This window comes from Amblyomma americanum, chromosome 2, assembly GCF_052857255.1.
Source record: "Amblyomma americanum isolate KBUSLIRL-KWMA chromosome 2, ASM5285725v1, whole genome shotgun sequence".
In the NCBI taxonomy this organism is placed as follows: domain Eukaryota; kingdom Metazoa; phylum Arthropoda; class Arachnida; order Ixodida; family Ixodidae; genus Amblyomma; species Amblyomma americanum.
The window spans coordinates 88,633,458-88,705,546 of NC_135498.1; the positions used below are offsets into that span (position 1 = coordinate 88,633,458).

The following is a 72,089-nucleotide window of genomic DNA, read 5'->3' on the forward strand; positions in this document are numbered from 1 at the left end:
CTCCCTGGTCAGTCACAATTTCCTTGGAGATACCGATGCGGGAAAACATTTCTACTAGCGCTTCCGCAACGTGCACAGCGTCAATGGCATGAAGCGCGGCGGTGTCAGGATAACGTGCCGCGAAGTCCATCAGCATGAGCACGTATCGGTTGCCTTTATCGGACTTGGGTGAGAAAGGCCCGATGAGGTCGACGGTAATCCGTTCGAAAGGAGTAGTGATGAGTGGCATGTTGCCAAGCGGTACAATGTCAACCTTGCCCTTTGGTGTGGTTCTTTGGCATTTATCACACGACTTAACGAATCGGGGGACATCTTCGAGTAGGTCAGGGCAATAAAAATCCTCACGATCGGTAGTGCGTCGTATTCCTTGGTGCCCAGCCATGATGCTTTCATGGCCATCTGTAGAATTTGCGGTCTGAACGCTACGGGTACTACTACCTGTTTGAAGTTTCTGCCCGTCGACATGATGTAATGTCAGTAGAGGATATTTCTTTCTTCACGGAAGAAGTATTTATGACCCTTGCCGCATATAAACTCCTTATTGTTTTTAGAGAAGAGCCGCTTGAGTGTTGCATCTTTCCGCTGCTCTTCAGCTAGCTGATCTTTTGTGACATCCCAGCACTGTATGAGTGGCACATGCAACGGGGGTTAACTTGACCTCTTGTGTCTTGGCCCCAGCGGTAACACAACACCCTGATTTTCCAGGCTGGAGGTGTTCCTGGGGAACTGGTGCCATGTCATGCTCGCTAACACGTGCATTCATCCAATCTGGGTTCGGGTCGTGTGGTTCCCTGACACCTGGGATATTCCCGAGCGCGATGCCGTACAAGGGGCGATTCATGCAAAGTTCTGTCACCTCGCCTGAAAAGTAGGGCGTATGCATTTGTACTCTTGCCTCGGCTAATTGGATGACGGTACCATCAAGGAGATATGGTGCCCCTGTGCGTCCTGTCAAGCATTTCTCCAGAACCAAACTCCGGCGGATAACGACAGCATTACTGCCCATGTCTCGAAGAACGTGAACGAGTTTTCCCGCCGCTATTCCTTCCGTAACTGGCATCCGTCCGGTTGTAGGACCAATTATCTGGACGAATTATGTGCACAGTTTATGCTTTTTACATAATGGCAACCCGTTGTCTACGGCAAGACATTTTTCAGCCCATTTGAAATTCAACCTTTACTTAAGATCTGGTCTGACCATCCCTCATTGAAATATAAATTTTCTTTTGCTCAACTTAGTTATCAGGAAGCCTTGGCTTTTTCGTGTCAACGCGCATTGCATATTTACACAGACGGGTCATTCACTCATCACAGTGCTGGTGCTGCTTTTGTTGTTCTTAGCTCCACACAAATTATTTTATACGTTCATCGCATATCCTTAGAACCACCTTCAATTTCCTATGCCGCTGAGCTTGTAGCATTCCATTCTGCTGTTGCGTTTGCTATTAATAACCATCCTTCTATGCCCGTTCATTTCTACACTTATTCTCTATCTCTGCTTTCTGCCCTGTATTCAGTTACTTCATTCAACCCGACAATTATTTCCATTAAGAAAGATCTCTATCGTTTGTCTTCTCTTGCCTCATTTCTTTCATTTCATATCCGGCGTCACTCCAGAATTTTTGGAAATGAGTTAGCCGACCAGGCTGCTGGTAGTGCTGGACAATATGGCCATTTACACACTTCCACCCTTTCACGCCGTTGCGTGCGTTCCCGTTTACACCATTCTTCACTTCTTTTATGGCGAACTTATTGGCAAGAAAATAATGCGGCACAGAATTATTTAACTGGAGCCCCGATACGCTCAATATTCCTTCCATCCGTCTACCCAGAAGTCCTATTATTACTTTACTCACTGGGTGTGGTCGATTCCCTTTCTACTTTAAAAACATTGGCTTATCTCCTTCTTCAATTTGCTCATGCGATGTTTTGTGCGAAGATGTCCGTCATTACTTCCTGAATTGCTCCTTTACTGCTCGTTTAGTTTCCCGTTTAAAGTCTCCTCATCTGACATGACACTGTCTACTTACCCCTCTCTTTTGAATAACCCTGCTGCTTGTGCTGTTCTTATTCAAATGTTTCATCTCAGCAGCACAATTTCTACACATTCCCGATGAGTACCTTCGTCACCATCATTTTTCCTGCATAAGCTCTGTACAGAGAAGGGCTCTGTGTTCTTTTGCTGGACAATGATGTATCTCTCTGTGGTCGGACACTGTGTTTGAACCAACCGTGCCTGTGACTTTATCTGTGCTGACATTTTCTGTGACTTTATCTGTGCTTCTGACCGTCTGTGGTGTCTGGACCAACTGTGCCTGGGACTTCATCTGTGCTGGCATTCTCTGTGACATTATCTGTGCTTCTGCCTGTTCTGTGCCTTTGGGGTTTTAGGTTTTTTTGTTTGTAATTTCTATTTTCCAGCTTTTCTCTCTTAATTAAGTTTTTTTAGCGTTTAGCTCCTTTTTTTTATTGGCTTTAAGCCCGGTAAAGCGTTGTTGGTCCGGGCTCCCTGTCTCTTTCATTTATGTTTTTTGTATTTTTTTGTGAGAGGATCAATAAAAAGGGTTGTAGGCTGAAGCGCATTCCTTATGCTTTGATTATGGCCACTAAGACCGGAGCCTTTTTGTTTTACATGTTTTGGCTGTTTATTGCTGGCAGGCAGGGCAGGTGAGAGAGCACGAGTAACATGCCAGGCGGCCCTCTGCTCTTTCTCCGGGTGCCGGCTTCTGCAATTCTCCGCCCTGTGCCCGATCTTGCCGCAAGAATTTCACCTAGGCGCCTCTTTAGTGGAGTTGCGACAATCGGAAGCACGATGCCCCGGACGATTGCACAACATGCACCTTAATTGTGTCTTCTTCGGCAGGTCAACAGAAATCTTACTGGGACTGGGTTCTTTCACTGCATCAGGCACTTTTCCGAGGTTAGAAAAGTTCTGCGTTTCCAGGAAGCAATCAGCTGTGTCGACCAGCCTATCGAGTGTCTTGCACTCCCGTTCCTTCAAGAAGACAGCGAGCTTCGGATGGCAGCATCAGATGAACTGCTCAGCGATCATATGGTCGCGCAGGCCTTTAAATGTCTTGTCAACATTCGCCATTTCAATCCAATGGTCGAAGTAATCAGAAAACCTGGCTCCTAACTGTTTCCCTGTCTCGCCATCCTCTGCTCGAGGCCTCCGAAATTTGTCGTTTTAACACTGAGCAGTAAATCTGAATCGCTGCAGGAGCGCTTTCGTTACTTTTTGATAATCTAACGACTCTGCGGCAGTCATTCGGCCGATGACAGTTAAGGCCTCGCCTGTGAGGTACATGCTTACGGCCAAAGCCCATTTGTCTTGAGGCCAGTCCTGTCCCGTTGCCACGCACTCAAAACGCTGCAAGTATGCATGAAAGTCGTCGCGCCGTTCATCGAACACCGGTAACAGTTTTTGCGGGTTGACAGAAAGGGTATGGTTCGACACTGGGAGGGTTTCGACACGAGCGGTCTCGTTACTCCTAACTCCTTCTTGGAGTCTGAGGTCCAATTCGAGAATCTCTTTCTCTCTCGCAGCGGCTGCCCGACTTTCCTCTTTCCGCAGCCCGTTCCGCCCTCTGCCCTGAGCCTTCATTTTCTACCCACTCCCTCAGCTCTGCATCCGAGAGACCTAGTTGCGCACCCAACGTGATTAGACGTCCGAGGTCCATCGTCGCTCAAGCTTAGCTCTCTGCGTGAATACGGATCGGCTAATCGACCCTCTCGCTGACGAATCCTGGCAGGCTCGCCAAATTGTGATAGGCTCTGGTCCATTCAGGAGCCCTGGCCAATAGTACAGACCACACCCAGCATCACGACGGCGTTTCGGTTGAGCGAGGGGGCGAAGGTATACGATCACCAGCTTACACACTAACACACACAAGACACTACAGGGCACTCACAAACTATGTCAAGCTGAACATCAGCGTCCGACTGTGGGTTCCGGTGCGGCAGTACTTGTCGGCGCCGGCCCACACGGCGGCGCAGGTGCAGCCTGGTCACCGGGGAAGTATCAGCAGGCCGGTACCAGCAGGCAGGAACGCGTCGGAAAGTCGCCTGATTAGCCGGGGGCTGGAGACAGCAGGCAGGGTACCGTGGTGGGTAGCTTGCGGGGGAAGCTAGACCCCGGACCTCGATGCCCGGCCGGTGCAGGCTAGCTGGCCTTGGGGAAAAGCCCAACTCCAAAACACGTCCCGCCACTCAGCCAACCACTGCCACGACTGCCTCGAGGCCAGGATTCAACGTTCGATTTTTCACGTGCGCCGGCTCGCCCCGCACGCGGCCACACTTTTTGTTTGTCCGCCCGGAACCCATAGGACACAATCCACATAACCACACATAAAAGTATTTGCAACCATAGAAAGATACAAAGAACCAGCTTGTCCATTGTGTGCTTCCTCTGTCTTTCTGTGTTCTATTGATTCAAAAAATTGTGTTCTTCACCGCTGGCCCCTTTAATATGGCCTTTACTGCAAGGCACTCAGAAACAAAGCCACAGTAAATTTCTAGATTGCTTAAGTCTAACTGTTGGGACATGACATGAGCGGAGCGGACGTGGCCACCGCCGATAAACAAATATGGCTTTAATCGAACCGTGACTGAACTATTCAAGAGGGGTGGGAGGAAGTTAGAAGAGACAAATTTTCTTTTAGGACCGAGATAGAGAGATTCAACCTTTTATTTTTTTGGTTGTTAGACATGGCTATAGTTGAGGGGCCGATGAGTACTCTGCAAAGGTAATCGGTATCAACTGTTTAAAATTACGCGCGGAATCTTGTGTTTCGAGCGCAGCTCTTAAGGGATCGTGAGATCCTTACGCGGGGGCCTCAGAGCGATGTTGTAGCCGAAGAGTTGCCACGGGAAACAACCCGGAGTGTGGTTTTTCCGCAGCGAAGGGTGGCTGCTGCGGGTGGAGGTGATATAAAGCACGACGCAAAAGCACGGCATAGTACATCTGGCGAGTTCTTGTTCTGCGTTGAGTGAGGCTGACAGATCTGATAAACGCACAACCCGATCAGAGAGGCTCAGCGACTAGACGTTATAGTGCAGCTGTATACATGCGGCCGAAACAAAGCGGCTGCATAACCGTGACGCAGATGTATGGCGGTGATGACACACGCGCCGCCGCTGAGATATGCAGTGACAGACTCAATCGAGCCGTCCGTGATGCCACACGCGGGAGAACGCACTGCAAAGCAGACAGGGAGCAAAATAATAGCGACGAAAATGCGCGGTACAATGTACCCGGCCATATAAACTACCGCGATGAGGCAGACGCAGCTCCTAAATGTGCTACCAAATGAGCAGGAAGAAGAGCTGAGCTCTAAATAGGGTTACCTCAGGGACAAACATCCCTGAAATTTTTGCTACGCTGCTGACGTTAGAGATGCTTGCTGCTTGTGCCCTGTCTGTTGTGTAAAGGAAGGTGTCCAGAATTTGATCACGCAAGATGAGAAATGACCCTATGCCCTCTGCATAAAAATCCGGGTGTCAGTGGTTAAGGCAGATGCGAATTAGGTGCGTAGCACTTCGGTTTTTCACTTCAGTTCCGGTTCGTGGTCCGGTTGTCAAGGCCAAGCAGACTTCAGGCAGATATCGAAGAGGCAGCTGGGAATGAGTGGGATTCAAAACAGAATTTTTCAACTGGTAGGATCAAGAGCTCTGGTATTACAGGACGACAAATTCAGATTACGCAGGGCGTGCATTTTCTATCCTACAAGTTTCTACGACAGAAACCAGCCTTCGGACAGGAGGTAGACGTATTTTAGCTGCGATATAATTGGCCTGGGGAGAGGTTATGTTATTTAACGGGAAGAAAGCCTACTTGCAGAAACTTCCTTAAAATTCTACAGGATATACGGGTGTTTGAATATACCGTCATGAAATCTTTGTGGTGCTGCTTGATCTCAGTAGGGCCACGTGACAAATGGTGCATAAATGGTTGACGTACTGCGTGATGCAGGATCATGCACTCAATGCAAAAAAAAACAAGCAATCTTCACCACTTTGCTTGACTGTGCAAGGTAACCTTAAATGTTTGGCACCTGTGGTCTTAGTTTAGTTGGTATTCGATGCATCTGCGGCGTAATTATCGCTGTCGCTCCTTATTCCATGCGAGAAAAAAAAGTCTCGAGTGTTTACAATTCCACACAGCTTTCTTTAGAACAATTTAATAACGCAGAAAGAATAGGCATATAATGACGATTTTCTTTTCATAGATATCAGAAAAATTACGCAGCACTGCTTCTGCTACTGGTCCGAAACAGTTATGCATTACAGTTAAACTCAGTTCGTCTAAATTTTTAAGTCCGCATATTCATCGAGTTCGACCAAAAAGATGATGAGTATGAGCTCAAATGATTGCAAATATATCCGATTTGCTGCAAGAATGTGAAGCCGAAAGTAACTTTGGCGTCTTTTTTTGGTTGTCTTGAGTTTAGTTTTGAATTAACAATTTTTTACGATGTTAAACTATTCCGGTTCGAAGAGAGATTATGATTTTTCAAGTTGTAATGTCAAGGTGGAGTCACCAATATTTGATTTCCTGTAAGACCTACCTATTGCTATTTGTCAGGGGCGACAACAAATAGCATAACTGCAGCTGAAATTCGCCTTTTTTTGCTGTCTAAAGAGCTTCTCCAGCCCTCAGTGATAATGACTGTAATCGCTAAAATCTTCGCCCCTGCTAATGATTTCAGCCGAAAATGTACGACTTAAGCAGCTAGCTAGTTGTTTCAATGAAATTCGGTGTGATTATTTAAAGAGCTAGTGAATAAAAAATTGCTGCGGTTTTCTGCGCAAAATTAATTCGCAAACTTTTGTACAGGATCAACCACTACCGAAATGTCTGAAGGTGAGTTTTTTTGTTCGGTGTGCTGATGTTCGAGCGACATATTTTTCTTGGAGTGTGTGTGCATGCATGCGCTTGAGAATTTTTGACATCGTTCTTATATTATGTCCTTTGTACCGGTCACGTAAAAAGAATATTTCTTGTTTCACTGACACGCTGTTAATCGAATAGAAGCTTTATTGTGCGCAATATTTACATAATAATTTTCTGCCGCACCTAAGCACCTAGTGCTTGTGGGTGGGCCGGCAGAAACAGTGCCCTCCATACACGGGATAACGGAACGCTCACAAATAATTCAACACTATTAAGTAAAAAAACAACTGACAAGCATATCGTCAAAAAATGACACCACACTCATGTACCCAGTTGAAAGACGTAAGAATATTCAGAAGTACAGGAACGAAAACTTCATGAATGTAGCGCCAATTTTCACACACAGGTCTGCTGAGTAATTGGGACAGAAAGGATAAAATGACAATACGCTGCAAAATAACACTACACTTAGCGAGAATACCAGGATGTATTATGCGTCAAGGCAGGCAATAATTACCAGTAATTCCGAAACGAACAAAGACACACACCTGCCAGAAAACGTTTTACAACTTTCTCATGTCTGGCAAACGCCAGAGAAACATCGTGCAAGATTCGAGGCGAAAATAGTGCCGAGCATGACGCCAGTTCAGACTAGTTCTGACGGCGATTCTGAGGCCGAACTTTCTGAAACTTTCTGAACAAATGGTACAAATGTGATTCTCTCCACATTGCTCGGATGCCGCGGAGCCGGCAGCACGAGAGTGCCTTCGGGCCGTAGGTTGAGGGCGTGTGCGCTTGAAGGTTGCGTTTGTGTCCGCCCCAGGTTAGGGCTGATCAATTAACAGACGCGGTGCGTCTCTTAACTGAGAGACGCTTAAGAGTCCTTGTAGTAGATGCATCTATATGTGTGCGCGGACGAACGCTGTACTGCAAGACCCGCGAGTCAATACCACATTCGCTAACTGCCTCTCACCAGTGGGAGAACCATGTCACTCAGGAAGCCAACATGCTAAGCCTTTCCCGCCAGAAATTTTGCTTGCACCTCCTCTTGAGGACAAGATACGTCTACTGAAGAAGTTGGCGCGGAAAAACGAGGACAAGCGAGACAAACAAAGACGAGCGCTCGTCTTTGTTTGTCTCACTTGTCCTCGTTTTTCCGCGCCAACTTCTTCAGTATGCATTTCAACCAACTAGCCCAACTTTCCGCTCTCACAAGATACGTCAAAATTTTTACTTGGGGCGGTATGGGATTGGTCGGCGCCCTGAATGTCGTTTCATTTCGCTTTGGTGCTAGAACACTGCTGGTCATTGAGAAATCATGGAGCTGACGTGTTGTAGTAAATGTCGGGGAGCATAATCTGTGGTTGATAAGGTTCGATTAATAGGCGAAACGATTTACTAGTTGCAAAAAAGACAGCGTGGAAAACACGGACGATGTCAGGGACACAACGGCTTCAGCCATGTCTGCTCGGCTTACTTCTATTTTGGATATCACAGTCGAACTCGGATATATTGAACTCGAAGGGGTCGCAGAATAGTTTGATACATCAATAATTCAATATTTAAAATATGGCAACATATATGTTTATTTGCATCCTAGAAGGAATAACACATTGCACCCTTGCTAGTGACGTGCTTCTTAAGGCGGCTTGTTGCCCGTTGGCGGACCGGGGGCGCGCCGTTCGCTAGGGTTTGAAAGTCCTGTTTCGCATCGAAGCAGCAGTGGGCGATCCTTTGGAACTAGTCGCTGCCTATCATAAGATGTCTAATCCTGTTACCATGGCACTATAACTGTAATAAAGCCGCAGCGGTGGCTCCGTGGATATGGTGCTCGGCTGCTGACCCGAACGACGCGGATTTGGTTCTGGCCGAAGCGGTCGCAATTCGATGGAAGCAAAATGCTAGTCTGATGTAATCTGCGATATCGGTGCGCATTAAAGAACCCCAAGTGGTCGAAATTTTCTGAAGCCCTCCACTATGGCCTCCCTCGTAGACTTGAGTCGTTTTCGGACGTTAAACCTCATAAACCAATGCTATACATGGATTATTTGCTCAAAATAATTAAGGTACTGTTGATCCTGCATCTCCTTCGTAAGCCAAATGAGCGAAGCACGCCAGGCGACAGCCCCCGCTAGGATTCAGCTAGTTAGGTTGGCTTCAACGCAAGACAGAAATGTGCACGAAAAATGAGTACAAGATGGAAGGTTACCCTCAAGCACAACGTTTTCACCGCGCTAGCGTTGCCAGCAAGTGCCCAAGGCCGCGCAGCCGACCCGTTTCCAAGCGCTAAAAGTGATTTAAGAGGTTCGTTATTAGAAGCACCACATGCAGGGGTGTAGTTCGCAGTTTGATATATTGAACGACCGCATATATTTGAGTTTAATTAACTGATCGGCTTTGCTATATTTTGCTTGTTTTTTTTCAATTGGATAATCTATGTGTTAGATGTAGCCAACAAATCTAGATATCGAGGTTCAAAGCAAAATATGAAGAATTTAAATTTGAATTTTTTAGTTCTTTAGACATACAGTTGTCTCAGGTGCTCTGGCAAAAGGCATTATTTTCGCCCGACAAAGGCCACACCGATCAAAGAATTTATACTTTCTCCGAGAAAAAAAAAAGAAAACAGGGAAAGAAAGAAAACAACAGCACAGCAATTAGTTACTTTATTCAAAAAGAAGAGAGCAAAACAAATAAACAGTATCTGAGAATGCAGTGCTCTAACAAGCAATTTCAAACAAAGAATACGAAAACCTTTGTCTAACCATTTCAAGGCAAATAAAACTTCACACATATGAGGATGTCTTGTAGAAAAGCATTCAAAAAAATTATTTTTCACTTGTGTTCTAAATCTCGCCGTAGAATGACGTTTTCGGCTTCTCTAGGGCATTCGGGTGATTGTTTATACGATAGGTATTTGAAAATTCAAAGCCTGGGTTCCATAGTTAGGGAGTACTTGTGGTACAGAAATTGTTCCAAGTCTCAAAAGGCATTTGAAAATTCAAATCCTGCGTTTCGTAGTCAGTGCCTAGTTGTGGTACAGAAATTGTTTCATATCTCAAGTTGTATGACATTTGTTTTGTGGCGAAAATCTTGCTAAAGCGTTTTGTAGCGATGGCTACACTACGCCACCTACTCGACCCTTCAGCCTGCCACCACTTGAGCTCCATGGCGGCGCCGTTGGTCACGTAGTTGGTCACGTGGGTCGATCACGTGGTGCGGACGTTGTTCACGTGGTTGGTCACGTGACCAGCCACGTTGTTGGTCACGTAGTGGGGAGCAGCTGCTGCTGCCGGTACCGCGGCGCGCAACAGCTGCAACAGCTGTGCGCATGCGCCGTGTCAAGTGGGACGAAGATGAAGAACAAAAGCCCAGCGAAACGGAGCTGCGAAAGACTGACTGTACTTCGACAGAGCTAGTTCCCCTCGGCCAGATGTAACTATCGCGCCACTCCAGGTTTAACCAGAGCTAAACCACAGCAATATTTGTGGTGCTCTGTCTGAGACGAAATGCTTGCAGTGCTAATTTATGTAAGAATAGGTAGTTTGTAGCAAGTATTCCGAGCTTTTAAAAAAAAATTGGCGGTGGTTTAGCTCTAGTTAAACCTGGAGTGACGCTATAGCTACAGCTGGACGAGTGGAACTTGCTCAGTTGGATAGCAAAGTCAGTCCTTCGCCGTTCCGTTTTGCTGGGCCTTCCTTCTTCATCTTCGTCCCACTTGACACGGCGCATGCGCACAGCTGTCGCAGCTCGGTTTCGAAGCTGCTCCGCACCACGTGACTACACGTAGCTGGGCAGGTGACCAACAACGTGACGAGCCACGTGACCAGCCATGGCGCCGCGCCACCGGCAGCTGCTCCGCACCACGTGACCACGTGGGGGTGGTGGCACAGCCACGGCGTATGCTCGAAATGCTACCGTAATGTAGCTATCACTACAAAATCACGTAGTGTACGCAATGAAGTCGAGTTTACAAATGTATATTACCGCCCTTTTCTGCGGTAAGATCTGTTTCCGGGCACGACTGCGTATTAATGTTACTGCAGAAAATTTGGATACGAAATTAGGCACTTTTGAGATTTACTCGTGCATAAAAGGTGCGTGAAGGAATGTTGAAATTTTTTGACGGTAACGTGCGCAGGTCGTCAAAGAGCAGCATAGTTCCTGGCGACTGAATAACATGTGCATTCTGCTTTGTTTTTTCGTTTTAAAGAGGAGTTCTTCGAGAACTACACAGCCAGCTGCCCGTTTCCCCAACTGAGCAATGGTTCCCACTTGGTAGGTACTTTTGTGCGATTAAGACAGCTGATTTAAAGCTGATTTAAAGTAGAGCACTGCTTTCTGAACGTTACTAGAGACGCGGCTCATGTTTCATGACTCACCGTGAGTACTCTGCCGACGCAATATACGCCATGAGCCCAGCGCCGGCTGCGACGGGGCTGCTCCCGCTGGCTTGCTGCTGTCCTCTGGCTTTTTGTTTACGCGTATCCCGAAAAAGCTGTATATCATTCATGTGCCGCCACAGGCAGTCGTTACGAATCAAGTGATAATCGGACAAGCATGCTATTAATCTCCGAGCTGTGTTCAGCCTTGGAAATCCCTATTTTTATTCCTGCAGAATTCTGGCGTACTACCTTTTTTACGACGTAAATCGCAACCTACCCGTGGGTAAATATCGTGAAAAAGAGATTGCTCTCACGATGTGATCAATTTGTGTCTATGTCTGCCTCATTTTTTTTTTACGCATGAACAACGTTACGTTTTAGACATTCTGCAAAACTCCTAACCACGCAGACTGGCGTAGTAAGCTTCATTGGTTGCTATGTGTGACATGGAACGTCGTATACCTCTGTCATGTACTGTGCCGTGGAATATTGGGCTTCTTGCCCATTCCTGCGCACTCTATTAAACGGTTACTTTAACTTTACCGCATACGGATGCCCTTTAGACTTTACTAGCATAGGCTTCACTGCGACGCCTGTGCACGATTCTGCGAATGCTGCCTGCACAGCTGGAAAGATCAATTTACTCGAGCATGATACTTCGTAGTCTACCTATTTGCTTGCAGTACTTTTGATGGCAAAAGGCTAATAATACTCTCAAAACATAGTGATCTTGTTTTACTTTTCTGTTTTGTGTTAATTTTTTTTTAATTTTTAGTGAATGAGGAGTAGTGTAAATGTGAGGTCTACAATCTCGAAACCGCACGTAGACGGCGAAGGATGCGGAACGATCCGGATTAAGTTCGATCATCCGAGGTTCTTTAACGGGAATTGACATTGCACACCATGGGTACTGCGTTCCGCTTCCGTGAAAATAAGGTCGCCGTGGTCAGGATTTGATCCCATGACTTTAAGCTCAGTAGCCACGGGTGGGCGGGTGCCATGTTGCGCTATGTCCAGGACTTTTTGAGCGAACGCACAATGCATGTTCGCGTTTCAGGCACTCTCTCCGCGCTTACTCCGGTTGAACTGGGCGTGCCCTGGGCGTGCCGCAGGGCTCTGCTTTATCACCCTCTCTTTTTAATGTAGCGATGTAGGGTGTGAAACGCTAAAGCCTCCAAGCAATCAAGGCGGGTAATTTCGCAGGCTTGTTAGCCCCCTCAGAAACAATGTTAGCCCCTTTGTCTGTAAGAAAAAGACTGAGATCTCCAGCTATAGCATTTTGTTTGAAGCTATCGCACTTTGAAAGAAATCGGTAATCAAGAGCCGAGGGTACATGTGGGCCAAATTTCCGACCATGTAGAGTAGTGATCCCAAATCACTGCTGCTGACAGGTGTGGGGACGAAAATCAACCACCTGATGGAGTTGCTACTATTTTTTTCAACCAAAAGGTGCCGAGTGACAAAGGCTACAGCCTACATTACACCGACAATATCGCCTGCAGAGCAGCAGTTTGGAGTTCGAAAATTTACCATCTAAAACTGTGTATTTCAAAAGGTGTGTCTAATTACCATGACTTTTTTTCGGTAGTGTGTCTTATAGCTAGTGTGGAAATCAAATGAAAACAAACAACACAGCTGCTTCGCAATGTGTTGGGCAGTTATGCTCTTGCATATATGTTTAGCTCCGGTGCCATATCGCAGTGCCTTCATATCGAGCACTTCAGTGCTGGATCCTTAAACGCAGCGTAGAAGGCGATCATTTTCCCCTCACCCCCTTTTGTTCAGTCTGCTCAGACGTCAGTAATTAACTGACCAGGTTACGGCAGTGCCACAGAATTATCAAAACTCTTGAGGGACTGCGCCGAAAGGTTAGGTTTCTGCATCGGCGTGGTAATTTACTGGCAAGCAATTGCTATCAGAAGCGCGACATGCGGGCATGCATAACCGGTGTTCCATGGCGCAAGGATGCTGGGCTATACGAAGTACAATTACTCGACAGTGGCTTGACGTGTCAGGGCTTCTCAGCACCCTCTTTTTTCTCCTCTTCCCGTTCCCCAGTGCAGAGTAGCAGGCCAGTTGTTTATTTTTCAGGCCAACCTCTCAGCCTTTCCCGTCATTAAACCCTCTCTCTCTTCACTAAAAAACTCAAAGACGAAACATGAGCCCCTAACTTCAGCCACTGTGACCGCGACAAGTCGGCAACGAGGCCTGCAAACGCGTAACAACGCGGGGGAGCGCGGCGAGCGAACCCCGTCGCTGTTTTCAGAAGCGGCCGCAGGAGGGATTTCAGTGGCGCCCCTACAGGCAGCGCCCATGGCGTATGCTGCTCGCGTAGTAAGAGAAGCTGGTTACACTTTGAGAAGCTGCCTTATGTAGCCTACGGCAGTGTAGTAGGACAGTAGCATTGCCATCTGAGCAACGCAGAGACCCATACCATACCGACTGGTTATATGCGAAATTACACAGGCTCTCACAGCGAACAACCTTTCTTAGACTGAGCCAATGAATTCGCTTCATCCGATGAGAAACGGTCCAAGGGATTTGAATAGGGAGGCTGCTTTTGTAGCGATAGCTACATTACGGTAGCATTTCGAGTCTTCAGCCTGGTGGCGCCGCCACCGTCACTTGGTCACGTTGTTGGTCACGTGGTGCGGAGAAGCTGCTGCTGCCGGCGGCGCGGCGCGCCGGCGAAACCGAGCTGCAACAGCTGTGGGCATGCGCCATGTCAAGTCAGACGAAGATGAAGAAGGAACGCCAGAGAAACGGAGCGGCGAAAGACCGACTTTGCCATTCCACTGAGCGAGTTCCATTCGGCCAGCTGTAGCTATCGCGTCACTCCAGGTTTAACCTGAGTTAAACCATCTCCAATTCTTTTCGAAACCAGCGCTCCAGCTTTGAGGGCACTCGCGTCGCTTCAACTCCTTATTTTCCATACGCCGCCTGCGGACGTCATCCATTATTATTTCTTCTGCCTAAGAAGAAAACCCGAAAAGTACAGGCGGGCTGCGCACTACCTGGATGCAACATAAGTGAAAAGGAAAGCAGGAATAAAAGAAGGAACAAACGAGGACGAATCACAGTGACACAAGGCGATTGAGGAAGACTGCAAGTTTTGTGTGGTTCGAGGGAGAGTTAAATTCAACAGGGAATGATCGGCCTTATATAGCATATCAGTTTATATGCTAAGCGGTCAGGGTTCGGGCGAAAGTCGGTGATGGAATGCGCACGAACTTCTCCATGAAATGGAGGTCTTTGATCGCTGCGTTTCCATTATTTGGCTTCAAAAGTCATTCGCGTGGCGCACGCTAAACGCAGCATAACTGAAGATGTAGTCCACCAGCCTTCATAAAAGCTCTGGCCAAGTCTCATGGTGCTTTGCAGCTCTTTACAAACCTCGGTTAAACGTCATCCTATATACTCTTCTGGTAATGTGGCGGGAAGTTCCCAGAGTTCGGCCATTGGTGAATTGAATGTAATGTGTGAACGTTCATCCTCTAGCAGATAAAACAAAGTCATTATTATGACCACACTAACGGTTCGTTCTCGATTTAGCTATAAAGATATTATTTTTGTTATTACAGGGGAGTTTATGACAGCAAATGACGGGTTTGTTTTGAAACTAAAAAGTTAGCAGAAACTTCTGAGTCACTTTGACTTAGTCTGGAGGTAGGGGGAAAGCGATAACTGTTGCCTCTTTTTTGTTAAACCACTCAGAGCGCCCACTGCCAGACCTCGATAACATTCTGATTGGCACGCATGTGAACGCGAGTTTCCAGTTTCTACAGCATACCAACGCATGTGCATAAAGAGGTATTGTTATATAAAGTACATGCGGGCACAATGACGATGAGAAAGATTCCGCCGTTGGCAAGGCAAATATGTGCAGGGAAAAACCTTTGCAACCACACTGCTTGCTTCAGCAGTTGGCTGCTTAAACAAAAGATTTGTTAATCGAGTCTGTCTCTGGCGGTAGGTGTCCAAACAGAACGCAAGTATGGTAGCAGGTCGTAGGAAATTCGGTGCTCTCGTTGTTATGACCTCATGCGCTGCATCACGTTATGTGCTGCTTCAATCTCATGTGAACCCGATCTTGTTACGGCCTCAAAGTGAGGCCTACATTATGTATTCAATAAATATTAAAATACAGATTATAGTGGATCCTTCATAAGTCGGTTGCTACTGGGCCTACCAAAAATAACACAAACCTACAAACGCCAAGATACGATGGGAGAGGCTGACCCTTGTGGGGAAGCCCGAGAGAAAAAAAAGAGAGAGAACTATGAAATGCAGTTACCATAAAGAAGACCTTAAGAGTGATCAGTGTGCATTGTCATCATAATTGCAGGCTACATATCCGTGAAGTGGTTTGTGCTATTCCTTTTGTAGGCGCTGTTTGAACCAGCAAAAAACGTTGCAGCAATTTTATGCGCTTTCATAAATGCGGTCGCGGCATTCCTTGTATTTTATGATTGAAAACTTTTGAATGGGTGTAGAATGAAAACCGCGCTTTCCTTAGGTGCTCAGAGGAACCGCCAAGCGAAGTGCTTTTCTGAAACCGCTTAAACCATGGATATCCTAAACCATTAGTACAGTGTCAGCGCAATTTTTATATATCGCGGATAAAACACATGTAGCAAACTAGCTTGAAGGCACTTAGTTTTCCGAGATTTCTTGAGGAGATTCGCTAAGGAGAATGGGGACAACTCAATGCGGTTTACACCGAAAATAACATCAGAAGAATAACACAGAAGAAAGTTGGGCCCCACCGCGGTGGCTCAGTGGTTAGGGCGGTCGACTACTGATCCGGAGTTCCCGGGTTCGAACCCGACCACGGCGGCTGCGTTTTTATGGAGGAAATACGCTAAGGCGCCCGTGTGCTGTGCGATGTCAGTGCACGTTAAAGATCTCCTGGTGGTCGAAATTATTCCGGAGCCCTCCGCTACGGCACCTCTCTCTTCCTTTCTTCTTGCACTCCCTCCTTTACCCTTCCCTTACGGCGCGGTTCAAGGTGTCCAACGATACTGCGCCATTTCCTCCCCCCCCCCCCCCAAAAAAAAACACCAATTATTATTAAGAAAGTTGGTGTTTGGTCTTGATAAAAAGAAACAATTTCATTTCTCTGAACAGTGGGCACGTAATTGCAGCCAAATGTGTGAAGGCAGCCTTCAAACACTGCCGGACAACTCAACGTGTTACGTAAGTAGTCTCGTATTGATACTCCTGCTTTCGTATTTTGAACAGGTTAGTAGTCTGCTTTTGGCGTTCAACAGCCGACTAATAATTTTCCAGTTTTGGTTCTGTTTAGAGGAATGAAATATGTTACGTTGAAATTTAACTGGGGCACTGAAGGAGGCGAGAACAACTCGATTCACAACGAAATATCTCTCGCTTTCAGTTGTGCATCGTTGAAACAAAAAAAAAAACGAACGGTGCAATAGACATTGAAGTTGTGTCGTTTTATCAGCACCATAGAATTTACCTGATAAATTAGACCTGTTTTATCAGTCCGATTTTGATTTCGCCGTTTGGGAAGCTGAGCAGGGCGCCAAGTCGGCTCGTCATGGGAACGTGGCGCTTCGAGAAGCGGAGCTCTGAAACACACTTTGTCGTTGTTTAAGAGCGAACAGTTTCGCCGTCGTCGGTTCGATCCAAATCGCTCATAGGCAGTGCGAACGTGAATGGACCGGCGGTACCCTGCGCGACGTGCATTTTGCATTTCTCCTTTTACTGTGATTAACTTTTGCTACGTTGGCTATTTCTGACTAGTCAGAATGGAAGCTTTCTAAACTACGGCAACTTTTCCTGTAAATGATAGCAAAAGGTAAAACTTCTCGAATTTTTACGCCTTCCATGTGGAGCAGATCTCAGAGGGTATGCTACGCCGCCATTCACTTCTACACTGTGATCACCGAGTCCTTCTCGGCGTAAACATCACGAGCTTGAATAAAGTGAGCGGCTAATTATTTAAATTATTTTTGCAGCCATAAACTTGCGTTTCGCTGTCGGATAGACGTCAACATACAGGAGAAGAACCAGCGAATCAATTTTTACTGAGAACAAAGCTTGGATGGCATTGCCTTCAGAGCCCCTTTGAGGTTTATCTAAGCTAGTAGCTATCTGGATTGTGGTAGAGCGTCAATATTGATACGTCATGGCGTTGATGTTAAATCGGAAGCAAAGCTTTTCGTGCGTTAAAAAGAGCGGTATACAGAAATAAAATATTTGCCTCCAATGTAGCACTGCGATACTCGGCAAGATCCATAGCATTTGATGCAAGCCAGCTTACCATGAGCCAGGAGTTTCTGCGGCTTAGGAATTCTGTAATGCTATTCGCTGGAAGTCCACGCCTTCGACAGTTAATTTGTCAAATGGAGACGATGCACGATGCTTCATCGAAACTTAAGTACTTCGTGAGGATATGCGCATTTGTGGTACGGTGAAAACTAGCAACTCACAAGCGGTTCGATGCTACACGAACCTCTTTTAGCCAGGTACAACTTTAATTATGCTCCATGCTAATAATGCCTCTTTACTCTTTTAGGTTTTAAAAGACAGCGATGAAAGCGAAATGAAACCAAACAAAACGTACAACTGCTTATTTGGAACATGCAGCCAGGGTGAATGTGTGCTAGATGGCCATGAAGACACCTGCTCGATATCAGCCCAGGAGGACAACAACCAATAAATTCTGAGCTGACCATACTTCCTGGAAATTTACACCTTTAGACGTCGTGACAACATATGCGATTACAATAAAAAAAACGCTGGCGAAACTGTATTTGAATTCCTGAGGTGATCACACTGCAGAAGTGCATGATTTTGCAATGACGGGCCCCGCAGCTTCAGTGATCCTATAGTGTGGCTCGATGGTACGCAGAGAGGTGAAAATGGAAAGGTGGAGGGAAGGCCTGCTGCGGGCAGAGGCGCAAGCAGTGAGAATAAGATGGACACTGAGGGGGGTGAAGGCTGGCCTGGGGGAGGAACACGAAGTGGTGAAGTCCATTGAAGCGAGCATGATGCATGGCGAGGGAGAAAGCAGCTGCGGCGTAAAATGGCGAGCAAAAAGAGTAGCACTAGTGACCGACGACTGAAGCGGCAGAATCACACCGTGCGGCACTGTGGTTCGCCAACATACCGATATCAGCAATGCCGAGCCGTTCTCATGATTGCGGCACATTTAAGGAAGACCCGCAGGAAGCAACCTTTATCAAGCGCGCTGCTTCCCAAGCGTCGGAGCTCCGCTGTACTTACTCTGCGATGGACGTATAGCGTGACTGGGCACATGACGTATTTTACTTCGCATTTTACTTCACTAGAGGTAGGGCCATCATTTCGTAAAATTTCAGCGCCGAAGTCTGCGTGAAGCCTCGGTTTCAGTGAAGGAGGAGCAAAGCGCTACTGCAGAGCCACAAACGGCGTGTGGAGGTACTAGCACTACGGCGTGTAGATTCCGCGGAAAGTCTCCATGGCCGCGTTATCCAACGTAGCGTGATCTACCCAACCAATCGGCGGAACGCGTCACGTTCCCCCGCTTCGCCGTGGATGGTTGAGTGGATCACGCTACCCGACCACGTGCGCCAGACCGCGTCATCGGTGAGGCGCGCGTGTTTCTCTTGCACTTGCTGTTTTCATCTTGCACTGGAAGCTCTGCGAGGCGCATGTGCTTGTGTCGGATATGCAGCCGCGGACGTCTGGCCGCCAGGATCATGCCAAGCTGCGGGACACCTTGAACGCAGCTCTGTCACCGGGCTCACTCAACAGCCAAGCTCAAAGGCTCATGACTCAAATGGTCCATGCTCAGCAGCCTACTCCCGCACCCCAAGCCATCAGCGTCGCCGTAGGTGCCGCGCGTCAGCTTGCTCAGCGGTCTACCATCGAAGACAACCTCGCCGATCTCCACAGCTAATCGCGTCCAGCTCGAGCTGTCTCATGACCTCGAATGTCGTTTCATTTGTTTCTTTTTTGCACATTAGAAGATGCATTGTGTCATGCAAGGGGCAGGGGGAGTATACGGCCGCATGGTGCAATAACTGCCCTCCATTGGTAAGCAGGTAAAGAAGCTAGGCAGCAGGATATCAGGATGTCCTTGACCAATGCCGTCTATGTGGCCGGGGCACAAGTACAAAGAACATTACGCCAGCAAGGCAAGACAAAAAAGGCAGGACGAACAGGAAGAGAGGCAGTGACGCGGCACCGACCAACAGCTTTTTCGAAGCGTCTTTTCGAAGTGTTCTTTCGAAGCGTTTCTGGTTGGACATGTTATTCGTTGGGCGCCAATAGTGTGACGTTTTCCCTGCTTGTAAGCATTTGCTTTAGTTTATTTTTGCTTTAAGTATTAAAAGAGCGTCGTACTTGATTCTGGAGCCTTTATGTATTTCCTCGAGTGAGCCAGGAGCAATGGATCTGCCCTTTCCACAGAAGGTTGGTCCTTCAACCTGACGCTGTAAAAAAAGGCGCTCAGCTGCTGATGTAGCGAGTGCTTACATGCTTGCATATGAGTCCTTCATGGCGTACATTTTCCGCAGGTATACACGGTGTAGTCGCAACAGGTGTATCAAGTCTCCGGAAAAAGTGAGCGAAAAGAATACTGGCGTACAGTGTTCATCGTTCATATGAACCATCGTTCATATGAACGATGAATACACAGCGCCTATGTATTCATAGGCGCTGTGAGGAGCTTATTAAGGACGGAACATGGCTTCGCGCTCTTGTTGGCCTATCACACGCGCGCCCCTTGAAGTGACACTGTTTTTACTCAATCATCTTAATTCACAGTGTCACACCTCCATTGTGCGCCTCCGCAACCGCTGCCCTAGCTCAGTGGCGCACTTTGAAACCAGGCTGCAACGATGGAATACTCCATCTCATTGAAGATCACTGCCGCTGCCATTTTAATGCACTGCACAACAGCGAAACGCATCGACTGGTGTGGCGGCCCCCAAAGTAAGTGGTGGACGTAACAACCGTTCTTTCAGTACTCTGCGGATGACAGAGTAATTTACTAATCTTCAACAATGAAATATGACATAATAAACCTAAAGCTGTTGTGTTGTGTTCGATTTAGTGGCGCATAAGCATCTATTGATATCATGCGCCAAGCCAAAGGTATAGGAAAATTGTTTTCTCTAAAAATTTTCCAACACGTGAAAAAACGTTTGGTGGCGTAGAGGGCCTAAAATGTCAGTTCTTACTTTATAGCAATAATAAAGGAAACCAGGTTTAGAAATGGTAACTGCAACCTGAAGGAATACCGTAATCATTTAAAATGAAATTCTCGCTTTAAAGCCACCGCGGCATGTGCTTAGTTTTATGTTAGCGCAGAAAGGAATAGAGAAACTGATCACAAATAAATAAAATACCTGTGATGAACCCAAAGCCATTTAATAAAAAAAAGGAAGTGTAAAATTTTCTGCGGCATTCACACCAGTATACAATGCTTTGCCGAGGAGTAAGTCAGCGTTTGCAGCATAAGTGGGGCAAATAGCAGTAGTCACAGTCGTCGTAAAACCAGCAACTGCTTCGTTATTGTTCTTAGTCTGTTGTCTAGCGAAAATCCTGGGATGCGTCTCTGGCTTAGTGGTCATCTTGATTGCCGCTGTGTCCCAAAGTATATGCATGTCGCGTGTGGCTCTTGGTTTAGCAAAGAGCAGCGGTCAGTTGAAAAGAAACAGTGTAAACTGGGGTCGGTAATTTTGTTAACTACCACTTATCACGAGAATGTCGGCGTTACATTTACGTCAGCCTTGCGTTCCGCCCCATTTGTTTATAAGAGGACCAGGCACCCAAATCCTGCCATAATTAATCCATTCCGAATCATAAAGGCAAGATGCTCGGAATAGAGGTAATAAACATGAAAATTAAAAAAAAATGCCAGAGGAGACGAGCCGTTAGGAAACGAGCCGTTTAGGTTGACTAATAAGGGGCTATGGCCGCACATTTATCTGCTTTGATTTGTGGGGGTGCGCAGTCCCAAAGCTACCCGGGCTATGACGGACGCCGTAGTGAAGGGCCCCGGAAATATCGACCACCTGGGGTTCTCTAACGTGCACTGACAACGCACAGTACACCGACCTCTATAATTTTTCCTCCTTCGAAATTTGACCCCCGCGGCCGGGATCGAACACGCGTATTTAGGGCGAGGAGCCGAGCGCCATCATAACCACGGAGCCAACGAGGTGGCCACATTTGTTGGGGCCAGAGAGCGCGTGCAATGGCCCTTGCAGCATAACACAGTATAGCAATAAGGAAATCTAATTTCGCTGTAATAGCTCTTACATCACTACTTTGCCTTGGCGGCTCAGTGCCCTAGGTGTTCCGAGGCTGAAGGCATATTCTAGAATCGTCTTCTGTCGTTGGGTGACATTTGGCGGACGGTGGAGGAACGCAGAAACGCTTGCGTAATGAACCTTATATAGTGACATTCGAGCAAGCTGTCGGTCTTTAGAGCAATACGGCGAGGTGCTGCTTTCATTGGGCCACATGACCATTCTGCCATAAACTTGTTCTTATTAATAAAGAAGGTTCTTGAAAGCCACAGCTCATCTGGATGCTGCCTTGCCCTTCGACTTGTTTCACATCGCGTTCAGCAGCAGGGCAATTTCCCACAAGGTAGTGCAATGGGTGGCTGGTCGACGTCTTGCATTTGCCTAATACAATTATGTGTCATTGTCTGATGACTGAAAAGAAAAGATATTCAAGTATTTTCGTCGAGGGAAAATATTTAGACGTGCTAGAAACTTATCACGAAGGAGTAGACTACCCCTCTTAAGCGCATTGCTCCTTTTGCCAACTTTGGTTGCGAATAACTGAAGATTTAAATGTTGGAATTCTAAAAAATTAAGAGTAAATATGGGTCTTCCGTGGAGTGTGCCAGCTGTGTTAGACGATTATTTAATTTTGTTCTTTCTATTAAAATGTCTGAAACTTGGCGCACGAAAATAACTTTTTTTGCTCAAATTTCAAGAAAGCTGACAACCACAAGAACTTTAATGGCGAAAAAAGAGTTTTTTTTATTGTGTTGACATTATGTCCAGAAATTGCACGCTTTGTAGACGTTTGTAAGTATTAAGAAGCATTTATAAGTATTTATAAAGTATTTATAGGTATAAAAAGTAATATTACTGCTGCAGTGACCTAGTTATATATTACTTATTCGCACCCAAGCTGCCAAAAATACTATTCTATTTCTATTTAAGCAAGCGTGTTAGTCCGTATCGTCGTGATGAATTTTTCATCGTTTGATATATTTTTTCTGAAAAAACCTGTCAGCAGATTACTTCTTCTAGCTATGACACAAAGTCATTTAAAAATATCAGGAGAGTCAAAGATGTCGACCTGGCGCCCATTGCATGATTTTATCTGAAATCGCCCACCATGTACTGAGACCTCAAGGACGTTAAAAAACCCAGGTTGTTGAAATCACCGTACTGAATTGCACATTGCGGCGTTCCTTATTACCCACAGTGCACTTCGAACAGTTAAAACTAATATATTTTATATATTTTTTTAGAATTAGTACAACGTCTTCGTGCACAGTACCGGGCGCGCCTACGTGGGCTGCAGGTTGCTGCTGAAAGAATATCGGAAAGAATGTTTATCGTAAACAGTTCGAAGTCTATTTTGACCTTCTAAGAGAATCTTTCTGTCCCATTCGCCTCGTGTCCCGAATGGTTGCTTGCAAAATATGATTGATTGCGGTCTTCAAAAAACAGTCACCTTAAAGCACAGAGTTTGCCCACAATCTGTAGTGATGAAACGAGTGCCAGTCAGGTTTTTTGGAGAGGCAGATTTAAGAGCAGCGAAAGATGGAGAGGTTCGAGCTGCTTTGCGCAATGAGGAATCTTCTGCTGAAAAATATACGGATCACCTCTTTGTTTACAGTGAAAAAAATAGATTTATGCTGCGCATAATGCCCATCACGGAGTTTCTCAAAAGTATGTTTTCGTCACGGTCACCTACTGATGCTTTTATTGATCTTTCTATTTGAATTATCTTTTTCTAGTCTGCTTAAATGTGTATTTTTTTATACAAATGTCTGTTGCAGTGCTTCCTGTAGTTTTTTGGAATAAATCCTGTAAAGAAGCGTATGCGAACTGCTCAGGTAACTGCCGTGGTCTTTCAGATAGTCTTACTTGCAAATGGGTGGTGATTAGACAATTTCCTGCTTGGCGTCACGTTTTCACTTATTTTTTTTGCTATAGATCCATTAGAAAGTGCAAAGACAGCTCGAGTCGCAACCACAGTGTTTTTGGCATGCAAGAATGAAACCCTGGGGCTCAACATTTCTCCAAGCTTCTTTAAGGTAATTTCCCACGTTTATCTCACGTTGCACAGCAGTATTTTCAACGCACAACGACGCATGGGATGAAAAGGTGCCCCTTTCAAGTTCTAACCTGCGTCGATGTTTTTCTGTTAAATGAGCCATAACAGGAACCGCTGGGCTATTTGTACACGCAGATCCTACAGAAGGTACAAGTCAACATTAGGATGAGCACACAAGAAAACGGGAACGCATGAGCGCAGATACATTATCACCATCAGCTTGACTACGTCTAATGCCAGTCAAGGACGCTCCCGTTTATTTACAACTCACTGCGACTGGTACCTGCTGCGACTCCTATTCGTCACTGGTTTTCAGAGTACTGACTTCGGAAAACGATTCTGATCTACTAGTATCTTGCCGCTATGCACATCGAACAAAATGATTTGTTCGCGCCAGAGAAGAGTGCCATTAAAATAGAAAAGTCACTTATACCAGCGTATGATATCGAGTAATCTCCTGCACCATATGTTCAACGTGCACTGTAGTCTTTCCTGAAAAAAAAAATGGCGGTGGATTAGTTTTGGTTAAACCTGGAGTGACGCGATAGCTGCAGCTGGGTGAGTGGAAGTTGGTCACGCCACCAACCACGTGATCAGCCACAGCGCCGCGCCGCCGGCAGCTGCTCCGCAGCACGTGACCAACCACGTGACAGAGTGGTGGCGCAGCCACGGCGTGGCGGCGCCGCCACCGGCACGGTGCCGCCACACTGAAGGCTCGAAATGCTACCGCAATGTAGCTATCACAACAAAAAATAGCTGCAGGAGTTCCCAATGTGCAGGTTGAAACTTGGTGTTCCGACCATATCAACCCTGGTTAGTGGCCACTCTCGGATGTGTACGAAATTGTGTGTCAAGCTTGATGCGGAGAAAAATCCCCTCTTCCAAGTGCGGGTGGCGATTGATACTTAATCTGTCGCATGATTTATGTCTTGACTGTGGTACTCGGCATTTGAAGAAAGGAAGTAAACCGAAGTTGTTGTGCACTTTATTTCGCAGTGTGCAGTTTTGAATACAAACAGCAATACAAAAAGCTTACAACTGGGAGTACGAAAAAAGAGCAGGCACTTGTCAGGTATAAAACTAGAAATATAAATGTCGTTATAAAGTAAATGCTGCCGAAGCAACCACTATACTGACAAAATTGCTGATCTCCAGTTTTATGTACCGGCTTCACGTCGATCGGCGATCCAAGGATCACGCTTCGCGCGAGCGGCCGCCGCTATTGCAGCGCGAATCAAAACACGCTCCGACTTTCTTGTTCTGTCGTCTTTTGGTCGTTCTCTTCAGTTCACCTATTGCACAATGGCACGACAGCAAAACAAAACGATTCGACAAAAACAATGGAAGAAAACGAGGTGCAGGGGCACAGACCGTATCTGCTGAAATGTCCTAATCAGATCCTAATCAAGTAAATCGCTGGTAGTTTTTGCACACTGGGAAAAATTGCGATTTAACAATGTGCAGAAATTGTTTAGCCTGGTGCCTTTCTACCAAGAATAGCAGATGCAAGCACTGTGTGCCGGAGTACTAGAACGCTCCCAAGAGGGACAGAAAATTGAAAAAAAAAATGAAATTCGCGTATTTTCGATTTCATGCATTCTGCAGAATATATGTTAAATATACTTAGAGTACGCAGAATATAACAAACTCCTATACATAACCTTCATTGATTACGAGAAAGCATTTGACTCAGTGGAGCCCTCAGCAGTCATGCAGGCATTGCGGAATCGAGGTAGAAGAGTCTTATGTGAAAATACTGGAAGATATGTATAACGACTGCGTCGCTACCAAAATCGTCCATAAAGTCAGCTATATAATTGCAATAATGACGGGTGTCAGACATAGAGACATGATCTCGCCAATGCTATTCACCGCCTGTTTGGAGGAGGTATTCCGAGGCCTCTGTTGAGAACAGTTGTGGATGACAGCTAATAGAGAATACCTGAGCAATCTGCGAATCGCTGATGACATTTCCTTCTGAAGTCAGGAGATGAAATGGAAAGCATGATTAAGGACTTAAATAGGGAGATCTGAACGGTAGGTCTAAAAGTTATTATGCAGAAAACCAAAGTAATGTTCCACAGTCTGGGAAGGGAACAGCAGTTTAAGATCGGTAGCGAGATACTGGAAGTGGTAAGAGAATACGTCTACTTAGGGCAGGTAGTGAGAGCAGAACCAAATCACGAGAGCGAAATAACGAGAATTCATTCCACAGTAATGGGATGAAGGTTCTCCCAGATCAAGAGTGGTAGTCTACCAATGTATCTTAAGAGAAAAGTATATAACTGCTGTATTTTACCGGTACACAGCTATGGGGCAGAAACGTGGAAGATGACGAAAAGGGTTCAACTTAAATCGAGGGCCACTCAGCCAGCTATTGAAATGAAATGATCAAAGTAACGATAAGAGACAGGAAGACGGCAGAGTAGGTCAGGGAACAAAGGGGGTTCATGACATCCTATTTGAAATCAAGAGGAATAATTGGGCGTGGGAAGGGCATATAATGGGCATTTCATCCTAATCCTAAGCAATTCGCCTGAAGATGTGTCTTTTGTATGCGGACACATCTCGGATTCACGCCCTCTGACCCTCGATATGGACCATCCTGCGTTACTCAGTCTCCCCGACAACGCGCCGTCCTAGCGTCGTGAGATCCGCTGGCACCTACCAACACTCGACCTGCATCATCTCCAACCGCCGATAGAAGCGTTAAACACACTTATCCACGCCGCTGGTCCTGTACTGCGAAGACAGAATAACCGGTGTTTCTTGAGGGTAACGGAGTGGATTCCAAGAGAAGGAAAGCGTAGCAGGGAGCGGCAGAAGGTTAGGAGGACGGATGAAGTTAAGAAGTTTGCGGGTATACGATTGTGCATCTGGCAAAGGACAGGGTTAATTGGAGAAACGTGGGAGATGCCTTTGCCCTGCAGTGGGCAAAGTCGGGCGGATGATGATGATGCTTAAATCCGCAAGCTATCCACAGGCTGTGCTTTTTAAAGCGTGCTGATTTAAGTAGATTTTCTATATATATATTACCGATTGCACGGAGTCCATAGTATGCGAATTTGCTCGCTTCTTATACGGTGTTCATACGAAAGTACTTCAGTAGAAATTGAATACAGTATAATACAACATAGTTTTAATGAGCGTATGACAGGGTATTAACCTAGTCCGCGAAAGCATCGATCGCTGGTGGGCAGAACACAAAAGTCATTTGGAGCAACTATTGGCACAGTAGTTGTTAGGGGAGACCTCATACTGACAATGTTGCTTTTTTTCATGCTGTGACAGCACAAAAACTAATAAAGAAAATCGCTCTAAAAAAGGCATCAAAATATTAACCTTGGAGAAATGCAAAAAACAAACCCGAGACGCAGGAGCAAGTGAGACGCAAGTAAACAACCGCAAAAACAAAAGTCGGAGACTAATACAACCCAAACTTCAATACAGGAACAAAGACAGGAAAAGAAGAGACCAGATCCGAAAAAGGCGAGAAATAAATGCTAAAACTAGACAAAGGCCGACCATACCTCGAAGGACCAGTAATATAAAGGCGAGAAACCAGACGTAGCTAAAGTGAGCATGCAGCATGAAAGTGATCACAGTGTGAATGCAGGCTTTCGGAATACAATAACGCTGAACTAAGTAACTTCGAAGGAACTTCAGTAGTAAAGCAAGCTGATAGTGAACAGTTAAAGGAATTCTTTATGAAGGGACCAACTGTTTTAGTGATACATGTGCTACGTCAAGTTTGTCTTCAGAAGTCAAGAGGTCCTACCGAAGCGCGCCGAAGGGTCCACTCTACAATCAAAGCGCGATCTCTAAAGTCTGCGATGTCTTGAAAGACAGCTGAGATGAATTAGGAAGACAGTCTTCCAACATACCTTGCTACGGCAGTTCTGCCTTGCCGCCAGTAAGTAATCTAAGTTCCTTAATTAAATTAATTGGCTCTTTTGGTCTACGGGCACCACTTCATTCCGGCCACACCGTTCAGGCCCCGCACGATTGCGGTAGCAGTGTGTTTAGGATTGCGGTGTCTTTAGGATTTGCTGCCAAGACACCAATTCGGAAAGTGCCCTTCCTCGAGGAAGACAAAACGAGCGCCCTGTCCTGTCTTTCTCGTCCTTTACTGTGTCGTCTTTGTGTGCGCTAAAATGAATTCTGAGCCCTTCTTCTTGTAAAACACACTTTGCTGCTTTTTATCCCAAACTAAGCAAACAGAGCGTGCGTGATATGGCGAATGTGCTATGCCCTGACGGACGACACGAACTTGGTAAGTTTCGGTTGCTTTGCGCTTATTTCAAATTCAGTAAAGGAAGCAGAGGAATTGTTCTACTGAAGTACGACGGAAAATTGGGCTAGTCGGTGATATTTCAGTGTAGCTAGAAGTGCCGAAACAACACGAGCAAGAATAAAAGGGCACACGCAGACTAATCCAGGCTGTGTCGCTGTCTGCGCTTGTCTGTGCGTCCTATTTTTTCTTATTTTTATTGTTTTCGCGTTCTTCCATCCACATTGCGTATTGCGGATTTCGTGTCGGTTCACTGAATTTAAATTACGTTGTTAAGGTCCATCATTACCGGCACTTACTTTCTCTGAAACATGTGCACGATTTCTGCTCTCCCTAGAGCAGTACGAGTATTACAGCACACACTGTTTGCTGCTGCGCATCATTTAAGAAGGTTCCATGCGCACAATTTTTGTACAGTGTGGAATGGCAACTTTCTCCGCAGCATGCTAAAGGTAACAGTGATTTATTTTATTAGGAGCTATTTACCCACCTCATATACTAATTTGGGAGTTTTTCATGTTAACTAATGAGCGCAGTGAATAATTTTTCTCGAATTAAGCAACTTTTGAGATATTTTTCGAAGTACTCGCATAAACAGATTCTGTTACCCGTAGTATTTTCCTTTTGTCTTCTGCCTCTATAGCACGGAGAGCCTCTTCGAAAAAAAAAGAAATCTGGTTCCTTGGTCCCGCGAATAATTATTCGAGAAATCTGGGATTTTTCATGTTTCAATTTGAAACCATTGTGACATTCTCTAGAATATTGTTTACATGTCTGAAAAAAAAACTGCTGGCGCTTTGCGTTGAAAACTTGACTAACTGTCCTTCTTGAGACCTGGATAGGCTACTTAGGTGGAAGAATTTCGTGAAAAGAGAGGTTCACTACCGCTTGCAAAGGGTAATTATGCACTGGAGAGATCATGTGTCCCTGTCTGACACGCTTCCTGACGGAGATTTTGTCCCTTTCCCATATTTATTTTTATTTCTTTACACATACTGCTCCACCTGTGGCCGTTGTAGCGGTACGATATAGCACGTGAAGGTGTAAGATGTTCACTTGCAATTATGCAAAAATACAATGCTCACCTATACCTACAAAATCTAATTTCTTGCAACGTGATTAGTATAACTTCAATATAGCCACAATGCCAATGCGTACTGACATCACATGAGGCAGGCGAAGGCCCAACGAAAGCGTTATTCAGCATTTAGGAGAAATAATCAAAGAATACCAGTCATTCAAACTCGCAATGAATATATCCTACTATAAAATAAGTTGTAAACGAAGGCAATGAGCAGCCGTTCGCCCATCAGGAACCTCTGAGGAACAAACGTTTTGCCGCTTTTAAAAACTAGCACTGAGTGGCCTTGACAGGTCGTTTATATTTGAATATATTCTCTTTAATGGCATTTAGGTGAAAGTGGGTCTAGAACGAGTACCAAAGAAGATGATTCTTTATTATATGTTAAGAAAGCTCTCGTGACTACCCTAAACAAGCTTTATAGCTTGTCAGAGCTAACCTTCACAAAAAGGAACGGGTGCAGAGTATGGACATTTTGGCGTGATATTTAATATTTACAGGAGAATATCACAATGTCAGTTCTTTGTCCGGGTGTGCCAAGAAACTGCCACGGCCCTACTCCGATCTCTTTTAATGCTGAAAACAACGCATTTAAATACCATTTCTTTCTTTCCTTCCTTCTTCCTTTCTTTCTCTCTTTCTTTCTTTCTTTCTTTCTTTCTTTCTTTCTTTCTTTCCTTATTTCTTTCTGTTCTTCTTTCTTTCTTTATTTCTTTCTTTCTTTCTTTCTTTCTTTCTTTCTTTCTTTCTTTCTTTCTTTCTTTCTTTCTTTCTTTCTTTCTTTCTTTCTTCCTTTCTTTCTTTCTTTCTTTCTTTCGTTCTTTCTTTCTTTATTTCTTCCTTTCTTTCTTTCCTTCTTTCTTTCTTTCTTTCTTTCTTTCTTTCTTTCTTTCTTTCTTTCTTCCGACGATGGAATACTCCATCCTCTCAAAGTTTTTTCCTGCAGCCATTGTAATGCACTGCGTGTTAGCGAAAGAAATCGACTGGTGCGGCGGCCGGCAGAGTAAGTTGAGTACCCGAAAACCGTTAGTCACTGCTTTGTGGATAACAGAATAATTACTTGTAACGAAAAAGAAACGAATGAACAAATACAAGGAAATCGGAGAATACCGGGAATGAATTACTGTTTTACAGCAGCCGCAAAATTGGCTTATGCTTCTGGTAACACCGATGAATGTCTAGCCAGTGATCACATTTTGTGCGGTATTCCTACCCGTGCAGAGTGCTCGACCTAGACAGGTGGCCAGTGTTCGTGGCAGCAAGGAGAGCAGTAACTGCAGTTGTTTTAATAATAGAAGCCGCAGCAGGAGCGTCTTGCAGCTAACTTTGTAAAAAAAAAGCGCAAGTTATTCGAAACACAACTTCTTTTTTAGCGTGTCTGGCTACACCTCGATTTTTTCTTCTCTGCCACTGTGCCATCAGAATCCTACACTCCTTCTGCGCGGCCTTCGGTGTATATATACCACATAGTTGCTGTTGGCTGAAAATGATACAAATCCATGCGGAGACATTTATCTGACTAGCGCTTGTTGCGAAGAAACCTTTCTTTAAGCTTACACGTGTCTGCTGACAATGAATCTAGCCTGATAAATCCTGACAAAATTAGCCCTTTCAGGTTCATAAAAGAATGGGCCTCGGAAGTCAGACATTAGGCTGGAAGCTTTGAAATGAGACCGCTGGGAAATAGGAATGCTCCAAGCTACACTTGCTATTTTCGGATAATAATCTGGGCCAATAAGCATATGTTACAGCCCCAGCCACACCTTGCCATTAAGGCAGATTTCACGCTTTGCTGCTCAACGCCATTACCCCACACTGGTGAATGAGTACTTGTTGTCGAGTGGCACTTGCTTTGGTAGCTCAGTTCCTGTGGCGTTCTGCCACGGAACACTAGTTTGTAAATGCTGTTCTCCATCCCGGATCTTGCACTTAGATGGTGGTGGAGGGAAATAAAAACGATTGTGTGCTGAGATTTCACGGAGCGGGTAAAATTCAGTGGAGACCATCTACTAATAACTAGGGCAGCTTAGAGCAATGAAAATTATTAATAATAAAAACTAGCTTTGCGCTGGTATTGGCCGTGGCCTTGGTTGGTTGGCAACAACTTTATTCAAAAGTCCTGCCGAGCTTTCGCCGACGGGGCCTTAGGTCTTCCACGTGGGGACTTCGAGGTGTTGCCTCGCCGTCGCCTCGCGGGCCTGCTGGACGGTCCAGAGTTGGTCACCGAGACTGGGGCTGCGCAAGGCAGCGGCCCACCGCGGCGGTAGGGTTCCGGAGTTAGCAACGTCAGGGTTTTTGCTACAGTCCTAGAGCATGTGGGGTAAAGTTGCTATAGCAGTGTGGCAGACCTTGCATATATTCGTCTGGTATGTTCCGGGGTAGAGTCTTTGGTATTGTGCCGGGTTGGGGTACGTGAACGTCTCCAGTTGTCTGAGGGCCACCGCGTGCGCCCTGTCCAGCTGGTCGTTGGGCGGAGGGAAGGTTTGGCGGGCCAGGCAGAGGGCCTTGTTAATTTCGTTGTATGTGGTCAAACAGTCTTTGGCGCTTTCCCATGGACGTGGCCTTCTCCCCCAGATTTTGTTTGCAAAAGTACTGAGGCAGGTCGTATGTGACTTCACTTCACTTCATTTTATTACCTTAAAGACCCCCGGGATTGGGGTTGTTACATAAGGGGTGGGTTACATGTATAAATCAGATTTAATAAACAAATAAAACACGCAACGTACATAAATTATTCGCTGTTAAATATAGTCGCTAAACAATTCCCAAATGTTGATTGACAGGTGATTGCGGCGATGCCGTGTGGAAGGCTGTTCCAGTCCGTGGCTGAGCGTGGAAAGAATGACGATGCAAATGTAGTAGTGCGCGTTGGAGGCCGGGCAACTTGAAGGGGGTGACCAATGCGTGGGGAAATGCGTGCTGGCGGATTGATGTAGGGCGGATGACGAAGTGAGCTGTAATAAAATTTATGAAACAAACACATACTAGTGATACGACGTCTACAAGCTAGAGATGTTAACCCTGCCTCTGCTTTTAATGATGATATACTAACATTATATGAATAGCACGAATATATGAATCTTGTGGCTCGACTTTGTACTGATTCTAGGGAATTTGTTAGATAATTTTGGCTAGGGCTGGAATTAGTAGAGGCGTATTCAAATTTAGAACGGACAAGTGATTTATAGGCAAGTAATTTTACGTTTTGTGGCGCAAGGCGTAGATGTCGTTTTAAGAATCCGAGGCTTCTGTTAGCGGATGATATGAATTTTCTCACATGCGCGTTCCAGGTTATATCATTGGACAATGTTATTTTTGGCAAGATGAACTCAGCGGGTTCATTTTACACCTGACCAGTTTCAAAAAACGCCTTCACGGATCAAAGAGTTCTTTTATCGTTTTTTTTGTTTCCTATGACCGTACATCTCGAATGGCGATTTTTGAGAGGCAAACATTTTAGAGATACACATGAAACAATATGAGGTACAGATTTGGAGCCCGATTTGCAGTTGTTAGATGAAAGCGAATGGAGTTGTAGAAAAGGACGGCTTCAAAAGTAGCATTGGAAGGGGGGCCGTTAGCGAGAAGAAATTTTTGGTCGCGATTAAAGGCCTATCAACCTCACTCACAATAAAGGAAATGGGAACAGTGTTCTTCTATGGTGCGTGTAGAACTTTCTTCTACGCCCCCTTCCAACCGCCCTTGCCGGTGTTGACCATTAATCTTCTGCTTGTTTACAGGCTGCACTTGTATTTTCATTATTATTGCCATGTCTTGACCGCTTTCTCTCATAGGCTATATTACAGTTTTACTGTTATTTTTAATCTTTGTATTTTTCTTTCTGATTCTGTATTCATGTCCTTCCTAATATTTGCGCTTGTTCTTTTCGGTACGAACGTTTTCATAGTTCACCGTGTTGTTTATGTTAAACATATTGGAGTACGTAAGTCTATTAAGAGAAGACAACCGACCTCACTGTTTACTACGGTTCGAAAGCATATTCAGGAGAGCAAGCTGCCGGGCTTGTTGGTGATGCATGTTGTAAACTAGGAAGCGCAAAATACCGGACGAGGGACGAGGGAGCGCTCGTGAACCTGTTTTTGTGTCCCTTACTCTGTCCCTCGTCCGGTATTTTGCGCTTCCTAGTTTACAACGAAAGCATATCGCTTGGACATTTCTAGCCTACCGTCAGACAGGAGTACCTATAAATATACCTCGATATGAGCTTTGTATTTCGCTTTACGCTTTCACTTACGTTCTTTGGTGTAGACGCATTAGATATTGCCAAGACGGCTCGAGTGACAACAGCCGTGTTTTTGTCATGCAAGAATGAAACGTTGGTGCTCAACATTTCTGCAAGCTTCATTAAGTTAATTAAACAATTTTGCCTCGTGGTCCCCGAAGTTTATATGCTCACAAAGCTGTTTAGGATGAAGAATTGCGTTTTTCGTTTTAGCGAGAAATAACGAGCACTGTTAGGCAATTAGGTGCATACTCAGTTCCTACATATGGTGTACCAGCGAACATAAGGACGCATACTAAAGAAAACGTGAGCATAAGCATCCAGACACACCACCATTATCGTTATCCTAAGCTCCCTGCAAGACACAGCCCTCTCCCATTAATCTTCTATTAACGCGGTCCTGCACCTGCTCTGTCTACCTTATGGTCGCAACCTTTCTAATCTGAAGAGCCCGCTTGACCTTGACTTTACGAATCCTCCGCTTGCATTTGACGCCTTAGAATCCACTCCGTTACTTTATTAACGACTATGAATTATCTACTCTGTGCATTACACGTCCCGCACGTGCCCATTTCCTCTTGATCTGGGAATACCATAACCGCAGGTTTCTTTCAAAGTCAACTCAGCTGTTTGCTCGTCTCTTAATGTTACCACTTTAATGTTATTTAGCACAGCTCGCTGAGACGTCTCCTATCCTTTATTTCTCCTACTTTCGGCACGAGGCAGCGAGCGTGGCTCGGCTTGAGCCAGTAGGCAGGCCTGTGCACTTTTTTTTCTATCCTTCTGGCAGCAGGAGTACAGTACAGTACAGTACGTTTTTAATTTCAAGTCTTTTCGTCAGCCGCCAAGATTCTGCCCCTAAAGTAGCTACTGGCAAGATACAACTTTTATGTAGTTGCCTGATGAGGGATGCTCTTAAGCTGTTATTCAAAACCGGTCAGTACCTGAGAAACACACTTCACCTCACTCTTAACCTCCTAGCTGTCTCGCCCACATGATTCGCATCTATACTTGCTAGTTGCCCTTGATTGGAGTGAACACTCAATTTTATTATGAATAGTCGCAGATAACAGACAAAAAGAAACGTCCGAAACAAAGCGCTAATCTCAATATGTTCGATTTTCGCTCTTCTGCTTGCATTTACACTAGGTGCGGTAGCTAAATGTACCGAAGACTAAATACAAATTAGCATCCGAGACGGAGGCGTGAAACCAACTGAGTGCTGTTGGGAGTCGTGTGATTTAGTAGGCTACATATTTTTCTCGTTCTCAAATGTAATGGTTCGCAAAGAACAAAAAGCTGCCCTCGTAAATATCGGCTTCGAGAAAATGGTGCGAATTCGGAAGATGCAGGTTGTGTAAAAAACAACACATTAAATGCTTTTCAGCAAGGTGCCAATAAAGATAAACTCCGTCAAAGATTTAGCCGCTGCTGGCACATATACTGCGGCCTCTGCAAACGCAAAACTGCGTCGGTAACAGAACTCCGGAGGTGAGCAAATTTTGTTCTTAGGGCGCGCGTGTTGGGCGGTGGCGAAGCACCGCCCAACACGCGCCTACATTTGAACTTCGGGGGCTTTATTTTCAAGGCTGCAAAGGTAAACATTTCAGGGTGTTGTTTTCAACGCGATCTGCAACTTCTGAATTGACCCTTTTTCCTGAAGGCATGCAATGAACTTAGGTAATAAGTCTTTGTTGGTTATAAACTTTGTAAATGGGAACAAAACTGAAAGCAAGACCCCACGACTTCAAACAGCTCTCACTTGGTTTCATTGCCCTTTAGGACATTCCATCTTAAAAAAAAATCTTGGTTTCATTTCGCTAGGACGCCTGATACGGTCCCCGTGTTCCTCATAGATGATAACTGCCTCTCCGATAGCACCAAAACTGCATTTTTTCCATGGAGCGCCATTCTTGAAAATAATCGATCTTTGCATTTGCCAGGGCGATTAAAGGGGTGCTTATATGAATTTCCCCTTCCTGGCTAAAAGTGTGCTGCCTCCTATAGCTATTCTGCCCTTTAGTCCTGTGAGCTCGCAACCGCGCTGGCCAACTGAAACTTTGCTCGACAGTTCTGTAAGGACCTTTTGCAATGACCTGCTATATATTTCCCGGGCTCGTGATTGGCTCACATTCGTACGAGTGCTCTCCTAATCTCACAATAAAGGACTTTCCTATCTGTCTGATGAAATAATGACAACCACATAACAAGGAAACTGAGTACACGTCACGTTTATCACACGACACAAACTTCGTCTTGAACTTTGGCTCGGCAGACCTATCTTTACAGGCTCGTGAAATTTCGTCGACTCCTTTTAGAGCACGATTTTTATTTCCGCAGGCGCAGAAAAAGCTGCATTAACATCAGGCTTGCCAGATATCCTTTTTATTCGATGTGATATTTTAACGCAATATCTTCAGACGTCCCGCTGTCGAGTAAAGCCGCGTCGGCACTGGTGTCTCGGTCACGATTTTCTCATTGGCCGAAAGGGTCGTGACGTACCCGTAAGCACTTTCGGCCAAAGAAAAAAGTGGTCGAGTGGGAATCGAACTGGTGTCCTTTGGTTCGCGAGCAGGGACAGCTCTTTCTGTGCACTACTAGGGGAGCGTTCGTTCAGTGCGATAGTTTAGAGGCCTTGTGGTACCTTGTGCGGAGTATTTACGTTCGGCTTCAAAAAATGTGACGTAAGTGGCTGTTCTGAATTCTTTCCTTCCTCCATTGCGGTGGCAGTGTATTTATGATGGCGGTGTATTAAGGTTTTTGCTTCGAAGACATCAATACAGGAAGCGTTGTTTTTTACGTTACCACATATTTAATTACTGCTTTTTAATCCGAAGGAATCAAACAGACTGTGCGCCATATGGCGAATGTGCTACTCCCTGGCGGAAGACACTAATGTGGTAAGTTTCTGACGCTTCGTGTTTACTTTTACTTGAAATTCAGTAAAGCCAACTGTTGAACGGCCGAACTGGAACTGGAATAGGTAGGAAAGCTGAGCTAGTGGATAAAAGTTCGCTGTGGATAGAATGATGCTAAAACGTCACGAACGACAAAGGAAGGACACACACAAATGAGATGGCTGACTGTGTCGCTGACAGCGCTCGTCTGTGTGCCTTCTTTCGCTGTTCATGTAATTTTTGCGTTGCTTCATCCACAGTTAGTATTACTGGTTTTGTGGCAATTATTAGAGTTAAATTACGTTGGTGATGTCCATCATTAGCTGCCTTAAATCGTGAAAGCTCAACTTTGCCTGGAGTGTGCTATAGCTCGCAGTGATTGATTTCATTCAGACGAACTTATGAACTTTTATATCTTAACTAGGAGTTTTTCTGTTCGCTAATGAGAGCAGTAAATAGTGGCAATTTGGGGTTAATTGGTTCATTGATTAAGAAGAGGTAAAGCAGGGAAACGAAAAAGGATTCTTTTTGTGTTTCTTTCTCTTGCTCTTGTTCGTTTAGCTCCTTTGCCTCTTCTTAGTCCGTAGTAATATTGCTCGAAACAATTTGCTCTCCAGACGTCCTTCAAAATGCTCTTGTAGACATATTTTGTCAGCCGTAATGATATAATTTCTTTAATTTGTGTTTATAGTACCGTGAACGTCTCCGGAAAAATATCCGATATTCTGATCGCTCGAGTACGTGTTTGGAAATCGTTGTGTTCAATACTTCAGTTTGGAACTGTGGCGCCCCTCGCGCCGCGCTTGGCTCGCAGGCCATGGGACGCGGCTCCGGACAAAGAAGAGGAAGTTGGGCGAGGCCGCCGCAGCGCGAGTAGGGCAAATAAAAACAAAACAGTTCGAACCTCCACGCTCTCGGAGGTGGTTCTTTTTTTTATTCGAGAAGTGTGCCATGAGGCATAAGTTGAAAAAAAGGAAGGGGGGAAGGAATGCACGGGATTGAAAGTTAAAAGAAGGAGTGAAGACCCATTGCGCTGAGGTAGTCTCAGAGGCTGCTGATGAAACGGTTGTTCATAGTCCACTTCACGTAGTCACTTTCGCGGTTCCACCCCAGGCCCACCTCCCTGAGGAGCCGATTTCCTATAGCAGCCGTCGCTGGGCACGTCCACAACACGTACCGCACATCACAAATGTCCGGTGCAGTGCTACAGTGAGGGCACCTGTCAGGTGCTGGCAGATCTTTGGCACGCCACCGATGACGGACAGATGGTGTCAGAGCCGACCCTGCCCGAATCCGGCGCACGGATACCTCCTCCTGCCGAGTAAGACTACGGGGGAGAGGGTGCGAACACGGAGGAATTAGAGCGCGTGTTCGCTGGCGCAGAACTTCGGAATCGGAAACATGGGACAGGAACGGATCTGGGGAAGAGGGGAAGGTGGCGGATCGTCTGATGTATGAAGATGTCATAGCATCCGCTTGAATGTTATGTGGATCCTGAGCATGGCCGCGAATCCAGTGTATGCGCACGGGACATGGATACTTTGAGAGCACATGAATTGATTGTGAAATCTGGAGTGTCCGTCGAACAGCCTTAAGCTGTTTAAGGGCGGCGCGGGAGTGGGTGTAAATATGAACTGTATTGAATGTTGGAACGAGCGGAAGGGAAGCAATGACATTATAAATGGCTTGAAGTTCCAATGCCAGGGGAGTGCACGCATCCGCAGTATACGTCGCGCGAGAGTTGAGATGCGGATGAGATGGACTATACACAGCAATAACTCCCCTCTCTGCAGAATGTGATGCATCCGTGTATAATATGCAGCCTTCAGGCAGATGCGCTGCTGATACTGACGGGGAAACAGTGGGGCGATTGTCAGTAAGCTGGCAATATGACCACGGAGGAAGTGTCTTTAAACGATGAAGTTGGAGAGACTGCTTTCGCGCTCTATTTGCCACTCGTTGATCGATGAATTCACAGAGTGTATTAAGTTGGGCGAACTCCTGCAGCACAGGTATGAGTGTTAAACGAGGCAGATATATTATGACGCGCATAGCCTCAAGATTGATAACTGTCTGCGGGTGAGACGTTGAAATTGTGCCTGATAAGCTATCAGTGCCTGAAGGATAGAGCACACAAGCTGGCGGGCCGTATGAGCACGTGCGCCACCAGAGCGCATAGCTATGCGGCGAATCAGACCTAGAGTAGCGTGAGCCGATTTACGGCTGGCTGTTAGCCACGGGGTGCCAGTCCCAGATGTATGGAGAAGACCAAGAATACGAACAGTTTCTACCTGAGGAATCGAAGATTTATGTACCGTAAAATTTAAAGGGGGAGCTTTCCGTAAGCCGGCTTTATTTCCAATGCGAATGAAACATGATTTAGTAAGAGAGAGTGTTAGACCCAGAGGTGGGAGGCGAGATGTCAATACATCCAGCGCGTGCTGAAGGACCGACTGATGGATAGACGCATCTGGATGACAGCACCACAAGGTTACATCATCGGCATACGCAAGCACGTGGATAGAAGGGATGGTGTCTAAGGCTCGAACAAGAGGAATTAAAGCCACGTTAAACATTGTGGGGGCGAGAACGGAGCCCTGCGGCACTCCTCTATTGGAAGTGAAGTTAGCAAAGGGCTTTCCGTGGACACGCACGCTGAAGGTTCGATTTGCTAAAAAGGCGTGAATGGAGAGGAGGAACCGGTGAGGGAGACCAAGAGTTTGAATGGAGGCAAAAATGGCAGAGTGAAGGATGTTATCATATGCCTTTGTTATGTCTATAGCGATTACGGTTCGTACAAGGTGACTCAGCGGAGAGTGGTCAAGCACGTCAGCAGCCAAAGTATCAAGGCCGTCCTCCGTTCCAATTTGTGGGCGGAAACCAGTTTGGGAATCTGGGTAACAAACATGTGATTCCAGCCACTACGACAAGCGTGCGGCTAGAATGTTTTCATAAAGCTTGCAGATGGTAGGCGTAAGAGAAATTGGACGAAGGGCCGAGAGAGATACTGGAGGCTGACCTGGCTTGGGTATTGGAACAATAGAATGCTTCCAGTCTCCCGGCATGACGCCAGAAAGCCACACTTCGTTAAAACTATCTTGTAGGGTTTGCAAAGCCCTCCCTTCCAATTTACGGAATAAGGAGTTAGTTATGCCGTTGTTCCCGGGAGTAGTCGTAGTTTTTAAACGTTCAAATGGAGGCCAGCAGCTTTGCCATGGTGAGGTCAGAAGTAATCCCATCGGAGGGCTCTGTAACCGATAAGTCAGGTGGAGACGCAGCGGTGAATTCACGGTTTGGAAAAAAACTGACAGGCCGCTTGTTGTGCAAATGTGTCCTCATCCACATTTAGCGCGAGGCGAATGCTCTCTGTGTAATCTGCAACCTGAGAAGGGCGCTCCATGGCGTGAAACACTCTCCAAAGATGTCGATTGCCCTGCATAGAGGACAGGCGGGCACACCATGCAGCCCAGCGTTGCCTGCCTAGCCGCTTTGCATAGCGCCGCGCCCGTGCGGTAGCACGGTGAAGAGTAGGAAGAGCCGGTGGGTCATCGGGGTGACGAGTAGCGTAAAGATACGCCTGGCGACGAAGAGCCCACAGATTCAAGAGACGTATATCCGGGTTTGGGTCGTCTTCATTACAATAGTGATAACAGTGTGAGTAGCGAGAACAGCAGAGAAAGTAGACAGTGCTGAAGAGGGGTTGAATGTAGATAAATGATTGTCTGCGCGTACAGAGTCCCATGATGTTATTCGTACAGTGCGGCGTATTTTCCGTAGACGCGTAGGTGTGAGGGAGATAAAAATAAGGCTGTGATCGCTACCCCAAGTATCAGAATCAACAGCCCAACGAGGGTTACCGGGGCCTAGCCACCAAGTCAAATCAGGTGAATACGGGCCACCTCGTGGGCGGGTAGATGTATTCGGGTGGTTTAAAGGTTGGAAGGAATGACCCGAAAAGCTCCCTTGGACGTGTGCGCCCCTTGAGGTATCCGATGGGTAACGCCACGCAGTGTGTGCGCCGTTGAAGTAACCACTAACTAGAATAGAGATACCCGAGTTGGTAGAACTTAGAAAACGAACCCATCCCACATTGGGAGATGGGGAGCCAGGACGACTATAAAAAGAAACTAGGACAAGTAGTGTGCGTGCAGGTATTACAAGAAGGGCGACAACCTGTTGACGTGTGTTGCATCACTGTGAAAGGTCGAGAGGTGTGTGCGGAACTGAACTGTGAATATAAATTGTAGATTTACCTGGGCTGAGGAGGAGGCGTTGCAATGGCGATCAGGGATAGAGGGTGAATGGTATGCGCAGAAACCTGAAAGGCGTGGAAGTGAATTATGCTCTTGCAGTAGGAACGCCTATGCCTTCAGCTTTCCGTCGCGAAGGCGGATGTTCACTTCAGAGGCCTTATTAGCGAATTCTCGGCAGTTCTACTTCACCGCCATAGATGATTATGCGCTATCCATGACGAGGCCGAAGAGCTTCCTCGATGAGGGATGTCACCTGCTTCAACAGCGCTAATATCTTATCCACTGTCGCGGTAGTCACGGCTAACAGGTGGTCGGCACCTGATTGTGGCCCACTGCTTACTCGAGGTGATTCCTCTGATGATTGCTCTCGAGTTATTAGAATTCTTCGAGAGGATTGAGAACGACGCAGTTCCCGGCGCTGGGTGAGTTCGTCTAGTCGGTGGAGAGCCTCCGCGATTACATTGTCTAAAGCTGCGTCTTCATCTGTGGTATCCACATGTGATGGATGCACTGGACGTTTTGGCGTACCATTTGATCCGGTAAGGTGAGCCGCTTGTGCATATGTACGCTGGTGAGGAGACGTATGGTGAGCAGCGGGCTCAGATAAAGGAAGTTCAGGGAAGTCGTTGTCGTCACATGCGAGAGCTGCGAAGCGATTACTTGTAGGAACATCCATTTTTGCAGGCGACTAGTGAAACATATTCGCTTGCTTCTTCTTTGGACAAGCGAGGGAGCGAATGTCATGGTCCGGCGATTTGCACAGGGCACAAGGAAATGTTGGTTCATTCATGTCGGCCACAGCTGCTGGGTTAGGGCACGTATTTTGCATATGTCCGTCTTTGCGGCAGTGATAACAAAAAATACGACGAGGTCGGAAGGGCTATGGTTTGATGATCGTACCGTATTAGGTAAGGTACTTCGGGAGAGTCAACGGGCCTTGCAGGATGAGCAGGTATGAGCCCCGGCGCCCCATAGGCGGTGCTTGCAGAACTACGTGAGTTTAGCAGCGAATGTTTGCGTGCACTTCCTCGGGAGGGCTCGTGCGGTCGACATGATAAACCATGCAGCGGAGCGTGTCAGCACCAGATGCAAAATATATTTGCACCGGGACGTGTTTGCTGTCATCCAGGGGGATCCGCGTAACTGCGCATATTTTCGGGGCGTCCATCAAGGATGGCAAGTTTACCGTGATGGTGTTCGATAGGCGATGGACGACAAACCCGCAGTAGTTCGAAGAGCTAAGGGCGTGGTCAATTGTGTTTTGAACATTCCGGGCAGGGATGGCAGTCATATCAAAGCGCAATGTAAGCTTGATGGTAACGCGGAACAAGTTCGCAGCAGACGGAAGACAGCCTTGACTCATGGGAGGCATCTCTGTGGAGGTGGCAGGGGTTCAGACGCAGGTGACGGCCTTTGGTGAGAATACTGAACCGGCGCGACGGGCGCAGTTTCTTGAGGGAGTGTCACGGGCACGGAGGCGGTGGAGCAGTCCATTTCACAGGACAAAGTCGTAGCATCAGAAGACGGCGCAGGCTGGAGGCCCGGAGGCGCTGACGATTGCGTGGACGTGGAGGATGCGTCAGGTGGCAACACAGCGGGCATCCGCGTAGCGGTCGTCGACAACGCAGAATCGATGCAGACGCGTAGCACGGCCTCGCTCGGCAGCGCCGAGCTAAGCCTAGCTTGCCCCTGAGGGTTGCGGTTGGGTTTTCTCACTTGAGAATGCGCCCACCTTGACGGGAATTTCTCCGCAGGGGCATCGCCAGCATTCGGTCTCACGGAGGGCACTGTCTGACCCACACCACACGTGAGAAGACCGCGAAAAGCGAAAAGACAGAGCTCGAAGCACACTCGTATCCACCCACTAGGTCTTCGTCTTCTTCATCGAGCTGGTTCTTCCTCGCCTTAGCTCCGAGAGATTTGGCGACGCGGCTTCAAACACGAAACCCCATATTCCTCCAAGCACATCCGCTGGGCGAATCCTGTAGCTTCGCTCTACAGGGGGGGGGGGGGGGGGGGCATTAGCGCCCCTCGTGCCGCGCTCGGCTCGCAGGCCATGACACGCGGCGCCGGACAAGAAAGAGGAAGTTGGCCTAGGCCGCCGCAGCGCGAACAGCGCAAATAAACAGTTCGAACCTCAACGCTGTCGGAGCTGGTTCTTCCTCGCCTTAGCTCCTACAGATTTGGCGACCGGGCTTCGAACACGCAACCCCATCATCCTACATGGATTCCCCTGACTTTTCCACCCTTCCTACCGGCGGCGACACTCCCCCGAACGCTCAGCCTCTCGGTGCTTCGATGGCCGCGTTCCAGCCAGTCAGCCTGCCTCCATTTTGGCCAAATAGCCTCCGCGCCTGGCTTTTGCAGGTTGAGGCGCATTTCCAGCGGAGACGTATCACCAGCCAGGAGACCAACTTCCTCCACCTCGTTTCCACCCTGCCTCCTGACGTCGCTGAGCTAGGAGTTAGTGGACGTCATCAGCTCGCCGTACTCGGCTCGACCATTCGACACGTTGAAGGCGGCTATCATCGACCGAAGTCAGCGTCCGAGCGCAGAAAACTCCACCAGCTCCTCAGCGCTACAGAGCTTGTTGACCTCCGCCCTTCGCAGCTCCTCCGTCGCATGCGCCAGCTTCTGGGAGACTCCGCTGCTCAGCACGACCCACTTCTGCGGGAGTTGTTCCTTCAACGTCTTCCCCGACACATGGTCCCCATCCTCGCAGTTGCTGGTGATGTTTCATTAGACAAGCTCGCTGAACTCGCTGGACGTGTTGCGGACTACTCACGGCTCCCCAACGTCAGCTCTGTGACCAATCTGCCTTCAACTACTGCCGCAGACTCCCAGATTTCCAGCATCGAATGTCGACTTTATGCTCTTGACAAGCGGCTAGATGACCTCGCGCATTTGCCGCGGCGTTCACCGCTGAGGTTCAGGCCACTCCGCCGCTCCCAGGAATCCCAACAATCCGACGCGCGGCCAGCCACCTCGCCCTCGGGTGTCTGCTGGTACCACCGCATTTTCGGCAGCTCTGCCCGCAAGTGCACACACCCGTGCTCTTGGTCGGGAAACGGTGTCCAATGAAGGCAGCAAGTGGTGCTGGTGGACGGACATGCCGCCTCTTTTACATCTCGGACAAGATTACTGGCACTCGTTTCCTGTCCGACACGGCAGCACAAGTCAGTGTCATAGCGGCTTCTTGGGCAGATCACCGTCGCAGCGAACAGACTTCCTCGCTCCAAGCGATCAACAACTCCCCAATTCGCACATACAACCAACGGTCCCTGACGCATAACCTCGGATTGTGCTGAACTTTTCGCTGGATCTTCATTATCGCTGACGTCTCGCAAGTTGTTGTCGGCATGGACTACCTCAGTTTCTTCAACCTAGCCGTCGACATGCAAGCTCATCGCCTCATAGTCCTCAGCACGCACCTCTTCGACAACGGCGCGCTCTGCACCACTGCCGGCGACGGGGCTTCGCGCTCTCGTCCTAGTTTCGCCGTATGCGAAAATTCTGGCTGATTTTCTCAACCTCACAAAGCCGCATAGCAGAGAGTCACCGGTGAAGCACTTGATCACTCACCACATCGTGACTTCGGTACCTCCGGTGTTTGCTCGCCCTCGCCGTTTGTGGGGAGATTCGCTATCGCTCGCCGTGAGTTCAAACACATGCTGGAACTCGGCATAGTACGCCCTCCCTCCAGCAACTGGGCATCGCCTCTTCAGATGGTGCCAAAGAAAGATCCGGGCGACTGGAGACCTTGTGGAGATAACCGCACCCTCAACGCTCACACTTTACCAGACCGCTATCTACTTCCACACATACAGGACTTCACGTCAAATCTGGCTGGTTGCACGATCATCGCTAAAATTAACTTAGTGAAAGCTTATCATCAAGTTTCTGTGGAGCCCGCTGATATTCTGAAGACGGCCATTACCCCACCGTTCGGCCTCTTTTACTACGTGCGGATCCCTTTTGGCTTGCGTAGCACCGCACAGACTTTTCAACGAGCTATCAACGAGGTTACGCGAGGCCTCGACTTTGTGTTCGCTCACATCGATGGTCTTCTCGTAGCAAGTTCATCCGGTTCTGAGCTTGAACCTCATTTGCGCGCCCTCCTCCATCGACTGGATGAATATGGGCTCGTCATCAACCCGAACTAGTACCTGTTTAGCGTAGCTACAATAGAGGTCCTCGCCCACCTTGTCACTCCACAGGGCATTCGGCCTCTTGACAGTAAAGTCAAAGCCATTCAAGATTTTCCCGCTCCCACGTCATTCAAAAAGCTCAGAGAATTCTTGGGCGTCCTGAACTTTCATCGCCGTTTTCTTCTGAATTGCGCCTCTTTCCTGAAGCCTCTGGCCGACCTTTTGTCTACGAAAAAAGATTCTGCTGTGCCACTTGAGCGGACTGAAGACGCTGGCGCTGTATTTGCTGCTGCCAAGACGGCACTTGCAGACGCCACTTTGCTCATGCATCCAGTTCCTTATGCTCCACTGCGCTTTGTCACCGACACCTCAAGCATTGGCGTCGGCGCAGTTCCAAGCAGCACGTGTCTAGTTCGCAGCCCCTCGGTTTTTTTCCCCAAAAGCTGAAGCCACCTGAGACCAAATATAGCGCCTTCGGCCGAGAATTGCTCGCTGTGTACCTCGCCATCAATCACTCGCGCCACTTCCTGGAGGGCCAGGACTTTTACGTCATCACGGACCATAAGCTCTTTACGTTTGCCTTCCAAAGGAACCACGGCACCTACACTGGTAGCGAAATCCGCCAACTCTGTTTTATTCCGAGTTTACAGTGGATCTCCGTTGCGTCCATGGCCCGGAGAATGCTACTGCAGATGCGCTTTCGCGTCTAGTGCCATGGCGTCCGAATCACCAGTGGACATGGAGGAGCTAGCGGCTGCACAGCGCAATTATCCAGAGCTGCAAGATCTTCACTCCTCATCCACATCCCTGTCCTTCGTCGAATGCCCGCTGCCGTTTCCTCTCAGTTCATCACGTGCGAGACATCCACAGGCGTCTCGCGCCCCTACGTGCCTTTGGCTTTCAGTCGCACCATTTTAGAAAAACCGCACCACCTGGGCCACCCTGGTATTCGTGCTACGCAGAAGTTGATCACATTTCGTTTCGTTTGGCCAAGCATCAATGCCGACGTCCGCCACTGGGCACGAACCTGCCTTCACTGCCAGCGCGTCAAAGGTCACCGGCATACCGTCACGCCTTCCTCTCCTTTTCGGCCGCCTGACGCACTGTTTTCCCACGTTTACATAGACATTGTTGGACCATTCCCGTTATCACGTGGGGCCTGTTATCTTCCCACCTGTGTGGACCGGTTCACCCGCTGGCCCGAGGCGTTGCCCATTGCTCACACTACAGCTGAGACCGTTGCTTCGGCCTTCATGGCGGGCTAGGTCTCTCGTTTCGTCTGCCCGTCTGTCGTCACCGCCGACCGCGGCCGCCGGTTTCAATCGGCCCTGTTTACTGCTCTTGCCCATATTCTCGGCGTTCGCCACACCCATACGATCCCCTACCATACTTCGGCCAATGGCATGGTGGATCGTCTGCATCGACAACTGAAGGCTGCCCTTACCACTTATCAGCCAAGGGAACGCTGGTCCGACCACCTTCCCTTCGTCGTCTTGGGCATTCGCTCGGCACTGATGGCTGACCTCGGCAGCTCTTCTGCTAAGCTAGTCTACGGCGTTCCTTTGGGTCTCCCTGCGGAATTCTTTCCTTCCTCCCCTCCGTTAATCCACGACGCTGCCACCTACATCCGAGACCAACGCAACACACTTCCACACATGACCCCTGCCATCCCTGCCGCTTGTCACCCTCAGTCCGTGTTCGTCAGCCAAGACCTGGCCTCCCCTTCATCCGCCGTGACCACACCCGTCCACCGCTCACGCCGGCCTACGATGGACCGTTCCGCGTCCTCCATCGTGCGCAAAAGACCTTCGCGTTTTACGTCAACGGCCAAGAAGACGTTGCGGCTGCTGGCCGCCTCAAACCAGCCTACATTGACACTCCTCTGCCCGACGGCCCTACACTCGCTCTCGCTTCGACTGCGCCACCCTTTTGCGCAGCTTCCTCCAAGCACATCCGCTGGGCGAATTCTGTGGCTTCGCTCTAAGGGGGAGCCCTGTAGCGCCCATCGCGCCGCGCTCGGCTCGCAGGCCATGGCACGCGGCGCCGGACAAGAAAGAGGAAGTTGGGCTAGGCCGCCGCACCGCGAGCAGTGCAAATATACAGTTCTAACCTGAACGCTGTCGCAGCCGGTTCTTCCTCGCCTTAGCTCAGACAGAACCATTGGGGCTCTTTGTACGAAAATTTTAGCATGTCTGAAAAAACAGACAGACTTGGTGCTTTGCGTGGCAAACCAGAGTAAATGTCTTTCTTGAGGCCGCAACGGGCTATTTAGGATACAGAAATTTTTAGTGAAGAGAGAAGTTGTGTACCTCTTACAAGGGTTGATTGGTACTGGACAGACGATACGACCCCTGGAGAGATAAATACCTTAGTAGAACCGTAAATTGGAGACGTTGGTGAATGTTTAGCCTTATAGCAACGCGAAAAACGATGACTAAGCAAGAAACACGCGCACACTTGACGAAATCACCCAGTTTTCGGTTCTATTGAAGTTAATTTCTAGTTCGTTGGGCTATTTCAGCGCTTCGTGTGCGTGCGTGCTTTTTTGCTTAGCACTCGTTTCTCTAATTCTTCGAAATGGTAAAGGTAAATGCGACCCCGTAAATATTGCAGTACAGTTACCAATCAAGCGGGGCGGTATCGTTAGGCGCAACCACGAGCGTTAAAAATCTCTCTTAAAGTTTTGTTTTACAGCGCAGTAACGAATATACTGCCGCGGCAGCCGAGTGCAGCTACAAGTTTGGTAAGGTGGCTGAATTCTTATTCCCGGTGAGTGAACCACACAGATTTTAATGTTGGCTAAACCGCACATTTTTTAAAAAGAGTTGCTGGCTAACGATGGTTAATCTCCAGAATGCTGAACGAATTAAGCTTAGCCGCAAATACTAAACATGTATGCCTCCAGGTGCTTGTTGATCAGCACCCAACAACATAATACAAAAACGCGGATGTTTGAAGAGAAAAACTACGAAGCCTTTAGGTAGTGTTAAAGTAACGGCGTATGCACAAATTGCTGCGTGTACAATGAATTGTCTTCAATTAAACAGCAAAACATCGTGTATAGAGGAACAGCTGCTAAATGAAACTAAGAAATGTCAAGAACTCAGAGTTTTGTGCAGCGGGAATCAGTTTTAACATTTACCTGATCTGCTGACTATTCAGAGGCGACAGTCATAGATTTCATCCCCGGCGCTTGTATGATTGTGCGCCTTTTCAGAAGTGGAAGCAGGAATACAACTTCGATGAAGCTACTTTCTACGATGCACTGAAGGTTAGTGCGCTAAGCCTCATTAAGCGGAAGCTGTTTGCAATCGCCTAATACTGTTTTATTATTTTTTTTAATTTCAGAGATGCGCAATCCCGCACCTTCCCAAGGGTGTCATGTACGGGCTGAAGAGCGTTGATTATTTTCGGTACTTCGCTTCTGGTTGAAAAGTGTTCTTGCATTCAATGAGAAATGCACTTAAAACAAGGCAGGCTGAAGATCACTCAGGTGCTGAAGATTGGATGAAAATAAAAAAGAGGCCGAAAGGCTGCGTTTTATATTCGTCTACACATTGTGACTGAGGCGTCAGTAACGCAGAACGCCTTGGGCCTAACGTGTTCCGCCTGCCAGGAGATCAGAGAAAGGAAAATATGTTACTGCAGAACAGCACCGAATGATAGACGACCGCGATAACAGTGAGTCAGATTCAGCATCTGGAAATCCTAATGAAATATTGTTGAACCTCAGCGTATGGAAGCGGTTTATAATGCTAAGATGGCAAACGTTGAACAGATTCGAGTTCACTCGGAGAACTCGACCAGGGCCTGGAAACTTCCAGATATACCGTTATGCAGCCAATCCAGACGTCAGCGCAAATTCATTCCGTAGCGACCGGAGGACAACTAAGTGCAGCGTCGTATCATTGTAATGACGGCAGTATCCATCAGAAAAGAACAACATCTTTGAGGAGGATTCGAACCGCCGCCCGTGGAATTAAAGCTCTTTCGTTTTCCGGTGCCTCAGACAATTCGGCCACTGCCACAGTCTGTCGCTCTGTGTGCATGGACAGAGTTACTCACTTTTTAGGCATCAGGTCTCCTTCAGTGACCGGGTGTGCTGAAGCAAGTGTAACGAAACTAACTAGAATTTTCTGCCCCTGACTCGGCATCGTCCGCTGAAGAATGCGCGAGTTACTTGATTGATTGAATACTTGCAGGAGCTGCGTTTTCATCAGTGGTCCTCACGCGAGATCACGTGCACCAGTGTTGCCAACTCGCCACGCTTAGCCTTTTGCCACCCAGCAGGCTTCGAGAAGGTTCCTGGGACCAAAGTGCATTTCACGGCACGCATGATGGCGTCTTGTGTGAGAAAAACAAGTACTGACGCGCACCTATATGTATAGAACGCTCGAACAGTGGGCTGCGTTGTTTGTTTGCAACATTTGCTGCTGTCTACTGGACTTGTTCAAGCAGGACCAATGACCGGCAGTTGCTGCCCCACCGTTTTCCCGCCATGATTCTGAAAACTTGCGATGCTGCACTGATCCTTTCGCGAAGTTTTTTGATCAGGGGTGGCCATGAGAGATTACTGTTTATGACAACACCCAGGAATCGCTGTGATCGTACATAAGATAGTGACCGTCCACCTAGAAGGAGCGAAAATCGAGCCATCGTTTTTCTGCTAAAAGCCATGGCAACACTTTTTTCTGGCGAGAGACGAAGACCTCGGGGGCCCTGGTACATCGAGATGTGCCGTAACGCTCTCTGTGGACGTTGCTGGGTAATATAGCGTGAACGTGACGCGCTCCAGATGTAGATGTCGTCTGGAACCTTGCGCTACTGCCTACCGGTTCTTCAAAGATTATCTCCAACAAGGAAGAAGATCCCCGAGGCCACGCGGAACAACTGCTTGCGGATATGCCTTGGCCTCCCAAAGGGTTCCTCTGCATCAGGAACAGTGGCGGAAGCAGGCTGTTTCCCGCTAGATGTGACTGCCGCCCAAGCAACTATGCGCACCCACCTCCGTCATGTCATCCAAGGGAAGAAACACTTCCTGCACAGTGTCCGCCTAACTCACTGACACTCTGGCTTTGGCCAAGTTGTGCAGCTCCTGCCCCTCCCCACTATTATTCAGCCACAGAAACTAAACCTTTTTCTTCCCCCCCCCCCCCTTGGACACTCACCTCTAGAGGTGAAGAAGTTTATTCCAGGTGTAGATGCAACGAGCCGCAGACCACAGGCAGCGCTACTGAAAGCTATTCTAGTCTACTTAGCCGAGGAATATGCGCGGCACACTCACGTCTTTAGAGATGGTTCAACTACTGAAGAAACCTCTTCCTGTGGCCTTTATGTGCCCTCGAACAGCTATGTTTTTTCTTACCGGCTACAGTGGAAGACTTCCTCTACGACAGCTGAGCTTCACGGCATTAAAGAAACTGTTTCCTATATCCTGCGCCGAACCACCACCCGTTGGGTTATCTTCACCGATTCAAAAGTATCCCTGCAGATACTGTCCAACCTGCTCAAGAACACCAATAATCATCCCATTTCTCTTCACATCGGGTATCTACATCATTTGCCTATTGTTGCAGGCCATTGCATAACATTTCAGTGGATACCAGCACACTGTGGCATTCTGGCCAATGAAAAAGCAGATGAAGCTGCCCCTAAAGGCCACCAACATCGGCGATACATTCGGACCTTCATAAAATCTGATGCTTCCCAAATGGCTAAAAGATTTGCTTCAGAAGAAATGTATCGGCTGTGGAGCTTGCTGACACATCACCACCAATTTCTATACTCAGTCGACCCACATCTGAGATCGACTCCCGCCCAGAATTCCTCGCCACCTGGAAACACTATATCACTGTCTTCGCCTGAACGCTGCGTTTACAAACGCCTTGCGATACCGTTTCAGTCAAACGAACAATCCGATATGTGACAACTGCGGCTCGATAGAATCTGTGGAACATATCCTGCTTGATTGCCCTGCGTATGCTGACGAGCGTGCGTACTGTGAGCAGTGCATGGGAAAGCTCTTCCCAGCGCTTCTAACAATGGACAGTGTTTTAGGTCTCTTAGCCTGCCCTAGGCAGTAGTGACATGCAACGAACTTTTTTTTGCGTACCTAAAAGAAATTGGACATCTCGACAAGCTCTAATTTAATATAGTATGTTGCTCTGATGCATTTTTCTTGAAGAACCTTGCTAGGCCACTTATCAGACTTTGCACCTCACCATTTCATTTGTCACATCATTTCTGCCGATGCCCCTTAGTAGGCACTTAATGGCCCTATTTTATGTTCTCCCCCTTTTTTATTTCTCTAATGTCACCCTTCCCGCACTCCTCTACTTCCGTCTTTACTTCCCAAATTCCCTTCCCCACGCAGAGTATCATGCCAGCGATTTTTAAACGCCGGCTAAATTCTCTGTTTTTTCATTGAAGGGCTTTTCTCTCTCTCTCCTGCGGGGATTGTTGCTCTGCTTTGAGACATGAGAAATAAGCCCAGACAGAAAGCTGCACGTACGATAAGTTTGTTGGCTTAAAGCCTCAGGAGCGAAGGAACAAGACCGCTGCCGCGAACCGACACAAGAACAGAACTGCGAGCTTTGGCTGCACGAGCGACAGCCCGTCTTTATTTTTTCGCTGGGTGGCGCGCGCTATCCGGGTTCCCGGCGCCACCCAAGAGAGGGCGCTACAGGACCCCCCGCCTAGACTGAAAGTCGAAACGGACGGAGGGCCGGCGATGGCTCTGGAGCACTAGGTCAGGCGGCGAAGCGAGAATCTCCAGTGCGCTCTCCACGTAAGCCGCCTTAAGGCGGTCTCTTCAAGGCCGTTCTGTAGGAAGGTGGCGGTTTTCGGGGTGCGGTAGTGAACGCGGAAAGCTCCGTCGTAGGCCAGTGTTAGTGGTGCTCGGACAGCGTCGCGGCGAACAAAAACTTGGATCGAAGCGGCCAGGTAAGGGTGCACGAAAACGGTATGGTGGCGGGACGGACGCGGTGGAGTAGGCCGGAGGTCCTTAACGCAGTCCAGCAGGCGTTGAGGGAATTATTGGGGCTGGCAGGGAGCTGCTGTGATGTAAAGAAGTCTCCTGGAAGACGCAGAGCACTGCCATACACAAGCTCTGCAGCTGAGAACTGTAAGTGTTCCCGGATGACGGCCCTTAAACCAAGGAGCACAAGGGGCAAGGAGTCGACCCAGGTGGCGCAACTGAGGAGGGCAGCTAGGGCGGCCTTCGATTGGCGGTAAAGGCGTTCCACCATGCCGTTGTTACACACACGGGTGATATGCAGTGGTACGCCAATGCTTGGCGCCGAGAATATGATTAAGGGAAGCAAACAGGGAGGACTCAAACTGGCGTCCACGGCCGGTTGCCATGGTGCCAGGACAACCAAATCGAGATACCCACGCAAGAATGAAGGCGTGGGAAGCAGTCGCTGCGGTGATGTCAGAAATGGGGGCTGCCTCTGGCCAGCGAGTGAAGCGGTCGACCATGGTCAGGATATAACGGTAGCCTCGAGACACGGGTAGAGGGCCCACGATGTCGAGATGTACATGGTCGAAACGACTGCCAGGTGGTAGGAAGGCTTGGGAAGGCTTCTTGGTATGAGGCAGACCTTGGTCGCCTGGCAGGGCAGACGCAGGCGCGTCCAAGCGCGCAGCACATCATCGTTGATTACAGGCCAAGCATAGCGCTGGGTGAGAAGGCTTTGAGTAGCCCGAACGCCTGGGTGGCATATGTAATGTAGAGAATGGAAGATGAGGCGGCGTAGTGAAGCTAGAACAAAAGGGCGGGGAACATCTTTTGACACATCGCACCACAAGGGCTCAGGCGAGCAGGGATGGGCACAAGCCGTAGTCGGAGAGAACGGGGGTTCTCTCCTGGTCATTCTGCAGGGCGGAAGAGAAAGCGGCCCAGTCGACGGTGGGAGATGGAGAGTCTACCGCGGCTATACGAGAGAGGGAATCAGCTGCGGTGTTGGCGGCACTTTCACTTGGCGCATGTCGGTGGTAAACTCCGAGATATAAGCGAGCTGATGGAGTTTACGTGACGCGTACTTCGATGAGTTGATGCGGAACACTTACGAGTGGCTTATGATCGGTGAGCACGTGAAATTGACATCCTTCTACAAAATGCCGTAAGTGTTGTATCGCGGAGTAGATGGCTAGTAGCTCTCTGCCGAAGACGCTGTAACGGGTCTCAGCAGGAAGTAGCTTCCGAGAGTAAAAAGACAATGGTCTCCAGTCGGAGCTAATGTACTTCTGTAAGACGGCTCCGACGGCCACGCTGGAGGCATCCACCATCAATCTCGTAGGGGCGTTGCGGCGCGGATGGACAAGAAGCACGGTGTTCGCGACTGCTTGCTTTGTGACAGTAAAGGCGGCCCGGGCTTCTGATGACCAAGAAATGGCGGAGGACGGGCCAGCGGTTGAACGGAGGACGTCGGTGAGCGGGAGAAGCAGTTCTGCAGAGTGCGGGATAAAGCGTCAGGAAAAATTCACCAGCCCCAGGAATTTTCGCATGTGGCGCAGTGGGGTAGGCTGGGGATGATTCTCGATGGTCTGGACGTGGGACGCGAGAGGGCGGATACCCTCTGAGGATATGTGAGCAAAAACACACTTGGAGGCGTTCACAACCAGGCCGTACGGCTGTAGACGCTGAAACAAAGCATGTAGGTGTTGCTCATGATCTTCAGGCGTAGGGCTGGCGATGAGGACATCATCAAGGTACGCGAATAGAGTCGGTAGGCCTCACGTGACCTCAGTTATGAACTGCTGGAAGGTTTGAGCCAAATTGCGTAGTTCAAAAGGCACCGGATCCGCATGTACGCAAACAAACCAAAGGGTGTCGTGATGGCGGTCTTAGGCATGTCGCCGGGTTCGATGGAAATTTGGTGATACGCCTTAACAAGGTCAACTTTGCTAAAAATGGTGCAGCCGGCGACGCGCGACGTAAAGTCCCGGATGTGGGGCAGCAGGTAGCTGTCGTGGACAGTCTTGGCATTGTCGCCACATAGTCGCCACATAGTCACCACATAGTCGTTGGATAGTCGCCACAAGGACGCCAGTCACTGGGATCACACTTGGGCACTAGACGTAGCAGAGAGGCCCACACGCTGGATGACGGGCGTATAATGCCGAGTTGCAGCATGTGGTCGAACTCACGTTTGGCGATAGCTGGATGGTCTCCAAACAAGCGGCGCGGTCGAGCAGCTGCGGGTGGACCCCGGGTGACGATATGGTGTGTCACCGTATGTTTAGGCGCCTGATGAGGTTGCATGGCTTGATGAGCTCCGGGAAATCCGCCAACACTTTTTCGACCTTAGAGGAAGGTATAAGCGTGCGGATGCCCATGGGAGCAAGGTCGGACAAGACTTCCGAGATGGAGAGAAGAGTCAGACCGTCGGTAAGGCGACGATGATGCCTCACGCCGACGTCCAATTCGAAGTATGAGAGGAAATTCGAGCCGATTATCGCGTGATTCACGTCTCCGATGACGAAGACCCATCGAAAAGTGCGGCGAAGCCCGAAGTCGAGGGTGAGAGATCGTAGTCCGTACGTGGCTATAGACGAGGTGTTGGCAGCAAGGAGCGACTTCCCTGATGACTTGTGACGATCAGCCTTAGTCGGTGGAACCATGCTTCTTTCAGCGCCCGTGTCTATAAGGAACCGGGTGCCGGAGAACTTGTCATTTACCATAAACAGGCGGCTTGGACGACTGGCGGGACAACACGCCGCCGTTAGTGATCCCGGCGGGCGTTTCCCGGCCACGAACAGGGCGGTGCACACTTCGTGGTTGGGTGCCGAAAACGCCGGTGGTACCAGCAGAGAGACGGAAGGCGTGAACTCAGAGCTTGACGTGTGCGCTAAAGAGCGCGATGATCGAGACGAGGCGGCCGGATCTACTGTGGTTGGCTGCGGAATGCAGCGACTGAAGCGGCAAGCTCATCGAGACGGGCCTCAAGGCGCGAAATCGCCGGGTCTATAGGCGGCAAAACAGCTGTGAAGGACAGGGAGGTCGCCTCATTAACGTTATCGGCGAGCTCAACCAGACGGTCGAGGGTGACGTCACCGGCCGCCGCAAGGACGAGGCGGATGGGCCGGGGAAGGCGTTCGAGGAAAAGCTCTCGAAGCAACGCTGAGTGGTTGGGGATATCGCGCTTCCAGAAGCTGTCGCATCCGGCGCAGAAGCTGGGAAGGGCGTCGGTCGCCAAGGTCTTCCTCGGCGAGGAGCTGCTGGAGGCGGGTGCGTTCCGACGGCATAAATCTCTCCAGCACCTTGGTTTTCAGACGCTGGTATGGTGTAGCGGCCATGGGGGCGGAGCAGCAGCAGAGAGGGAGAGCAGCAGCAGCAGCAGCAGCAGCATACATTAGAAAAGGCAAACAAAGGAGAGAAAACTAGGCAAAGCAAAAGAGTAACAAATTAATATAGTCAATTAAAGACATTGTGAAAAAGAAGCATACATAAATACATGCTACAGTAATAAGACGTGTCCAATAAAGTGTTTGATCGTTTTGAATTGCATCGTAGCTGATACAAGGTACAGGAAAGTTTTATTGTTCTTTGAAATGGTCGATGAGTAGCTGTCTAAACATGGTAGGATTAGTCTCAACGACAATGTTTTTGGGCAGGTTATTTCAGAATTCGATCGCAGAAGGATGATTTGTTGAATGCATTGGTGGAGCCGTGCAAGCCCTGTATGCTAAAGGAATTATATAAACGGTGAGATGATTGTACCGGAATGCGCAGGAGGTCTTCCCGAAGTGCTGGAAAGTTAAAGTACTGTTCGTGGAAGAGGCAGAGAATATAAATTTTTCAGCGAAGCGCTAATAATTTAAGACAGAGAGATGACTTCATGACAGTAACACTGAGCCGAGGTTTCTATTGCGAGGTGATGAAACGTGCTGCCCGGTTCTGGATTGCCTCGAATGAGTCAACCAGGTAGGCCTGGTGAGGGTTCCATATTGCTGAGGCGTATTCTAGTTTGCTGCGGATATATGTTTAATATGCTAGTTGTCTGATGGCTGGGGGAGACATGGCAAGTGATCGCCTGATGAAACCAAATGACTTGGAAGCACTAGAGCATAATTTCGTTATGTGATCTGCTCATGTAAGACTGCTCGTTATCTCAATGCCGAGGTAGCCGTATTAATTAGTTTGAGACAAGGCTATGGAGTTCAGGATGTATGGAAAAAAGATTGGAGCGTTTGCGTGAAATTTGCATGACATTGAGCGGCATTAGCCAGTCGGAGCACCACTTCTGGATTCTTCTGAAATCTTTGTTTAATGTTGTCTGGTCACTGCTGTTGCTGATGTGGCGGTAGATGACGCAATCGTCCGCGTAAAGACGGACGGTTGATGGAATACCAGAAGGTAGGTTGTTGATAAATATTAAAACAGTAACCGAGCAAGCACCGATCCCTGGAGGACCCCGGAGATTACTATAGTAGTTTCGGACGTATGACCGGCGATGACTGTGAGCTGGTGGCGTTTAGTTAAAAAAGCAGTGGATCCAGGATAAATTAAGGGGGCCGAGTGACAGACGGGGGAGCTTGGACATCAGACGTTGGCGGGGGACACGATCGAATCTTTGGCAAAATTTAAGTAGAAGATATCGGTTTGAAATGAGGAGTCTAAATTTAAGTGAAGGTCAGTAGTGAGCTCGAAGACTTGTGTTTCGCACGAAAGGCCTGCCCTGAAGCCATGCTGATTGGGAAAGAAAAAAGAATTCTGATCGACGTGAGATGCAATATGTGGGTATAGTATATGCTCGTAGAGTTTACACAAGATACATGTCAATGAAATCGGTCGGTATCTCGAGGAGTCGGTGCGATCTTCAGCTTCGCCTGGCCAGCCTGGCCAGGCGAAGCTGAAGGAAACAAAAATCCTAAGCAAGGGCAAAGATACCACAGCGTGTGAACTTATATAGGCCGTCCACATCAACAAAAGCGGAAGCGATTGTGTAAGTACTCCCTCACCTACAATTTACATTAAAGAAACTGTATTTTTAGATACGTGCTGAGACACGTTTTTTTGTAGCGATAGCTACATTGCGGTAGCATTTCAAGCCTTCAGCGTGGCGGCGCTGCCCCACTGTGCCTGTACCGCCATGCTGTCACGTGGTTGGTCACGTGGTGCGCAGCAGCTGCCGGCGGCGCGGCGCCGTGGCTAATCACGTGGTTCGTCACGTGGTTGGTCACCTGACCAAGTTCTACTCGGCCAGCTGTAAATATCACGTCACTCCAGGTTTAACCAGAGCTTAACCACCGTCAATTTTTCTATAGCAATTGTCACCTTTTCGTTTCTACTCGTGCGCATGTGTGGGCCCTCCTCCCTGCCTTTGCCTTTTGTCTATATATTAACTCGCTTCCTAAGTGAATAAACAGTTGCAAGTTGCGCTTGTTTCGTCTTCCTCCTGTGTTGTCTGCTTTGCGCATTGTCTTTTTTCAAGACCATGCTCCAACTAGCCCCCCCCCCCCCCCCCCGAATGTATTATTAGCTGTTGCGGCGTCGTATTTAATTAAACTGTGCGATGTTTCCACCCAGAGTTTGCTCAGCTTTGTCAGAAATCTGCTCATAAATCTTACTAGGATAAGTCTGCGTACATCCCATGGGAAGCGGATGCTCCTTATATAACGAAGCAACGACCGAAAAAAAAATTCCAGCTGAAAGAACAGTGTAAAAAAGCACTGCGAGCGGCCGGCAATACAAGCTCCCCTCCCGCGTACACATAGCAGACCTGTTGTAATTCGGCATTAAACAAGTGCCCCTTGGCGTTCGTAGGCGCGAGTTCGCCGATGCCGGGCAGGGCACGTAGGATCCTGCTCACAAAGTACCGCCTCCTTCCTTTACGCCTCCGATCCGCGCATGGAGTTCTCCAAGCCTGAACTCTACTGCGATGCGGAATGCGGTTCTTTGCGCGGACTGTGCTCTGCAGAGAGTCAGCGGATGAGTAATCCGAGCGGCGGCGGCAAGGAATACACCGGCCGCGTGCTGTGGAGCGCCGGATAAAGCGCGGGTGGAAATGGACACCTTCCGAGTGGAGGAATTCACCGGTGGGACTCGTCAGATGCCTCGTTTCTCACGGTCGGGACCGTCGCATGAAGGTAGACGGCCCTTTGGGCCTCGTCGGCCCCGCTGATGAAAACAAAACAGCTCGCGACTCCACGGCGCCAATATTCCTCCTTGCGTATGTGTGTGTTCACGTGTGGTGGGGTGGAGCCTATGTAGTTGGCACAGCCTCATTGGACGCTCGTCAAGCAGTTGGATTCCCTACCTAGGTGCCAGGGGACAATGAAGTGTATTTAAACCGCGAACTGGCGGGTTTGAGTGCTTCTCGTTCTCACATTTAGACTGTTGGTCTCCTTGGTCATCGTGCCCGCACATATTCCGTATACCTTTTAAATATGCAAAATCAAAATTCAAGTTTGTATTATCTTCTGAACGCTGCCTCCGTCGTCTGCCTACTTGATTGCCCTGCGGTAGAGTCCTCGGTCCACTTCCCAATCATAACAGACCAAGCGATGCGGCCGTTACTTTGCACGCCTTCTAAAATAGCGCATTGCGCATCGCGCTACCGAATAACTACATTTAAGCCATTACAAGTTCAAAACAGAAGCATATAACTCTAAGGAAGGAAAATTTAAAAAAAGGGACGAAATTGTGAGACCATCACTCTTACAACGACGCAGTTTTCAGCTTCCATAGCTCTACCGCGGCCTCGTCAGCGCCGCACCTCGGGTTCTGAACACCGTTATCTCGTGCGCTGACTATTACAAGCTTGATTGAAAAAAAAAGAAAAACAGGTGCACTATGCTGCACCATCATTCATATGAGTGATGGTACATGACTGGCGTCGTTTATTTCCTATACGTGCACACTGTGCGGAGTACACATAAGGACGGAAACATGCTTCGTGCTCTTAACGGCTTGTAACATGTCCCTCGCAGCGGCTCTGCTGTCACTAAACCAACTTAAGTCGAATCTTCATGCCTCTACCCGTGGCCCAAACACCTGTGCCTCAGCTGACTAGCAGCGCAGCACACTTTGGATTCACTCTGCAACGACGGAATACCGCAGAGGCTTAAAGGTTATTGCAGTAGCAATTTTATTGCATTTCGGAAGAGCGAAACGCAGCGACTGGTGTGGCGGCCTGCTGAGTAAGTGCAGTACTAGATAACAGTTGAACCAATACCCCGTGGCCGTCATAGTAATGGCTGTCATTTTAAGTAGATAATTGCAAGTGAACAGGTTGAGGGAATGCGGCGAACATTGAAAATGATTGCGTTTTGCGTCCGCCACAGTGTGCGCTTAGTTTTCAGGAAACATCAACAAGCTTAACAAAAACGTAGCGTAAAGACGGGACGAAAAAGGACAAGGACAGGAGGAGCGCCGTCCTGCATACGCTTGCTTCGCTACCTCTTTCCTCCGGTCTCTCTGCGGACTCCTTCCATCTTGACTCTTCCTGACTCCTTCCATCTTTCATCCATCTTTCCATTCTCCAAACACTTTACGCCGGTCGCCTTCTCCCGGTGGCCGATCTCTCTCTCCCATGCGCCGTCGCTTTCTTTCCACCCGGAGGAAAACAGCCGCAGTTCCGGAGGCAAGAACTACGCTTCGATCGAACTCTCCAACTTCTCTGTCTCCCCCGCCAATGTTATCGAAATGTTTGTCGATGGCACCGCTGTTATCGCCTGTGTGGACACGAGTGCTGATGTCTCTGTTATTTGATCCGCTCTTTGCCGAAGACTACCTGTAGGTGACGACGCCTGCTTCGAACTTTTGCGTCCGCACTGCCAGCTCGCACCACATTCAACCTCTGGCGGCGTGCACAACTCGCCTTGTTATCCACGACGTTTTGTACTTCGCCGCGTTACTCCTGCTGTCTCGCTGTTCTCACGATGTTATTCCGGGCTGTGACTTTCTCATCCGTCATAATGCTATCATCGACTGTGCCCGTGCAGCATTGAACTGCTTCCGCTTTGTCTCGACCTGCCGTGCGACCTCTCCCCCCGTACCGGTAAAATGCTGGCCGCTGAGGTCACTGCTATTTCTGCCTTTTGTACAGTACTGGTGCCCATCTCGTGCACCTACTTTTATAATTCGGCTGTTCTCTTAAATCCGACTGATGCTGCTGCCCATCGCCACTGTTTCCTTCTTCCTTTTGCTGTTCTGGCTATCTGCTATAACCGCAGCGCATTTTACGTCACAAACCCTTTTTCTTGCCCGTCCATGCTTCTCCGTGGCGAATGCCTGAAACATGTCGAATCACTCGATTGCGTTTTTACATACTCCGTCTCTGACGACCCTGCCCTTCTCCAGATAAATACCATCAGTTTGCCTGCTGCTGCGCCAAACCAAGACTCCATTTATGTTTTCTCCCGTTCTATCGATGCCAGCCTTTCGTCAGCCCAACGCGACTACTGCGTCGAATTGCATTTCCGCCCGTCCTTCGACTTCTCGCACATCTCTCTGGGCCGCACATCCGTCGTCACTCACAGCATCGACAATGGCACGCACGCCCCCTTGCTAGAGCGCCCGTATCGCGTGTACGCCACACAAGAAAGGGGATGACAGGCTTCAGCGTGGAGTCATCCAACCTTCCCACCGCCCCTGGGCCTCCCCCGTTGTTCGCGTAAGGAATAAGGACGGATCCATCCGCTTTTATGTTGATTGCCGTACGCCCAACAAGATTACGCGAAAGGATGTGTATCCACATTCTCGCATTGACGATGCTCTAGGTTGATTGCAAGGTGTGGAATTCGCTTCCTCGCTGCACCTGCGCTCCGGCTACTGGCAGGTGCCCATGACTGCTGCTGACGGGCCGAAAACAGCTTTTGTTACGTCCGACGGACACTACGAGTTTAACATGATGTCTTTCGGTTTGTGCAGCAAACTCAAGTGCACACGTGTCTCTGTTACTTGAACGATGTCATTGTCTTTTGTAAAGAATTTGCGTCCCACTTGGTCCGCCTCGAGCGTGTCCTGCAATGTCTGACTGACGTCAGCCTGCAACTAAACCTGACGAAATGCTGCTTCGATGCCCGGCGGCATACCATCACGCGCCATGCCGTCTCCAAAGAAGGCGTTCCTACCGATCCTGCAAAACTGCGCGCAGTCGGCGAGTTCCCTGGACCGATTTCACTGAAAGAGCTGCGTAGCTTCGTAAGGTTATGCTCTTATTACCGGCGCTTCGTGCGAAACTTCGCTTCTATCGTGTCTCCTCTGACTGAGCTGCTTGCCGGCGACTCCATCCTCTTGTCTTGGACACCAGCCTGTGGTGCGGCCCTCTCCACGCTATGATGCCTTCTTGTGTCCCCTACGACTCTCCGCCATTTTGACCACAGCCAACACAGTGAACGTCACGCTGATGCCAGCGTCGTGGATCCCGATGCAGCGCTGCCTATGCCACTCGCACTTGGAGCAAGGCGAAGAGAATTATTCCGTTAAAGAAAAAGTACTAGGTGATCATCTGTGCTATCGGAAAGTTCCGACCTTAAATGTATGGCCGTCCATTCTCTTTTGTAACTTATCAGCATGTCCCCTGCTGGTTGTGTTCCCTCAAAGACCCCTCTGACCATCTCGCTAGCTCGGCGGTTCGTTTGCAAGCATATGACATTGAAGTCGCATATCACTCATTCCGATGCCGAGGACCTAACCGGCTCACCTCTACCCTGTGACTTCGACTCCAGATCTCTCACCACCAATGATTCCTCTTCCCTTCGCATTGCCGACATGCCATCTAAACAACGCAAAGTCGCCTTGATCACTTCCCTCCTCGCTCTCCTATCTACGCTATTCCGCATCCTGGGACCCGGAATCGCCGCCATAAAGGCGGCCACTTTGCAATACAAGACGGCCTGCTTTACCGCAGCATCTACCTTCCCGATGGGCCCAAGTGCTCCCTAATCATTCCTCGGCGCCTCCTTTCCGCCATGTGCGCCTCTTTTCACGCCGACTCGCAGTGTGCTCAGGCCGTTGCGGCTAAGACTCATGCACGCCTTCGACTCCACTTCTACTGGCGGGGAATGCACCGTTCTATCTGACAATACGTTCACCCCTGCCCGGAATGCCGACGTAAGAAAACCCTTCCTCACAGTTCTACTATTCCCCTGCAGCCTTTGCCCTGCTCCACGCGTCCATTCGTCTGCGTTGGATTTGATCTCTACGTAGCCCCTTTCCATCACTCCGGCTACACACCACTGGGTCATAGTGGAATTGCATCACATCACACATAGCGTAGAAACCTCATCCTTGCGATCCGCGTCTCCCCAAGACGTTGCGTCTTTCATCTTACATCATATCGTTTTGCGCCATGGCTCCCCTAAGGAAGTGCTAGACGACCGGGGCCGCGTCTTTTTCTCCGACACTGTCGAGGCACTCCTTCGCCAATACCTCATTGTTCATCGCTCTAAAACGACCTATCACCTTAAAAAAATGGCGTGACTGAACGTTGAGCGACATGCTGGCCAGGACGTTGCGTGTGACTATCACATTGGGACTGCATTCTCCCATTTTAAACATAAGCTTATAACACTACCACACAGAGCATAGGTGGCTTCTTTTCATTCTTCCTTCTTCATGGCCACGAGCCCACCTGCCCTATCGATGTGCCCCGTATGGCCTCTGACGTGCCCGAGTCCATGACCCTTTCTCAAGCAGCCGCAAACGCTGAAGAATGTCGCCAGGTTGCCCGCTTTCTTGCAATGCAAGACCAAAATCGCCAGAAGCACCTTCGCGCTCCCACCTGTCCGCTTCCGTCCTATACTCAGGACTCACTCGTACGGCTTTGAGTTCCGTCAACCGGTCCCGGCCTCTACGCGAAACGAATTTCCAAGTACCACGGCCCGCACCGTGTTATCTGCCAGAACTCCCCAGTGAACTACATCAATAGAACCGCTTTCGCCAACCACCGATGGGCGCCATCGTGGCCGTGAAACAGTGCACTCTGTCGGCCTCAAGCCCTTCTACGATCCCCTTATCATACGGGCTCCAGAAATTGTCGGGATGCCTCCTTTTCAGCCGGGAGCTAATTGCAACGTAGCAGCCAAGCTCACCCACTGTGGTGAAAAGAAGGCGACGACCTACAGGTGTGAAGCTCGTTCGCAGCCCGAACTCTTGGCTGGGCCCTTGTTGCTTGTTTCAAAGTGACCTATTTTCAGCTCAGCGACAACCCAATCTTAAAATATATATACTGGGTGTCCCAGCTCACTTCAGCCAGGGTTTAAAAATACGCTGAGGGACTAAAAGACGACGCGACCAAAAGCATGCTTCTGGTTATTGTATGGAGCCAGTCACACTATTTTTGTAATGTGTTTGATTGCATAATTAGTTGATATTAATTAACCAATTTTGCAAGCAAAGAAGATAGGCGAAAAAGGCTAATGAGAAAGTTGCAGAACGGCCCGCAAAACTTCAGATTGAAAAGTTTTTAACTTTTCATATATTACTTATCGGCTTTTTTTTTCTGAATAAATATCGCGTGACATGCGCGCTTGCTGTGCTCTGAAACATTCCGTGTAGGAACGAACGGATAATTTATCCCGGTGTGCTGCCGCTGAAAAGTTGGCATGGCAGTAACGCAGCAGTTGGATGTGCGATTTACGCCAGCGGCATGCTTACCATGCGGCGCTCGATGGTAGCGACCAGAAGACACAGTCCTTACTGCATGCGCTCGCGTAATCGCATAGCCAGCGGCTGTGTCGCAGCCTTGTCACCTTTTAAGCAGCAGCACACCTGGCCTAATGAGCTGCTTGTTTTTTGGGTAGAACGTTTGAGAGCACTGCAATCGTTGTGCGCAAGCGGACATCTCACGTGGTATTTTTTGTTTTTCGCGGGCTACTGCAGAGAGAAAAAAAATCCGATACGTAATGGCTAAAATGTTAAGAACTGTTCAATGGGACGTTTCCCGGAACGTTCTACAACTTTCTCATTCAACTTTTTTTGCCTGTCTTCGTTGATTGCAAAGTTGGTCAATTAATCTCGGCTGATTATTCATTTAAGCTCAATACAAAAAATATAACAGCCAGCAACATGCATTGGGTCGCGTCGTCTTAATAGCGCCGCGGCATATTGTTAAACCCCGGCCGGCTAAAGTTAACTGAGACAGCTTGTATATATATACATATAAGGCTGCAAAGGCTTCCAGAACTAGGTTGGCAATACCTTGAAAGAAGACAGACGTGGTGAAGAAACACTTTTCTTCACGTTTCGGCCGGGGACCGCCCTTCGCCTGAAGAAATTGAGCTGCGGCCAGTTTCTTAAATTTATATGGGGACGTTATCATTACTTGCGCCAATGACGATGGATATAAAAGAGCTAAAATGGGGCAAATTCATGCAATCGCAAAAGCGCTAAGTTATGTAATCAGTGCTCATGTAAAATACCCAGGGAAAATAGTTGTGTACACGTGCCGGACGTACAAGGCGGAGAATAATGCGGAGCGCACACGTGCGAAAAGGGTGCAGTGCAAACAATAAATATAAAGAAAAAATAAAAATGAAAAGGGGGTGGCATGATGCGAAGTACACTCTGGATGATATCACACTAAAGGGAAACGATTCATAGTGGCACGCAGTTGAGTTGAGTTGAGTGGTTGTAAACTACCGGTGGGATAAGCCTTGCAGTTGCTGCCGGCAATTGCTCCACCGTAGCGACACTTAAATAGAAATCACATAAACACTGTCCGCAAAAACACAAATAGACACTCCTGAGGTCACCATGTGGAGGCCAAATCCGTGTCCTGCAGGTAAAGTAGAAGAAGGCGAGAAGCATCTCTTCTACTCGACTGGCTCCCGCGCGGGAAAACAATGTCCTGAGGAGAACTGTGAGGAAATCCTGCCTTCTTGAGGGATCCGAAGAACACAGCCCGTTCCGCGTATTAAAAAGTGCAGCACAAGAGGTAATGTTCTATGTCACCACACACACCACACGTTGAACACAATGGTGACAACGCTATGCCAGTCTTATACATCCACGCCGGCGTACGAGCAGAATCTGCGCGAACGCGGTGCAGCAAAGTGGCTTGGTACCTTTTGAGACCCTTAGTCACACATGGCTGATGAGGAGAGCTCCACAAAGAACTGAAGTGGCACAACACCACATCTCTGAACATTTGCTTGCCTTCATGAGGGACTCCATGTACTGGAATCCCGGAGAGAGCTGTATGGGCGAGGTTGTCTGCTATCTCGTTGCCTAAGACACCTATGTGCGAGGGCACCCATTGAAAACGTATAGAGAAGCCTTTGCTATGTAGATTCTGCACCAAACGTAGGGATCTAAGACTCAAGGCATCAGTGGGGAACCCGTACTCTAACCTTTGAAGGGCAGATTTTGAATCCGTAATTATGACAGTAGGTTGAGGCGTACAACACCGTAGCTTCTTTAGAGCTGCCTCAATGGCAACGCTTTCGGCTATTGTGGAGGACACGACTTTAGTAAATCGAACAGACCAATCATACTTCAAAGACGGAATATGAAATGCAGCTGCACTAGATCCTCTGACCTTGTCCACAGGGCCGTCTGTAAAAATTTGAAGATGACTGGCATATTCGGTCTCAAGATGTTCCAGTACGAGCGAACGCATTGCCGCTAAAGGAGAATTCCGCTTAGCGCGAACGTGAGGAATTGTCCAGGAACAATCGAGGCTCGGAAAGGACCAAGGTGGCTTCAACTTCTTAGGTCGATCTCGAAGGTCGAGACCTAGAGAACGAAGAGTATTTAAAGCCAAGTACGCCCGGGACTCAGATCTCTTTCGAAGGCGCTGTAGAAGCGCTCTCCCGGCAAGAGTCTCTCTGAGGCGGCCAATTTGCAGCAAAAGTCTTTGTGAAGCGGCTAGCCGAAGAGGTTGCGATTGAGACTCATACAGTACTACATTGTTTGGAGCAGCCTGCGGAACGCCGAGAGCCCTCCTTAGTCCCATTCTGTGCAAAACCTCAAGGCGTTCCAGCTGCGATACCGAGGGAGAAATTAAAGGGAGCTGGTACATTATGCGACTTGTCACCAGGGCATCGTGAAGCCTGACCATTGAAGCAGGATGGTTTCCCCATTGCTCACTAGCAACTCTACGAAGCACATTGAGACGCGAAGATAGTGAAGCCACAATCGAGTCCACGGCACACAGTCACAATATAGGCATGTTGCCTTGGCACATACAACGCATTTTATAAAAAAATAAAAAATAGTCACGTCCCCGCTGTTCTCAAGTTGGTCAGAAAAAATGGGGCGATTAAGAGAGGCAAGTTAGCTTACGTACACTTTGGTTTATGCCTGACGAGACGGCTTTGAATTTGTGAATTAAAACGATTCTCTGACTTGGTCGTAGCGGGACTGATACCCAGATTCCAAGGTGGTGAATATATATATATATATATATATATATATATATATATATATATATATATATATATATATATATATATATATATATATATATATATATATATCAGACAAGACAAATGAAATGAGGGGCTCGTTTGACAAACATTTTTTAAATTTGTTGTCCCAATCAATGGGATAATAATATTTCGATATTTCGACACACACACACACACACACACACACACACACACACACACACACACACACACACACACACACACACACACACACACACACACACACACACACACACACACACACACACACACACACACACACACACACACACACACACACACACACACACACACACACACACACACACACACACACTAACTTGAACCAGCCCTTGTGCATCAACAGGTGTTTCCTCATTAGGCTCGCTTGCGCTACCAAATGTCAGAAAACGAAAAATAAATTTTATTTTGAGGGAAAGAATGGGAGCAATAACACTCTGCCTTCTCGGCGGATACCTGAAACATGCCGAGAGGGAAATGATGAAGGAGAAAGTGAACGAGCGAAAGAGAGAGAGAATACAGTTTTGTGTCAGCCACTTAGTTGCTAGCGGCCTTGCCGAACAAGGGCCGGCTTGACTTCCGAGTAGGTCCGTGGTCAGACAAGCACTCCTTGAACTAGGGGGTGGGTAGGGGTAGTGCGGTGATTTTATGGCGGATGGGCCTCCAAAGATACAGTGGGGAGGTTGGCCTAGTGTCCTGGGCAGTTGTGGCGTGGAGGTGATGGTTCGATGATAGTACAGATATGACCTAACCGACGCACAAAGGATGCCAATCTGAATTAGGCGTAGGAGACGAATGGATGAGGTGGACAGCATGGGGAGAGGGGGGGGGGGATCATGGAAAGGTCAGTTCATTTTCTGGAAGGCTGTCGTAGTGCATGCTGGTTTGCTTCCGAAGTGGACAGCATTGGATATTGAATTTTAACGGGGGAACCGAGGAACAAAACACGCTATAGAGATCTCCGGAATAATTTTGTTCTCCTGGGGACGTTTAACGTGCACTGACATCGCACAGAATCTAGGCGCCTGTTGCGTTTGGCTCCATCAGAACTCGACAGGCGCACCCGGCATTAAACCCGCGCCCTGAAGCTTGGCAGCCAAATGCCACAACTAACTGATCAGCCACAATGAGGAGTCCCAGTGTAAGGGCGTTTCGCACGCAGCCTCTGATGGGGGCCGCTGTTGGTAGCAAACATGTGTAAATACGCAGCCCAAAGAGCCCTACTCTTGTTTTCCAAGTCACAACCAAATGAAAAAAAAATTGAAAACCATCTGAATACAATGTTGCCGTCGCTTTGATGAGGCCTTGTGGATGGGCAGGGTTGGTCGGTATGTTTTGGATGGCGCTTCTTGATGGTAGATTTGGGTGGTTGGTGGATGGCACCTCTGGAGGGTGATAATTGGCGAGGGTGGGATGGGGAGGTGGATAGAGGGTGGCGATGGGTGGGAGGGCAGTCCCCCAGCTAGAGCGCTGGGATGGGGAGGCGGCTTGTGGGTGCCTGGTGTCAAGTCCAGCTTTCTCTGAGAAAAAGTTTGAAAATTGAAAAATTGTGAGACACTCATGAAAATATTGAAGGTCATGCTCCATTATTTGGATATATAGCAAATTATATCGCTCAAAGCATTTCCAGCGATTGCACCGAACAGTTAAGACTGCCATAGGAAACCAATGGCGAACGCTTTTGGCGATAGCAAAAACGCGAATAAAAAAATACAAGACTGCCATCGGGTGATCTGCAGATATATCGATTTTTATAGTGAATCTTACAATGTATGAAAACATTGCGTACATAAATAGTTTCTCGCTCAAAACTGCTTCTGCCCAGAATTGCTGGGTATGTTGAGGGTGGAGGAAGATCTAAGGATGGATTCTCTGTAAAACGCCGGCGTAGGCGTTATCATCAATGCGCGGAGCTTCCCTAGAGCCTCCTGATCGCCGAGGTTTTGAATTCAACACACCCTTCGGTATTACTTCTCCCCCTATCCTCTCCTCCTGTCCCCTCACCTCTTTCATTTCATTTCTCCCTTCTGCCTGCTATCCTTTATTTCCGCTGCCCCAGCTCAGGTGCTTCAGTATCGATGGCAGATGCCGGGGCTAGCAAAAATCTTTTCCTTCGTTTTTACTATTGTTTTAATAAACAACCACTACAACCACCACCGCCGCGGTGGCTCAGTGGTTAAGGCGCTCGGCTACTGATACGGAGTTCCCGGGGTCGAACCCAACCGCGGCGGCTACGTTTTTATGGAGGCTAAACGCTAAGGCGCCCGTGTGCTGTGCGATGTCAGTGCACTTTAAAGATCCCCAGGTGGTCGAAATTATTCCGGAGCCCTCCACTACGGCACACCTCTCTTCCTTTCTTCATTCACTCCGTCCTTTATCCCTTCCCTTACGGCGCGGTTCAGGTGTCCAACGATATATGAGACAGATACTGCGCCATTTGCGTTCCCCAAATCCAATGAAAAAAATATCACCACATATTCTGAAAGAGACGAGAAGAATTTCGCCTGGCTGATTTGGCTCCGCTCGGCTCTCGAGAACGGTGTCGTTTGATAGTTGTCTTCGAAGATGAGACTCTAGCTGTTAGTAAACATACTAAAAAGAGAGCTGAAGCAGTGTTCCCCATCATGGGGACAAGCTGTCGGGAATAGGTTCCGCTACTAAGGTCACTGGGTGGGGGCGCAATTGGCGACAGGCGATAGCTTGAGTATGGAGCGAAGCCCAAATGAAGCCGGAAGCTACGAAAAACGGCACGGCACTCATTGAACTCTACAGTGGTGTAAACCAGGCATCGCACGAAATGACCTGAAAATTTATTAAAACAAAAACGCGCGAAGGGCCCCACGGATGCAAAACGCTCAACTCCCAATTACTGCATAATCTCAGCGTTCTCAGTTCGACCGGTTGTTCATGCGAGTTGTCGCTCCTAGTGGTTAAACAGCTGCAAATAAAAAGAAAAGGCGAAACAAGCTAACTTAACTGCGATTGCAATGTCGAAGAAAAATTAACCCAGTGTTATGAAGAAGAGCGCACCTAAAAGCCCAGGGACACATCTCGGTGTGTTTGCCGATGCGCTGTTATTCATAACTGGCGACCAGTTTTCCCGAACCTCAGCAGTCTCGCACTGAACAAGCACTCATTATCACCTCTGCGCCGAGCATTGACATCCGCAAACAAGAATAGCAGCTTGGGCCGCAAGTTCTACTCTCTACTTACGTTTGAGAGAGGGACGCGATGGTAGGGCTCCGGAAGGCGTTGGAACAGCGATGGGCTCAAATATCAGTCAACCTCTCTCCGGAATAACTCTGAATATTAAATAAGAATTCCCCGCTGCTTGCTATGAAAAATGAGAAATGAATTCTTCCCAAATTTTGACATGAACAGTGAACGGTAAGCTGCAAAGTGTTCTCGGAGACATCGTTTATCCATATTATTAGCAACAATTTTTATTCTGAATATTTACTGTTCGCCAAGAGAAAACTTTGGCAAGGTTGAACACAGCGTCACCTAGATGTGCTCAGAGCTCAGTGATCTTACTGAGCACATTGATAGAAATCGTGGATTACCCCTGTGGGGTTGACTTGGGGAGATAAGTGAGTTCTCCCTACTTAATCGCGGCTGAGACGGTTCAAAGCCAAACGAACCACACCCCGTGATCGCGTACGCTACCGAGCGCTCGCCGACCACGGCGGGCCTTGCTCTGAGGGAACAAAGGAACGACACATTGGCTGACACAAACAGGCATTTATTGCTACAGCAACAATAACGCCAGCTAGCAACAAGGTACGCTAATGAATCAAGGTCGTCCGACTCACCAACAAGGTTCCGAGCGAATGTTCGCCCGCGCTAGGGCAAGGAATACTCTGCGGTTTGAACAGGACGAGTACGGGAGGGGTCTCCCGGTTGCTTCCTCGCCCCGCTGGCGAAGAGCGGAGCCGCGAGCCACACGACCGCTCGTGCCGACGATCCCAGCCCAAGAGCCTCATGCCCCCTCTCCCGCGCGCGGCCTTCAGCAGTCTCCTGCGCAGCGACGCTGGCGCCCTCTCTTGCCAGTTAATGTAACTGACAAGGGAATCTGTCCCTCCTCGAGGTGAGACTGCTGCTGCACGGTGCCTCGCGGGAAAGCAAACAGAGGGGGCTGCAGGGCAGGTCACCACAGCCCTCACGCCTCAAGAAGCTATATCGAACCCAGAGGAGTGCAAAATAGGTCACCAGCTCACACCGGAACGTATTCTTCGATCGCTCAGCAGAAGTGTGTGGACATCTGTACGATTGCTTAAGAGAGAAAGTTGTTGTTCAATGTTTATTCCAGTAAAATTTAAGTGCTGTGCACCTAGTCCAAAGGAGCAGACCTAAGTCCTGTGTGACAGGGTTTGCCTGGGCGTAGCCATTTTGCTCACTGGACTGTCGTGTGCGCCCGACGGTAGCACGATGGAAGCGGCAGCGCAACTGATTTGCGAGAGTCGGGAGAGGATGCGTTTGGACATCTTCCTTGAACGATGCACCGGTTGATAGTGGCAGTCTCCGCCGGTGAAGTAGAGGCATCTAAGATGACCATATAATTCTCGTGGCGCCCATTAATATAAGTATGCCTAGTGAAGTTCAGTCACCACTCTGGAAACGAGAAACAAAGTTTCTTTCAGCAAAGGGATAATAAACCGATCTGTTATGCTAGTGATATGTTGGTTATAGAACAAAGAGCTGCTATGAATTCTTGTCACTTGACTAAATGTGGAAAACAACCTTCGACTCGAGAACCGCGTACTTTTTTCTTCGTCATGTTCTCCTGCTGGCTCTCCCGCAGAGTGCAGCTAAAGATCGCTCATTAAGTGTGTTTCGCTGACGCACTTGTTTAGACGTCAGCTACGCGTTGATGTTGAGATCTCGGAACGCAGTACCAATGAAACAATGCGTTCATTATTACTGCTTGAAACTATCTCGAATTCACAGTTTTTCGTACCCAGAAATACTGGACCAGTGCATTTTTAGCGGAAAAAACATTTATGAACGCAATTTTTTCATATAATGTAAGAGTTCACTATAGCAATCAATGTAGCTACAGATTACCGGTAGGCAGTCTTGAATTTTTTTCGATTAACGCTCTTGCTACCGTCAAAAGCGTTCTCCATTGGTTTTCTATGGGAGTCTTAACTGTTCCATTCGATCTATGGAAACAGTTAAAAAAAGATTTTGCAACATATAAGAAGTATGGAGGATTACCTTCAATATTGTTGTAAAAGTATCTTACAATATTCCAATTTCCAAAAATTTTTCAAGAATTTCTGGACTTGTTTAATGGAAAAAAATGTTTGTGTACAATGCGCGCACTTTAGTTACCATAACTGTTTACGCCGCCTTTTGATTCGAGTTAGCAGATCAGCAGTGAAAGAGCATGCAGGGAAAGCCTTAATTATTGTCCATTTTATTTGCCATGTCCCGCCGTAAAGCGAGACACCTTTGCTCGACACCGTCCCCACATTCAAAATAATTCACCTCAACACCTACTCCCTCGCTATGTTTCTGCAGCATAAAGTGCTACAGACACCTAATTTTAGTTGCTTATTTTCTTTTTTCCAACGACCTCTTAGACATTAAAATATACGGATCTCCGCGTGGTATTAGCGCGCGACAGTGAAATAATTTGTGATAGAATTTCTTCCATCTTGCTTTTGCAGTTTCGGTTTCAAGAACCGAACGATGGCTGTGACGCGTAGGTGATGTTTAAGTCACGCGACGTACCGAAACTACCGCAATATATTATCTGATACGTGGCTTCAATTCACTTTAACACATAAGTCAACCCGCTTCTAGTGCTGGAATGACAAGAAACTACGTATGAAGAGTTATATTACCGTTTTTTTCATGCGTCACGTTACCTCAACGCCAACTACCCGTCGCAGCCACCGTTCAGCTGATGAACCCGAAACGGAGACAGCATAAAGAATAATTTCGAGTATAAATTACTTAGCGGTTGTCGGCGAATACCACGGGATGACCCATGTATACTAACGTCTAACAAATCACTTCAAAGAAGAAAAGACTGGAGCGAAAATTCGGTTTCTATATTGCTTTAAAGGCTGGTCGACGCTGAATATAAATTACAAATCTATTAATGAGCTCTTTACACAGTATACATGTCCTGTGTGAATACCTTGTATTCGAGGCGATACTCATGATCCGCATTATATTCACGCGGATAG

The 72,089-nt window shown here is 48.1% G+C and overlaps 1 protein-coding gene and 1 pseudogene across 1 annotated transcript; both read left to right on the forward strand.

The window, feature by feature from the left end:
• Positions 1-20,123: 20,123 nt before the first annotated feature.
• On the forward strand, positions 20,124-48,027 carry LOC144118783 (uncharacterized). The gene is made up of 6 exons (XM_077651607.1): positions 20,124-20,220; positions 23,478-23,578; positions 36,051-36,113; positions 47,206-47,280; positions 47,729-47,782; positions 47,860-48,027. The coding sequence occupies exons 1-6, from the start codon at positions 20,127-20,129 to the stop codon at positions 47,941-47,943; spliced, it is 471 nt and encodes a 156-aa protein (XP_077507733.1). The 5' UTR covers positions 20,124-20,126; the 3' UTR covers positions 47,944-48,027.
• Positions 42,986-45,221, forward strand: LOC144118396 (uncharacterized; annotated as a pseudogene).
• Positions 48,028-72,089: the final 24,062 nt, after the last annotated feature.

Bases quoted from the DNA above. Each gene is read 5' to 3' on its own strand.
- LOC144118783 (XM_077651607.1), top strand. From the start codon at position 20,127: ATGGAATACTCCATCTCATTGAAGATCACTGCCGCTGCCATTTTAATG. The intron at 23,579-36,050 runs GTAATTTCCCAC...TTTAATCCGAAG, and splicing joins TTTCTCCAAGCTTCTTTAAG to GAATCAAACAGACTGTGCGC. The intron at 47,281-47,728 runs GTGAGTGAACCA...GCGCCTTTTCAG, and splicing joins TGGCTGAATTCTTATTCCCG to AAGTGGAAGCAGGAATACAA.